Here is a 72,089-nt window from a genome sequence, read left to right as displayed (position 1 = left end):
GTGACTTTTGGTCCATGGAAAGTGTTATATAAGTAACACGTATTATTAATATTAATTCAATTACACGTTATTGATTTACCTCACTCAATGTCTTATTGAACACATCTAATGATATTATCCAAATTCAACAAATCTAGCAAATATTCTCATTGGTTGTTAAATCAGAGATATAGTCAGAGACAAAATGAACCAACCTGAATAGACAGTCTTTTCTTCTTGTCTGAAGGTGAAGTGGTGACGTTAGGTTGACAAGCTCACTCAGTCTCTCAGTGAGTTAGTTTTGCATCACCTCATTCCCTGGTGGGTGGAGATTTCAATTTAGGACCTATGGAATGGCAAAGGAACTCACCCAGTCACTCACTCCTTCCCTTCCTCCCTCCCACCCTTACTACCTCACTCGATCGCTCACTCATTCACTCACTCACTCACTCCCCCACTCACTCACCACCCCCCTCCCCCCCCCTTCCTCCGTCACCCATAATCACGCCCTCAGCCACGCCCACCAAGACACATGTAAACTGATGCGGCACTACACCTCACTTGGACCAAAACTCACATGCAAATGTTTTCCATTGGTTATGACAACACTAAGTGATGTTTAGAATGGTTGAAGATAGTTTGTCATGCTGTGTAGAATGTGTTATGGATGGTAGTATTACCATCCATAAGAGTATTACCAAACCAGGTCAGGTCAAAAGGTCAGGAAAAGCTACTAGCCCTAGTTACACAATATGGTGGTCAGTGCAGAAGTATTCAATGTCAATTTTATGACAACATTATAGCTTGAACTTCCCCATGATTTTAAGGATACATATATTGAAATATGATTATTTTATTGCCCACACTATAAGGGGGGAGGCTCTGGATCTGTCTTCATCCGTCACACCGTTAGTCACACGCGTACTCAGACCCCACTGTCCCGATTTCCATGAAACTTGGGTGAATTATGTGTCTTGCTATAGACATTTGGCATTTACAAAATTACACTGGTTGGAAAGATGGTTCTCTTTAAGAGATTTAAAATGCAAACTTTGAAATGTTAGTCCTCTCACCCCGTTTGACCTAAAGACATGAGATTTGGTACATAGGTCCCTCCCCTCAAAAGGAACAAATTTGCATCACGGATCCATAAGGTCCGCCATTATGGATTTTCTGCCATTTAGAATTTTTTGAAAAACACTTAAAACGCTACTCTTCTGTCACCGAATGATCGATCTGCACAAAACCTGATATGTGACATCTGTGGAAAAAAGTCTCTCATCACAATATTTTCCAGAATAGTACCTAAAACATTATGGCTGCTATTGACCAATAAACATTCACATGGGCGTGGTCTGGCACATAAATGCATATAAATCAGTCAGGGATGTTCATATTGTAACACAATTTGGTAAACATATTGCGAACACTGTCAGGACTCAACATAATTAAGAACATTAATATCGACCAAACGGTGGCAATAGAACTGGCACATGATTATATTTCTTGATCTGTTTGACTCGGAGTGCTGAAATTTGGCACACATATTCAGGGATATGAGTTAACCCACTATACACTGGCCCAATTTTGATAAAACTTGGGTGAATGATGTGCCTTGCCATACAGACCTGTCATTTGAAAACAATAATACGCTGATAGGCCCAAGGTGGCGCTATAGCAATCAACTGTACATATGTTAGTCACATGCACAATCTCAGATACCAATGATCCGATTTTGATGAAACTTGATTGATGATTGATGCATCTTACCATTGAGAGCTGTCATTTACAAAATGACACTGATTAGCCCAAGGTGGGTGCTGCATCATTTGTGGGGGACTACATGTTTACTGTTGCCTATTTTGATCATGGTTAGTGATACACCCTGCAGTCATACGAGACAGAACTTCATTACCAAGCTGTCACTAAGCTCTCTGTCTCACAACACTCATTGGAGAGGTTGTGTGTAGGACTCTGTCCTTTTTCATTCTCTTAGTTCTTTCTTGTTTTTATTTTCATGGTGGAGGCTAAAACATTGTTATTTTCCCCATTATGAAATCAGAGGTGAGACCATGGATCTGTCTCCGTCCGTTCATAAGTTAGTCACACGCAATGTCTTAGACACCACTGGACTTTTTATAAAACATGGGTGAATAATCCATCTTGTCATAAAGAACCGACGTTTACAATATTACACTGATAGGCTCAAGAGGTGCGCTATAGTAATCAACTGAGATTCCAAACTTTGATCAAACATATCTCATGTCCCGTTTGTGACAGATTTGTTGTCATTAATTGCCCCTCGTGTGGGTTGCGGCATCATTTGCGGGGGAATACATGTTTATTGTTGCATATTATAATTATTGTTATTATTTACTATAAATATAGAGACATATCCTTTATTTTCCCCTTTAAATATCACAGACAGACAGGGAGTTCCTTAATAAGTATTTATTGAACACATCATCGACAACAATATCTAAATTGTTACATTCAACCACAATCATCATCCATAATTTCAAGAGAAAACACATGTAAACGATTGGTGCAGTCTGTTTCTGCATTAGCCAGCTGAATTGTCTGTCAATCGCCAATAAAACATCACGCTGAAGTTGAAAGAAAATGACACCAGGCCTATTTACAAACAAGTCCATTATGGCCAGGATTCAATATGAAACCACGGTATTTCATGGTTGACATTTTAAGGTAATTTCCAGTTAAGCCGACATGTGCAGCGTTTTCCTTGAATGCCATCTCCGCGACCACGGTACCATTGCTTTTAAAAGCTGCATTGTCTACAAGCGCGATCGGATTTAATCCCGGCCTATATATCACAATATTCTTGCTAAATAAGGACCATTTGAGAAGTTCATGGGCATGGTTTACGCTCTATGTGGGTACATAAACTGGAGACAAAATATGATTAAAATATAATCTACAAGGGGGGAAATCAAACCATCACTTTCCAGGCTACTGATTACAATGGAAATACATTCAAACATCATCAATTGGAAAATAATAACATACATATGGAAAGAAAATCATACATTAAATTCCCTATTTAATATGAAACAACACAGAACATAAATATAATAACATTTACTACATATTTAAAGCATTAATGTGTTGAAGAGATTAGACTTTTTCTCTTAGAGACCTCTGATACAGGGCAGCTTCCCCACCCTGTGGAGGTAGAGGAGGGGCTGCACAAACCCAGAGATTACACTGATGCTGAAACAAATGGACATTCCTGAAAAAAACTCCATATTTGCTAAGTAATTGTGTGTCAGTGCCATCAATGCCAGTGGGAGTTGAGACACCACAGCATACACCAGGATAATCAAAATGATCTTAAAGGCCTTCATCTTAATTATGTTTGTCCCCTCCCTGTCCCCATCCCCCGGCCCTGGACGTTTCAGAGCCCAGAGAACTGAGAGGCAGCAGAATGAAATCAGAGAAAAATAGATCAGTGACTGGCCAAGGATAAAGTAGACGAACACTGGTAAAAAGTTCTCAAACACACATAGACAGCAGGACCCAAGAACCATCAGCCAGACAACACTACAACACCCCACCCTGTATCTCAGGGGTTTGTACTTCAGGAAGACCACAGGGTGGACCACCGCCAGGTAGCGTTCCACACAGATGCAGCACTGGAACAGGGGACGACCGGCACTCAAGAAACCAAAAGAAAAAGCTGCAAGATATGCAAGTGCAGTTCTAGGAATGTGATTGTTGACAAGGACGAAGACAGAAAACAGACAGAAGAGGACCTCAGACACAGCCAGGTTGAGAGAGAAGAACTCTGAGGCCATCGTCCCTCCCGCTCCGGTCAGTATCAGCCACAGAACGTAGACATTGGTGGGAAGACCCAGGATGATGTTGATTGTACAGGAAGCAGTATAGATGGATGTGATTTGTGCATAGAGAGCAGCTAATGAAGAGTTGTTTGTTTCTGAGATGTTCATGACTTCACCTTCTGTACTGGTGTTTAGGGCTTCAGTATTCTACAACAATAAAGAGGTGTCACTAGGATTTGTTCTGTTGCAGTGCAGCAGTAAAACTTGAAACCATCAAAGGAACAAAATGTTTTGTTCAATCCAATTTTAAGTCAATTCAGGAAATGTGACTTTTGGTCCTTGGAAAGTGTTATATAAGTAACATGTATTATTAATATTAATACAATTACATGTTATTGAATTACCTCACTCAATGTCTTATTGAACACAACTAATGATGTTATCCAAATTCAACAAATCTAGCAAATATTCTCATTGGTTGTTAAATCAGAGATGTAGTCAGAGACAAAATTAACCAACCTTAATAGACAGTCTTTTCTTCTTGTCTGAAGGTGAAGTGGTGACGTTAGGTTGACAAGCTCACTCAGTCTCTCAGTGAGTTAGTTTTGCATCACCTCATTCCCTGGTGGGTGGAGATTTCAATTTAGGACCTATGGAATGGCAAAGTTACTCACCCAGTCACTCACTCCTTCCCTTCCTCCCTCCCACCCTTACTACCTCACTCGATCGCTCACTCATTCACTCACTCACTCCCCCACTCACTCACTACCCCCCTCCCTCCCTCCCACCCGCCCCCCCTTCCTCTGTCACCCATAATCACGCCCTCAGCCACGCCCACCAAGACACATGTAAACTGATGCGGCACTACACCTCACTTGGACCAAAACTCACATGCAAATGTTTTCCATTGGTTATGACAACACTAAGTGATGTTTAGAATGGTTGAAGATAGTTTGTCATGCTGTGTAGAATGTGTTATGGATGGTAGTATTACCATCCATAAGAGTATTACCAAACCAGGTCAGGTCAAAAGGTCAGGAAAAGCTACTAGCCCTAGTTACACAATATGGTGGTCAGTGCAGAAGTATTCAATGTCAATTTTATGACAACATTATAGCTTGAACTTCCCCATGATTTTAAGGATACATATATTGAAATATGATTATTTTATTGCCCACACTATAAGGGGGAGGGGCTCTGGATATGTCTCCATCCGTCCGTCCGTTAGTCACACGCGTACTCAGACCCCACTGTCCCGATTTCCATGAAACTTGGGTGAATTATGTGTCTTGCTATAGACATTTGGCATTTACAAAATTACACTGGTTGGAAAGATGGTTCCCTTTAAGAGATTTAAAATGCAAACTTTGAAATGTTACTCCTCTCACCCCGTTTGACCTAAAGACATGAGATTTGGTACATAGGTCCCTCCCCTCAAAAGGAACAAATTTGCATCACGGATCCATAAGGTCCGCCATTATGGATTTTCTGCCATTTAGAATTTTTTGAAAAACACTTAAAACGCTACTCTTCTGTCACCGAATGATCGATCTGCACAAAACCTGATATGTGACATCTGTGGAAAAAAGTCTCTCATCACAATATTTTCCAGAATAGTACCTAAAACATTATGGCTGCTATTGACCAATAAACATTCACATGGGCGTGGTCTGGCACATAAATGCATATAAATCAGTCAGGGATGTTCATATTGTAACACAATTTGGTAAACATATTACGAACACTGTCAGGACTCAACATAATTAAGAACATTAATATCGACCACACGGTGGCAATACAACTGGCACATGATTATATTTCTTGATCTGTTTGACTCACTGGCCCAATTTTGATAAAACTTGGGTGAATGATGTGCCTTGCCATACAGACCTGTCATTTGAAAAACAAAATACACTGATAGGCCCAAGGTGGCGCTATAGCAATCAACTGTACGTATGTTAGTCACATGCACAATCTCAGATACCAATGATCCGATTTTGATGAAACTTGGGTGATTGATGCATCTTACCATTGAGAGCTGTCATTTACAAAATGACACTGATTAGCTAAAGGTGGGTGCTGCACCATTTGTGGGGGACTACATGTTTACTGTTGCCTATTTTGATCATGGTTAGTGATACACCCAGCAGTCATACAAGACAGAACTTCATTACCAAGCTGTCACCAAGCTCTCTGTCTCACAACACTCATTGGAGAGGTTGTGTGTAGGACTCTGTCCTTTTTCATTCTCTTAGTTCTTTCTTGTTTTTATTTTCATGGTGGAGGCTAAAACATTGTTATTGTCCCCATTATGAAATCAGAGGTGAGACCATGGATCTGTCTCTGTCCGTTCATAAGTTAGTCACATGCAATATCTCAGACACCACTGGACCGATTTTTATAAAACATGGGTGAATTATCCGTCTTGTCATAAAGATCCGGCATTTACAATATTACACTGATAGGCTCAAGAGGTGCGCTATAGTAATCAACTGAGATTCCAAACTTTGATTAAACATAACTCCTGTCCCGTTGTGGCCGGATAGGTTGTCACTAATTGCCCCTCGTGGGGGTTGCGGAATCATTTGTGGGGGAATACATGTTTATTGTTGCATATTATACTTATTGTTATTATTTATTATAAATATAGAGACATGTCCTTTATTGTTCCCCTTTAAATATCACAGACAGACAGGGAGTTCCTTAATAAGTATTTATTGAACACAACATCGACAACAATATCTAAATTGTTACATTCAACCACAATCATCATCCATAATTTCAAGAGAAAACACATGTAAACGATTGGTGCAGTCTGTTTCTGCATTAGCCAGCAGAATTGTCTGTCAATCGCCAATAAATATCACGCTGAAGTTGAACTAGAATGACACCAGGCCTATTTACAAACAAGTACATTATGGCCAGGATTCAATACGAAACCACGCTATATCATGGTTGACATTTTAAGGTAGTTTCCAGTTAAGCCGACATGTGCAGCATTTTCCTTGAATGCCATTTCCGCGACCACGGTACCATTGCTTTTAAAAGCTGCATTGTCTACAAGCGGGATCGGATTTAATCCCGACCTATATATCACAATGTTCTTGCTAAATAAGGACCATTTGAGAAGTTCATGGGCATGGTTTACGCTCTATGTGGGTACATAAACTGGAGACAAAATATTATTAAAATATAATCTACAAGGGGGGGATATCAAACCATGACTTTCCAGGCTACTGATTACAATGGAAATACATTCAAACATCATGAATTGGAAAATAATAACATACAGTACATATGGAAAAAATCATACATTAAATTCCCTAATTAATATGAAAAAACACAGAACATAAATATAATAACATTTACTACATATTTAAAGCATTAATGTGTTGAAGAGATTAGACTTTTTGTCTTAGAGACCTCTGATACAGGGCAGCTTCGCAACCCTGTGGAGGTAGAGAAGTGGCTGCACAAACCCAGAGATCACACTGATGCTGAAACAAATGGACATTCCTGAAAAAAACACCATATTTGTCAAGTAATTGTGTGTCAGTGCCATCAATGCCAGTGGGAGTTGAGACACCACAGCATACACCAGGATAATCAAAATGATCTTAAAGGCCTTCATCTTAATGCTGTTTGTCCCCTCCCTGTCTCCATCCCCTGGCCCTGGACGTTTCAGAGCCCAGAGAACTGAGAGGCAGCAGAATGACATCAGAGAAAAATAGATCATTGACTGGGCAAAGACAGAGTAGAAGAACACTGGTGAAAGTTTCTCAAACAAAGAAAAACAGCAGGACCCAAGAACCATCAGCCAGACAACACCACAACACCCCACCCTGTATCTCAGGGGTTTGTACTTCAGGAAGACCACAGGGTGGACCACCGCCAGGTAGCGCTCCACGCAGATGCAGCACTGGAACAGGGGACGACCGGTGTTAAAGAAACCATAAGAAAATGTTCCAAGATATTCAAGTGCAGTTGTGGGTATGTGCATGTTGACAAGGACAAAGACAGAAAACAGGCAGTAGAGGACATCCAACACGGCCAGGTTGAGAGAGAAGAAGTCTGAGGACATTGTCCCTCCCACTCCAGTCGGTATCAGCCACAGGACATAGACATTTGTGGGGAGACCCAGGATGAGGTTGATTGTATAGGAGGCGGTGTAGATGGATGTGATTTGTGCATAGAGAGCAGCTACTGAAGAACTGTTTGTCTCTGAGATGTTCATGTCTTCACCTTCTGTACTGGTGTTTAGGGCTTCAATATTCTACAACAATAAAGACGTTTCACTAAGATTTGTTATGTTGCAATGCAGCAGTAAAACATGAATGAATCAATCGTGAATCAATCAAAGGAACCAAGATTGGGTTCAATTCCATTTCAACTCATTCAATTAGAAAATGCATCAATACCAGCACACAATAAGTGACTTTGGGTCCTTGAAAAGCACCATATAAATAACATGTATTATTATTAATAAAATTACATGTTTTTGAATTTACTCACTCAATGTCTTTTTGAAAACCTCTAATGATATTATCTAATTGATCAATCTAGCACATATTCTCATTGGTTCTTAAATCAGAGATTATGTCAGAGACAAAATGAACCAACCTGAATAGACAGTGTTCTCTTCTTGTCTGAAGATAAAGGTGTGACATTAGGTTGACAAGCTGAAGCAGGAGTGCAGACATTAACACACCCTCACTCAGTCTCTCAGTGAGTTCATTTTGCATCACCTGGTGCCCTAGTGGGCGGAGATTTCACTTTAGGACCAATGGAAAGGAAAAGGACCTTGCCTCCCACTGTCACTGCCTCCTCCCTCCCTCCCTCCCTTCCCTTCCCTTCCCTCACCCACAGCCACACCCTCAGCCACTCCCACCAATACACGTGTGTTGCTGCCAATCACTTCACTAGATGGATCACATCTTACATGCAAATGTTTTCTACTGGTTATGACTACACTAAGTGATGTTTAGTGTGGTTGAAGAGAATATGCTGTGCTGTGTAGAATGTGTTGTGGATAGGTAGGGCCCTAAGTTTTTCCAGACCAGGTCAAAAAGTAAAATAAAACTACAAGATCTAGTTACACAACATGGTGGTCAGTACAGAAGTATTCAATGCCAATTTTATGACACCATTATAGCTGGAACTGGATAAATCTATTGAAAAGTTATTATTGTATTCTTTGTTAATATAAAACAAATGATTACAGAATTTAAAGAACAAAGAACACAGACCTCCTTAATGTATTTTATCTCATTAACCCAACAAAATTTGGGTTGTCCAGAGCCCAGGATTGAACCTGGGTCTGTAGTGGCACCTTGAGCACTGGGATGGAGTTTCTTAGTCCACTGTGCCACTTGGTAGGCCTTTGAATGGGTATTAAATCTTTGGGCCTTACAAGGAGATTAAAACATACCTGTGTGTGTCTACAAGTCAACCTAGTAATAAATTCTATCTCTGTTTGACACAGGCTGTCACCATGAAGCATTAGACACACTATGTGTAGCATGGAAAGGTGCTGTGATGCTTGTGGAACTTTACATAGAAACATAGTTGTTATGTTAAACTTTCCAAGTCAACCTTTTGTCTGCAAGCCTTATCAGTTATGTGTTATAATTATAATATTATAGCAATCTTAACCGAACACCCATAGTGACCTTGTAGTTCTTAGACCTTAGACCTCAATATTAAAATCTCCTGGTGTTCTATAACAGCTAACATGTTTGGTTGACAATTGCGATGTCCTGCATTAAAGGCTGTTATCATTCATATTGTGCCACGGAATATCCCAAATTAGAGCAGGGCTGTCAAACTTGATTCCTGGAGGGCAATATGTCTGCTGGTTTTAGTTTTTTGTTATTTAACCTGAAATGGATAACTGGTGATAGCTGTCTCCTCTTTTCAAGGTTGTTTTGCGATTGTGTCTCTCCTTTGAACTACACATGGATGTAGTCTATAGATGTAAATCTATAGACTACATCCATATATCAAATACATGCCTACATACCTGTTTGGCATCACAATGCAAACCTCTGTAGATAGACACAAGGACAACATGACATGCAAATATCCTCCTCAGTGTGACAGGAATCAAACCTATTAATAGGATTGATGAGGATGTTGGTGATGCTACTAAAGGCCTACTTGCCAAACACAGCATTGGGAAATGCTACATGCTAGCTAAAATATATATGTTTTCTTGATTTGACACACCAGAAGACAAATAGAAGTTATTCATCAATGTGTACAGTATAAAATGCTTACTGGTAGACAAAGAATTGTAAAGACATCAAAATGTATCTGCAGAGGTTAATGACAGTGTCTTTTGAGATTCGGTCACTGTTTGCTGGCTGTAGCCTCCTCACATGTTATAGTAGTATAGTATTGAGGTCTGGACATTTTACCTGCTTTACAACTAGTAACAGAAGGATACATGTGTAGTTAATCACAAGCATTTATTAAATATCCAAAGAAGAAAAACACCAAGTGTAATATACACACTTTAAAAGCCTTGTACAACATGGGAATTATCGCCCCATTTCACTAATAAATACAGATGTTCATGTAATCTATAGTTCTAGCTCTAGTAAGAACATTCAGAATGGATTCTTCCACCTTAGTGGGAAGGCATTAAGTTGACACAATTCATATCTATATACGCGTCAATGACACTATTCATATCTATATACACATCAGTTACACTATTCATATCTATATACACATCAATTACACTATTCATATCTATATACACATCAGTTACACTATTCATATCTATATACACATCAGTTACACTATTCATATCTATATACACATCAGTTACACTATTCATATCTATATACACATCAATGACACTATTCATATCTATATACACATCAATTACACTATTCATATCTATATACACATCAATTACACTATTCATATCTATATACACATCAATTACACAATTCATATCTATATACGCATCAATGACACTATTCATATCTATATACACATCAATGAGACTATTCATATCTATACACATCAATTACACTATTCATATCTATATACACATCAATTACACTATTCATATCTTTATACACATCAATTACACTATTCATATCTATACACATCAATTACACTATTCATATCTATATACACATCAATTACACTATTCATATCTTTATACAGATCAATTACACTATTCATATCTATACACATCAATTACACTATTCATATCTATATACACATCAATTACACTATTCATATCTATATACACATCAATTACACTATTCATATCTTTATACACATCAATTACACTATTCATATCTATATACACATCAATTGCACTATTCATATCTATATACACATCAATTACACTATTCATATCTATATACACATCAATTACACTATTCATATCTATATACACATCATTTACACTATTCACCCTTGGAATCAGGTGGAAGACCTACAGGACTACATCAATCCTATTATCTAGCCTCTATTATCTCTTAGAGAGCTCTGGAACAGGACAGTTTCCCAGCCCTGTGGAGGTAAAGGAGGGGCTGCACTAACACAGTAATCACATTGATGGTGAAACAAATGTTTAAGGCAAAAAAAAACTCTCCATCATTCAAATAACCTTTTAAAGGTAGAGTTACCTCAAACGGAAGATAATTCACCATCATAGACAACATGATCACCAAAATGATCCTGAAGGCCCTCATCTTCATGTTATTTGTCCCCTCCCTCTCCCCTTCCCCCGGCCCGGGACATTTCAGAACCCTGAGAACTGAGAGGCAGCAGAATAGCTTCAACAAAAACAGCACCAGAAACTCACACCAGTAAACATAAAAAAAGAAAGATGCTTCACTCCCAAACATACAGAACAAGCAGGACCCAAGCACCATCAGCCAGGCAACACCACAACACCCCACCCTGTATCTCAGAGGTTTGTACTTTAGGTAGACCACAGGGTGGACCACTGCCAGGTAGCGCTCCATACAGACACAACTTTGAAACAGGGGATGACTGGCAAAGAGAAAACCATCAGTAAATAGAACGATGCAGGTGATAACGATTGTGGGGTAGTGTAGCCAGATAAAATACAAGATTGACAACAGGCAGAAGAGGAACTCAGACATGGCCAGGTTGAGAGCAAAGAACTCTGAAGCCATCGTCCCTCCCGCTCCGGTCAGTATCAGCCACAGGACGTAGATATTGGTGGGGAGGCCCAGGATGACGTTGATTGCATATGATGCAGCGCTGAATGACTGATCTTGGGACAAGTAGGCAGCAAATGGATATTCAGACAGGGAAGAGTTTGTAGCTGAAGTTGAAGTATTCATCTCTTCACTTGGTGCAGTTCTGATGTGTAACGGAAACTGAAAAAGAGAGAGAGAGAGAGAGAAATGCATTACGTAAACTGTTAACACCAGATTGCAAAATATACATTTACATTTTAAATTGCTTTTTAAGCTGTTCTCAATACAAATTGGAAATACATTTTCCTGTAAGAAATTAAAATCAAACATGCATAAACTATACCATGCAGACATAACTTGTACTGAAAACAAAGTGGAGAACCTCAGAAGTGATCTGAATACTACAGCAACAATTCTGATTTTGAAGAGGAAAAATAACAATTTCAAACCTTGACTGATGGAGTTCTTCTCTCTACTGGAAAGTCTGTGTCTGTTACAAGAAGTGAATGCTGGTTCATACACAACAGACACAACATAACAGGGACAAAACAAATGGAAATGGAGGATGTGCTTCCTAACCTTATCCAATGAGAATGCTCATCTTAGTTTGTTAACCTCATTCAAAACATTTTCCATTTATTGTGTCATGAATATTAGGTATATTAGGCCCAGCTTGTACACCTGTGAGTCACAAACAGGTGCAGCAGGTCATAACACCTATGCAAATGATTGTGTTTGTCAGGACCTAATGGCCATACACTGTCTATGATTGATTGAGGAGGTTTTGTAAAGCCTTGTTAACACTGCAGGCCTTAATGCTCAAATATGTTATGTTTTTCAAATCCGTTTTGGAATACTGACTATACAAACAGCAAATTTACCAAATTGTATTTGTGTGTGTTCAGACAGCAGTCATTTCTTGACATGGCTACTTGTAGTGGTGTAGGCTGATTGGTGCTCCTGTTTCCTATCACTCAGAAGTTATGTATCAAGCTAAGATGATAACAATTCCTGCCATGGACTTTTCCCAGTTGCTTTTAATGTTCAAAATCATAGCGTAAGAACTCTTTTACATCCTCAAAGGATAAGACGATCCAACTTTCAAAACAAGTCCCTTTTGGCTAGCCACAGTTAGCTATGTAGCTGTTCAGCTTTGTAGCACGTTCAATAATTTGTTTGTAAACAATTTACAAGCTAGCTAGCTACCACATGTTCTTGTCAAAAGTGTCAACAGAGTAGCTAGCAATGAAAGAGATATGCCAAATCACAGTCTAAAAACAACTTGAGGGGAAATAAATTTGCATGGCTAGGAGTCAGATGTGTTTCTAATTTCAAACCACCTATGAAGGTGGTTTGAAATGTGGCTTGAAATATCTGATTCCGTGTGTTGTTTTGGATTTTAAGTCTGCAGGAAAAATAACACTTACCCCACTAGACATGCCACCAGGGGTCTTTTCACAGTCACTAAATCCAGAATAAATTCAAGAAAGCAAACAGTATTAAATAGAGCCAATATTATATGGTACTCTCTTCCATCTCATATTGCTCAAATGAACAGCAAACCTGGTTTCAAAATAAATGGTGTAAGTAGTTTACAATTCACCCTTGGAATCAGGTGGTAGGTCTACTGGCCTATTATCTAGTCTCTATAATTTCTTAGAGACATCTGATACAGGGCAGTGTCCCAACCCTGTGGAGGTAGAGGAGGGGCTGCACAAACCTAGTCATCACATTGATGGGGAAACAAATGTTAGAGGCCAACAAAACCTTGTATATGTACAGTTACCTCACATAGAAGATAATTCACCACCATAGACAACATGATAATCTAAATGATCTTGAAGGACCTCATATTCATGTTATTTTGTCCCCTCCCTCTCCCCTTCCCCCAGCCAGGGACATTTCAGAACCCTGAGAACTGAAAGGCAGCAGAATAGATTCAACACAAACAACATCAGAAACTCACCCCAGTAAATATAAAATACAACAGATCTTTCATCCACCAGCATAAAGAACAGACAGGACCCAAGCACCATAAAGAGACCACAGGGTGGACCACTGCCAGGTAGCATTCTACCTGAGACAGAGAGAGAGAGAGAGACAGAGAGACAGAGAGACAGAGAGACAGAGAGACAGAGAGACAGACAGAGACAGACAGAGACAGAGAGACAGAGAGAGAGAGACAGAGAGACAGAGAGACAGAGAGAGAGACAGAGAGACAGAGAGAGAGAGACAGAGAGAGAGAGAGAGAGAGAGAGAGAGAGAGAGAGAGAGAGAGAGAGAGAGAGAGAGAGAGAGAGAGAGAGAGAGAGAGAGAGTCTGTAACCCATGGGGAGGGGAAACAAGACCAAGGAAGTGGAAAAGAGGGAGATATAGTTCAAAGACAGGAAGGAATCAGGCAGAATGGAACCCTATTTCGAAATTTAGTGCACCTCATTTCACCAGGGCTCCCCCGCTCCATCCCTAGCTCCCACCCTACCTCCCTCTCTCCCTCCCTTACCCGGAACCACACACTCAGACAACACACCTAAACACATGTTGCTCCGGTCTGTAAACTGATGCAGCCCATCACTCTCAGCCTCCCCCACCAAGACACCTGTGATGCTCCCGTCTGTAAACTGATGCTGCTCATCACTCTCAGCCTCCCCCACCAAGACACCTGTGATGCTCTTGTCTGTAAACTGATGCTGCTCATCACTCTCAGCCTCCCCCACCAAGACACCTGTGATGCTCTTGTCTGTAAACTGATGCTGCTCATCACCTCACTAGATGGACCACACCTGACATGCAAATGTTTTCCACTGATTATGACAACAACAAGTGATGTTTAGTATGGTTGCAGAAGTATTCAATGTTGTTTAATTCCATTTTATGACACCAAAATAGTGGGAACTGATCATTGAATTTAATATTGAAATATTATGATTTTATTTGTTATTGTAATTATTACAAAATGCATACATATTCTTTATTTATCCTGTTTAAAGCAAACAGACAGGGAGCTCCTTTATAAGTATCTATTTAATTTCATCAACCCGACAACATTTACAATCTAACTTTCAAGAGAAAACAATGTAAAAGCTTGGTACCAGTGTGTTTCTGCATTAGCCAGCTGAATGGTCTGTCTCTCTGCCAATAACATATCACCAGGTCTTTTAACACACGGGTACATTATGGCCAGGATTCAATTCAAAGCTGTGCTATATCCCGCTTGACATTTCCAAGTTGAGCCAACATCGGAAGTGTTTATCTTGAATGCCATATCTGTGTATGCGGTTCCATTGCCTTTAAAAGCTGCATTGTCTACAAGCGCTATTGTTTTGAATCCCGACCTATATATCACAATAGTTTTGCTACATATGGACGATTTGAGTAGTACTTGGGCTGGTTTACACTCTATGTGGGTACATAAACTGCAGACCCAATATTATCTACACAGGATCTATAGAGATGGAAATCAAACCATCACTTTCTAGGCTACTGATTAAATTGGAAATACATTTCAACATTATGAATTGGAAAACAATAAAATCCATTTTGAATATTATTATACATTTAAATTCAAAAATTCAAATGAAATATAAAGATATACTGTATAAGACATTTCTAAAGCACTAATGCGTTTAACAGATTTTGACTTTTTGTCTTAGATACCTCTGATACAAGGCAGCTTCCCAACCCTGTGGAGGTAGAGGAGGGGCTGCACAAACCCAGAGATCACGCTGATGCAGAAACAAATTGACATGCCTAAAGAAAAGTCCACAAATGGAATGTAACTTCTAATAGATATCACCAGAACTATTGGGAGTTGAGACACCACAGCATACACCAGGATAATCAAAATGATCTTAAAGGCCTTCATCTTAATGCTGTTTGTCCCCTCCCTGTTCCCATCCCCTGGCCCTGGACGTTTCAGAGCCCAGAGAACTGAGAGGCAGCAGAATGACATCAGAGAAAAATAGATCAGAGACTGGCCAAGGATAGAGTAGTGTGACACTGCAGAAAAGTTCTCAAACAAACATAGACAGCAGGGCCCAAGAACCATCAGCCAGACAACACTACAACACCCCACCCTGTATCTCAGGGGTTTGTACTTCAGGAAGACCACAGGGTGGACCACCGCCAGGTAGCGCTCTACACAGATACAGCACTGGAACAGGGGACGACCAGAGAAAATGAACCCAAAAGAAAAAGCAGCAGCTTTGTGGACAAGATCAGACTGGACATATTGGTCAGCTATGCGGACGGCATTAAAGAGGCAGAAGAGGATCTCAGAAACGGTCAAGTTGAGAGAGAAGAACTCTGAGGCCATTGTCCCTCCAGCTCCAGTCAGTATCAGCCACAGGATGTAGACATTGGTGGGGAGACCCAGGATGATGTTGATTGCATAGGAAGCAGTAAGCATGGGGATATAACTTATCACATGGACACCCTGTACACCCTGATCAATGAGGGAGATAGGAGGAGATGTGGACGTATCATTGACTGTAGATAAATTCATCTCAACGAAGAACGTAACTGTAATGTGTGAAGATTATTTTGATCTATAAGAAAGGAGACAAAGAGAGAGAGGTAGGTAGGTAGAGAGAGAGAGGTAGAGAGAGAGAGAGAGAGAGAGGTAGAGAGAGAGAGAGAGAGAGAGAGAGAGAGAGAGAGAGAGAGAGAGAGAGGTAGAGAGAGAGAGAGATAGAGAGGTAGAGAGAAAGAGAGAGAGAGGGGTAGAGAGAAAGAGAGAGAGAGGGGTAGAGAGAGAGAGAGAGAGGGGTAGAGAGAGAGAGAGAGAGGGGTAGAGAGAAAGAGAGAGAGAGAGAGAGAGAGAGAGAGGGAGGGAGGATTGTTATACAAGCAGAAAGACACTGCAAAGTATTTCTCTCACAATATTTTCATTCTTTACTTAAATATGCACATATAATCATGCTATTGCCACTGCAATAGGTTGTTAGTGTTGTTTTACCTGTTTTAAAAATAAAATAAAAATTCTAAGTACCGTCAACTAGATGCGTTAGAATCACAATAAAGCACCCAAAAAAGCTGAGGAAGCTAAATTAAGACAGATAATCTCTAGTTAACATATGCACTACACATGATCACTTTCTAAATGTGACGAAATATCAAAATGTGTCCATACATTTTCATCAATTGTTATGTTTTTGTTCACAACTACATTCATCTATATCAACTGAGATTTAAATTCCAATTGGAAATCATTTAAAAATAAAAATGTAACTATTTAACTCACCTGTAGCCAATTGATGCAGTGTCTCTGTCCTCTGAGGTGTGGTGTGTTGTGTCTGTCACAGGTGCTGGACCTGATAACCTGCAACTAAATATCCGAATCTCTGCCCTACTCTGCCCTGCCACACCTGAGTGCAGTGTCATCTCAACCTGGTGATGCAGACCACATTGCATCCAAAATGGCACCCTATTCCCTATAAAGGGCACTACCTTTAACCAGTGGCCTAAGGGCCCTGATAAAAGTTAGTGCACTATACTGTATAGGGTGCCATTTTAAACGTTGGCCAGAGCATAGACAAGAGCGGTGTCATATTGTAGGCAAATAACAAGCTACATTTGTTTTGTTAAGCTTGCATTCAATTGCCCCTCCCTGCTGCTCACAACCAGCGTCCTTTCCCCCTGTCACAAGCAGAATTATGGCTGATATAAGATTAAATTGTCTACCTGTTTTTCTTAATTTAACATATGAAGATTGGAAAACATATTTTTTTGTAAAGTTGACTATGTGTTCTTGACTATGAATTATTTTACAACATTGCACCACCGAAAAGGCAATCTGTTCATGGAACGACTGTCACCTTCCCGCCCTCTGATACAGGACAGTATCCCAGCCCTGTGGAGGTAGAGGAGAGGCTGCACTAACCCACAGATCACAATGACGGAGAAATCAATGGATAGTGACAAACAACACAACCTGATCAAGGACATTGTACAAAGACATAATTACAATCATAGGCAGGTAGTTCAACATCATAGACACCAGGATAATCCACATGAACTTAAATATCTTCAGAGTATTAAGCTGAGATACATAATTGTTTTAAGATGGTCAAACCAAGAATAATTTACCTATTTGATTTAGATGCTTAGGACCAAAAAATATAATATATATATATAAAAACCAATTTGATCAAATATAGAATTTTGCCTTTTCTACTATAGCCCATGGAAACACATTGAATAACACATTCATAAATGTGTAACGATTTTCCTCCTCTTCAGACGAGGAGTATGAAGGATCGGACCAATATGCAGCATGGTAAGTGTCCATTTTAATTTATTAAAACTGAACACTAAAAAATACAAAATAACAAAGTGAATGATATAAATGAAAATCGAAACAGTCCCGAAAGGTGCAAACACAAAACAGGAAACAATCACCCACAAAACACAATAGAAAACAGGCTACCTAAATATGGCTCCCAATCAGAGACAACGACTGACACCTGCCTCTGATTGAGAACCATACTAGGCCAAACACATAGAAAATTACCTACAGAACAAAAACTAGAAAAACAACATAGAATGCCCACCCCAACTCACGCCCTGACCAAACTAAAATAAAGACATAAAGAAAGAACTAAGGTCAGAACGTGACAAAATGGCAAAAAAGACAGTAAAAAATGTATCATAAGGAATAATGTTTGGAAGTGTGTGACCTATATCTATGAGATATAAGAACGCACAGGAATGATGTACAGTGCCAGTCAACAGTTTGTACACACCAACTGATTCAAGGGTTTTTCTTTATTTTTTCTATTTTCTACATTGTAGAATAATAGTGAAGACATAACAACTATGAAATAACACATATGGAATCATGTAGTAACCAAAAAACTGTTAAACAAATCAAAATATAGTTTATATTATAAATTCTTCAAAGTAGCCACCTTTGCCTTGATGACAGCTTTGCACACTCTTGGCATTCTCTTTACCAGCTTCACGAGGTAGTCAACTGGATTGCATTTAAATTAACAGGTGTGCCATGTTAAAAGTTAATTTGTGGAATTTCTTTCATTTCATAAATTTGAGCCAATCAGTAGGGGTGGTATACAGAAAATAGGCCTATTTGGTATAATACCAAGTCCATATTGTGGCAAGAACAGCTCAAATAAGCAAAGAGAAATGACAGTCCATCAATACGTTAAGAAATGAAGGTCAGTCAATCTGTAAAATTTCAAGAACTTTGAAAGTTTCTTCAAGTGCAGTCGCAAAAACCATCAAGCTCTATGATGAAACTGTCTTTCAAGAGGACCACCACAGGAAAGGAAGACCCAGTGTTAGTTCTGCTGCAGAGGCTAAGTTCATTGGAGTGATCTGCACCTCAGATTGCAGCACACGTAAAATAAATGCTTCACAGAGTTCAAGTAAGAAACACATCTCAACATCAACTGTTAAGAAGAGACTGAATCAGGCCTTCATGGTCGATTTGCTTCAAAGAAACCACTACTAAAGGACACCAAAAATAAGAAGAGACTTGCTTGTGCCAAGAAACACGAGCAATGGACATTAGACCGGTGGAAATCTGTCCTTTGGTCTGATGAGTCCATATTTGGGATTTTTGTTTCCAACCACCGTGTCTTTGTGAGACGCAGAGTAGGTGAACGGATGATCTACGCATATGTGGTTCAAACCGTGAAGCATGGAGGAGGAGGTGTGATGGTGTGGGGGTGCTTTAATGGTGACACTGTCTGTGATTTATTTAGAATTCAAGGCACACTTAATCAGCACTGCTACCACAGCATTCTGCAGCGATACTCAATCCCATCTGGTTTGCGCTTAGTGGGACTATCATTTGTTTTTTTCAACAGGACAATGGCCCAAAACACACCTCCAGGCTGTGTAAGGGCTATTTGACCAAGGAGAGTGATGGAGTGCTGCATCAGATGACCTGGCCTCCACAATCACCCATCCTCAACCCAATTGATATGTTTTGGGATGAGTTGGACCGCAGAGTGAAGGAAAAGCAGCCAACAAGCGCTCAGCATATGTGGGAACTCCTTCAAGACTGTTGGAAAAGCATTCCTCATTAAGCTGGTTGAGAGAATGCCAAGAGTGTATAAAGCTGTCAACAAGGCAAGGGTGGCTACTTTTGGTTACAACATGATTCCAAATGTGTTATTTCATAGGTCCAGCATACATTCCCAGCCGAGCCCTTGGTGAGCACTGTCAATGGCGCAGCCACAGAACTAATGTCTCTCACAAATCTCCGGTAGAAATTAGCAAAACCCAATAAACACTGAACTTGTTTGACAGTGCTGAGCCGCAGCCAGTTGAACACCACTTCTACCGTACACAGCCTTGAGACACGATGTACCGCAGGAAGGAGATCTTAGGAATGTGAAACTCACACTTCTCGGCCTTCAAGTACAAGTGGTGAGAGAGGAGTCTTTGAAGAACCTGACGGACATGTTGGACGTGTTCAACCATGGACCTGGAGAAGATGAGGATGTCATCCAGGTATACAAACACAAACTGGTGAAGGAAGTCGCGCAGCACATCCTTAACCAGTGCCTGGAAAATGGCTGGAGCATTAGTAAGTCCAAACGGCATGACCCGGTACTCAAAATGTCAATTTGGGGTGTTGAATGCTGTCTTCCACTCGTCTCCCTGTCTGATGCGCACCAGATTGTACGTGTTCCGTAAATCCAATTTTGAGAAAACCGTAGCTCCCCGGAGGAGTCTCACAAAAGCTGACGACGTAAGAGGAAGAGGGTAAAGGTTCTTGATGATAATGTTATTTAAACCCCGGTAATCGATACAGCGACGTAATCCCTCATCCTTCTTCCCAACAAAGAAAAAACCCGCTCCTGCAGGTGAAGTGGACGGCTGAATAAAATCAGCCGCCAGCGCTTCCTTAATATACCTGTTCATGGCTGCAGTCTCTGGACCTGAGAGACAATACAGCCCTCCTCTCAGAGGAGTGGTGCCAGACAGGAGGTCGATGGCACAATCATGGACCTGTGAGGAGGTAGTACTTTGTTTTCTGAATATCTGACCCAGATCCCAGTAATTCCGATGTACGCTGGAAAGATCAGGCTTGTCATGCCCAGCTGGAGGAATAGGAGAGTCGATAGTCTTGGCGGGTTGGCGGGCTAATTTGTGACCCAGAAAACAGATGGAAGCCAGAAAACAGAGTCTGTGAAATCAGGAATGTCCAACAGCCCATTGTCCCACTGCAAGTTGGACGGAAGCAAAGTACGTATTGTGTCGGCAGCTGGAGACTATCTGACTCGCCAGTATTCTCCCATCTACTGACGAGTCATCCCGTTTCCCGTCAACTCTGGACAGGAGGCACGGAAATGTCCAGACTGACCACAGTAAAGACAACGTTGCTCGTTAATCCTGCGCCTTCACTCCAGAGTGGAAAGTCTGGTGCGTCCCAATTGCATCGGCTCATCGGAAGGATATGAAGGAGGCCCAGAGCCGAATTGAGAACTCCCACGGGGTACAGAACCAGCAGACGCAGCAGAAGACATAGGAACCAACAAAAAATGTACTCCCTCAGCGGGGCCCAAGACACTGGAACCAACTCGGAACTCCTCCGTCCTCTCCCGATGACATTCCCGAAGCCGGTAGTCAATCCGGTTGGCCAGAACGATAAGCTCATCCAGAGTGTCAGGATTGTCCCGGGAAGCCAGTTCATCCTTGAGAACCTCGTTGAGTTGTTCAGAAAGACTGAGTGAAGTGCCTCTGTAATCCAACCGCTCTCAGGGGCGAGCGTCCGAAAGTCAATGCCATAATCAGCTATGCTCCGGCTGCCCTGACAAAATGCAATGAGTCTTTGGGCAGCGTTCCTGCCACTGATGGGGTGATCAAAAACCCCATCAAACCCTTAATACGTTTTTATTGAATCATATCAGCCTCCACAATATCTACTCAAGCACAATCATCATCCATTATTTCAAGAGAAAACGAATGTAATTGTTTGGTGCCAGTCTGTTCCTGCATTAGCCAGCGGAAATGTCCTTCTCTCTGCCAATAAAATATCACTCTTAAGTTGAAACAGAATCACACCAGGTCTATTTACAAATAAGTACATCATGTCTGAGTTTAAATATGAAACTGTGCTACATCACGCTTGACATTTAAAGGTCATTTGCATTTTAATCGACATGTGCAGCATTTACCTTGAATGCCATCTTTGCAAAAGCAGTACCATTGCTTTTAAATGCTGTTAGATTTAATCCCAGTTCATATATTAACATTTTCAATGCTACATATGGATGATTTGAGAAGTTCTTGGTCTAGAATACACTCTTTGTGGGTACATAAACTGCAGACCCAAAATGATCAAAACAAAACCCAGGGGAAATCAAATCAACACTTTTTACAGATTACATTGGAAATACATTCAAACTTCATGAATTGGAAAACAAAATGTATCCACATAGAGAGGAAGCTGGTTGAGAGAATGCTAAGAGTGTGCAAAGCTGTCATCAAGGCAAAGGGTGGCTACTTTGAAGAATCTCAAACATAAAATATATTTTGATGGTTACTACATGATTCCATATGTGTTATTTCATAGTTTTGATGTCTTCAATATTATTCTGCAATGTAGAAAATGAAGAAAACCCATTTTGACCGGTACTGTGTATATATATAGAATTGCTACATATGGACGATTAAAGTTCTTAGGCTGGTTTAAACACTATGTGGATACATAAAGTGAAGACCCAATATTATAAAACAAAATCTACAGGGGAGAAATTAAATCATTCTTTTCTAGACTACTGATTACTTTGAAAATACATTCAAACATAAAGAATTGGAAAGCAATACAATCAATATTTAAAAAGGCATAGATTTTAATAAAAAAATGACTAAGGAAAAACATAGAACATTAAAAATAATGACATCTACTATATTGTTACGGCTCTAATGTGTTGAAGAGATTTTACATTTTTGTCTTAGAGACCTCTGATGCAGGGCAGCTTCCCCACCCTGTGGAGGTAGAGGAGGGGCTGCACAGACCCAGAGATGACACTAATGCAGAAAAAAATGGCCATGCCTGTAAAAAAGTCCAATACAGGAATGTAACTTTTAGTCGATATCATCAATACTGTTGGGATTTGCGACACAGTAGTATACACCAGGATAATCAAAATTATCTTAAAAGCCTTCATCGTAATGCTGTTTGTCCCCTCCCTGTCCCCATCCCCCGGCCCTGGACGTTTCAGAGCCCAGAGTACTGAGAGACAGCAGAATGACATCAGCAAAAAATAGATCAGTGACTCGCCAAGGATAAAGTAGACGAACACTGGTGAAAAGTTCTCAAACACACAAAGACAGCAGGACCCAAGAACCATCAGCCAGACAGCACTGCAACACCCCACCCTGTATCTCAGGGGTTTGTACTTCAGGAAGACAACAGGGTGGACCACCGCCAGGTAGCGCTCTATGCAGATGCAATACTGGAACAGGGGACGACCAGTGTTAAAGAAACCCAAAGAAAATGATGCAAGATATGCAAGTGCAATTGTAGGGATGTACATGTTGACAAGGACAAAGACAGAAAACAGGCAGAAGAGGACCTCAGACACAGCCAGGTTGAGAGAGAAGAACTCGGAGGCCATTGTCCCTCCCACTCCAGTCGGTATCAGCCACAGGATGTAGACATTGCTGGGGAAACCCAGGATTATGTTGATTGCATAGGAGGCGGTGTAGATGGATGTGCTTTGTGCATAGAGAGCTGCTAATGAAGAACTGTTTGTCTCTGAGATGTTCATGTCTTCACCTTCTGTACTGGTGTTTAGGGCTTCAGTATTCTACAACAATACAGAACTGTCACCAGGATTTGTTCCTGTTGGAATGCCACAGAAATACACAAATGAATCAATCATGAATCAATAAAAAAGAACCAAGGTTGGATTCATTTCCATTTCAACTCAGTCAATTCAGGAAATTCATCAATACCAGCACAAAATAAGCACTGGTGTAAAGTACTTCAGTAAAAATACTTTTGGGTATCTGTACTCTACTTTACTATGTATGTTTTTTGACAACTTTTACTTTTACTTCGCTACATTCCTAAAGAAAATAATGTACCTTTTTATCCATACATTTTCCTTGACACACAAAAGTACTCGTTATATTTTGAATGTTTAGCAGGTCAGGAAAATGGTCAAATTCACGCACTTATCAAGAGAACATCCCTGGTCATCCCTACTGCCTCTGATCTGACGAACTCACTAAACACCAATGTTTTGTTTGCAAATTAAGTTGTAGTCTGGCTATCCGTAAATAGACAAGAAAATTGTGCCGTCTGGTTTGCTTAATATAAGCAATTTAAAATTATTTATACGTGTACTTTTACTTCTGATACTTAAGTATATGTTTGCAATGAAATTCACTTTTGATACTTAAGTATATTTAAAACCAAATACTTTTAGACTTTTACTCAAGTAATATTTTACTGGTTGACTTTCACTTTTACTTGAGTCATTTCCTATTAAAGTATCTTTACTTTTACTCAAGTATGACAATTGTGACTAGATTCAGTAAACTAGGCATATGTTCCAAGTCACGACTTCACAGGAAAGCTGTTTGAACGTAAACATTATTTTTTATCAAAATGCGATTTTTGGGGCAGAAATGCCTTCTTAAACATGTTAATTTTCATATGACTTAATGTCAAACGTGTATGCCATCTGTAAATATGAATGAAATTGTTAAATTACGAGCCTAGTTGGTTTAGCCACAGAAAAAGTGAGCAACCTTCCCACTAGCCATGATTGGCTGAGATAATGAGTGGGCTGGACATGCCGAGAGATGAGTTTGGATTGGTCTGCCACATAGCGAGCGTCTGTCTATTGGAGCTGGTCAGTATGTTTAGGTAATCGTGTTGAACGCTGTTTTTTTATGTATTGTGTAGTAAACCTGCAAAAACCTAATGTCAAGTTAAAGTGTACTGTTAGCTAGCTAACATTAGCTGGCTGGCTCATTAGCTAACAATGTGTGTATGCTCTCCACTTTCTGGAGAGTTTTGAAATCAGTGGAATTCGAGTTTGATAGCTAAGGAGATGGAGGAAACACTAGTCTGGATTTCATTGTCAAACTAAGGGCTAACGTTACCATGCATGGCATCAGACAGGAGACGCGTCCAACCATGATGTTCAGATGTTCAGATATTACACGTTTCTAATTATGACAGAAAGTGGTTTCATTTCAAGTTTACTGCTAGCTAGCTAACGTTAGCTGGCTGGGTCGCTAGCTAATGTTATATATATGATCTTATTCTTCGTATCTCAGACACATTTGCTTGACTAGTTATAGCCACAGAACCTGGTTGATTAGCTACCTGCAGATCTATGCATGGTAGTAACGTCATGAGTTGTGATTATGGTCCATTGTTTAGCTAGCTAGCTAGCTACATGTCTTAACAGAAGTCTCCACTCCACTTTTTGACAAAGTATTTTCATTTCAAGTTACAGTGTACTGTTAGCTAGCTAGCTAACAGTAGCTGGCTGGCTGGCTTGCTAATGTTACGTGATGCGTTGGAATTTATTGTTTACCTAGCTAGCTACATTTCTTAACAAAAGACTCTCGTCTTAGTGTGCCAGAGCGCAGATTAACTGATTAATTTTCGAACGCTCAACAACAAAGCGTAATTCAATTTTTGCCAGCAGCACAGTTAGTCACCAACGCTCTGGATAACACAAAAAAGCCTAACCGGTCTGCTAGGGCGAGTAAAATGGTCAGAGTGGGGTGTTCTCTCATTATGTGTCTGTAAATTGTTAGGCAGTTAGCTTGGGTGCTTGACTGTAGTTGTAAGGTCAGAGCTTTCGCAACAACCTTGCAACAACCCTACTTATTGGCCAGAGCATCCAGTGTGCATTCTGAACGTGAAACGCTCTGAATTTATTAACAGACAATCTGACAGCACAGTTGCAGTCACTAACACTCTGATAACATAACAGCCTAACCAGCTCTGCTAGGGCGAGTAATGTTCAGTGAGCTGTTCTCTCTCTCTTAGATGTCTGGAAGTCGTTGGAAAGTTAGTACAGAACAGTTGGATCAACCCTTAAAGAGATGGGTGGGGCTAAGGCTTAAGAGGGTGTGAACAATGCTGAATGGGTGTAAACAAAGGAGGGCTCTCCAATAGTAGTACAAAAACATTGAAGCCGGTTTTCTCAAAAGTGAGTTTACAAGTTGATCAATTTTCAAAGCGGAATTTCTTTCCCACTGTTTGATATACCATATTGTAGCTCTAAGTCGCTACTTTTATCCAATGTATAAAAAAAACAGAAATTCACATGTTGCTACATAAGACCGAATCCAGGTGGTGAGTCACAATTGGGTACTTCTTCCACCACTGAAAATAAGTGACTTTGGGTCCTTGAAAATATATGTATTATTATTGTTATTATTATTAATAAAATTGCATGTTATTGAATTAACTTACTCAATGTTTTACTGAACACATCAAATGATATTATCTAAATTCAACAAATCTAGCACATAGTATATTCTCTTTGGTTGTTAAAATCAGAGATAAAGTCAGAGACAAAATGAACCAACCTGAAGATACGGTGTTCTCTTCTTGTCTGAAGGTGAAGGGACGATGTTAGGTTGACAAGCTGAAGCAGGAGTGCAGACATTAATACACCCTCCCTCAGTCAGTGAGTTTGTTTTGTATCACCCACACTACAGTACCTCCCTCCCTCTCTTGCTCACTCACTCACTCACTCCCTCCTGCCCTCCCTTTCTCCCTCACCCATACCCACAACCTGAGCCACACCCACCAAGACACCTGTGTTGCTCCTGTCTGTAAACTGATGCTGCCCATCACCTCACTTAATGGACCAAATCTGACATGCAAATGTTTTCCATTGGTTATGACAACACTAAGTGATGTTAAGTATGGTTGAAGAGAATATGGCGTGCTGTGTAGAATGTGTTATGGATGGATGGAGAGGGGCCTGATTATTCCCAAACCAGGTCAAAAGTTCAGGAAAAACTGGGGGGGTGGAATCTGGATCTGTCTCTGTCCGTCCGTCTGTTGGTGACATGCGATATCTCAGATACCACTGTCCCTATTTTGATGAAACTTGGGTGAATTATGTGTTTTGCTTTAGACAACTGGCATTTACAAAATTGGAATGATGGTGGTGCTATAAGAATAGATTTCAAACCCAAACTTTGAAAGGTCATGCCTCTCACCCCAAAAGTAATGAGATTTGGTACGTAGGTCCCTCCCCTCACAAAGAACAATTTTGCCTCAGTAACACATAAGGTATGCCATGATGAAGTTTCTGCTATTTTGAATTCTGTGAAAAACACTTCAAACACTACTCTTCTGTCACCAAAATACTGATCTGCACAAAACCATCTATGGATAACTGTTTCTCATCATAATATTTTCCAGAACAGCACCTAAAACAACATGGCTGCTATTGACCAATAAACATTCACATGGGCGTGGTCTGGAAAATACATGCATATAAATCAGTCAAGGATATTATTTTATAAAACAATTTGGTAGACATGTTGTGAACACTGTCAAGACTCAACATATGCAAGAACATTCGTACTGACCACACGGTGGCAATATTTTTTTTATTTTTTTTTACATTTTATTTCACCTTTATTTAACCTGTTTAGGACAGTGCAATATTCTGGCCATTAAGCCCTTTATTTAACCCCAGAGTCATATGAACTCATGAATACCATTTTTATGTCTCTGCTTCCAGTAGGAAGGAAATTACATGTTGTTTGAGCGTTAGCCGTTGCGTTAGACCTCCAGTCATTGCACTAACGCTAGTTAGCATTGTTTCACAAAACTTCCTCTAACTTCCTTCATACTTGATGCAGAGACATAAAAATGGTATCCATCAATCAATTAAGGAACCTAGGAAGAAACCTAGAGAGGAGACAGGCTCTGAGGGGTGGCCAGTCCTCTTCTGGATGTGACAGGTAGAGATTATAACAGTACATGGCTAAGATGTTTAAACGTTCATAGATGACCAGCAGGGTCAAATAATAATAGGCACAGTGGTTGTAGAGGGTGGATCATGTCAGCACCTCAGGAGTAAATGTCAGTTGGTTTTTCATAGCCGGTCATTCAGAGTTAGAGACAGCAGGTGCGGTAGAGAGAGAGAGTCGAAAACAGGAGGACCGGGACAAGGTAGCACGTCCGGTGAACAGGTCAGGTTTCCATAGCCGCAGGCAGAACAGTTGAAACTGGAGCAGCAGCATGACCAGGTGGACTGGGGACAGCAAGGAGTCATCAGGCTAGGTAGTCCTGAGGCATGGTCCTAGGGTTCAGGTCCTCCAACGAGAGAGAGAGAGAATTAGAGGGAGCATACTTAAATTCACACAGGACACCGGATAAGAAAACAGAAATACTCCAGATATAACAGACTGACCCTAGCCCCCGACACAAACTATTGCAGCGTAAATACTGGAGGGGTCGGGAGACACTGTGACTCCATCTGACGATACCCCCGGGCAGGGCCAACCAGGTAGGATATATTCCCACCCACTTTGCCAAAGCACAGCCCCCACACCACTAGATGGACATCTTCAATCCACCAACTTACTACCCTGAGACAAGGCCGAGTTTAGCTCACGAAGATCTCCCCCACAGCACGAACCCGAGGGGGGCGCCAACCTGGACGGGAAGATCACATCAGTGACTCAACCCACTCAAGTGACTTACCCCTCCAAGGGACGGCATGGAAGAGTACCAGTAAGCCAGTGACTCAGCCCCCATAATAGGGTTAGAGGGAGAGAATCACAGTGGAGAGAGTGGAACCGTAAACCTGTCATTTAAATTGATTTTTATTTGGATTTCATGGACAAAATTTTCCAAATTAGTGAATTTCAAAAAATCTAAAAAACTAAAACTGAAAAGTGGTGCGTGTATATGTATTCATCCCCTTTGCTGTGAAGCACCTAAATAAGATCTGGTGCAACCAATTACCTTCAGAAGTCATATTTTTTTAAATAAAGTCCACCTTTGAGCAATCTAAGTGTCACATGATCTATCACATGATCTCAGTATATATACACCTGTTCTGAAAGGCCCCAGAGTCTGCAACACCACTAAGCAAGGGGAACCACCAAGCAAGCGGCACCATGAAGACAAAGGAGCTCTCCAAACAGGTCAGGGACACAGTTGTGGAGAAGTACAGATCAGGGTTGGGTAAAAAAAAAAATATCAGAAACTTTGAACATCCCACGGAGCACCATTAAATGCATTATTACAAATTGGAAAGAATATGGCACCACAACAAACCTGCCAAGAGAGGGCCGACCACCAAAACTCAAGGACCTGACAATGAGGGCATTAATCAGAGAGGCAACAAAGAGACCAAAGATAACCCTGAAGGAGCTGTAAAGCTCAACAGCAGAGATTGGAGTATCTGTCCATAGGACCACTTCAAGCTGTACACTCCACAGAGCTGGGCTTTACGGAAGAGTGGCCAGAAAAAAATAAGCAAACACATTTGGTGTTCTCCAAAAGGCATGTGGCAGACTCCCCAAACATATGGAATAAGGTACTCTGCTCAGATGAGACAAAAATTTAGTTTTTTGGCCATCAAGGTAAACGCCTTGTTTGGCGCAAACCCAACACCTCTCATAACCCCGAGAGCACCATCCGCACAGTGAAGCATGGTGGTGGCAGCATCATGCTGTGGGGATGTTTTTCATTGGCAGGGACTGGGAAACTGGTCAGAATTGAAGGAATGATGGATGGCGCTAAATACAGGGAAATTCTTGAAGGAAACCTGTTGACTTTGTGGGGGTGAATAGTTATGCACGCTCAAGTTTTCCGTTTTTTTTGTCATATTACTTGTTTGTTTCACAATAAAAAAAACATTTTGCATCTTCAAAGTGGTAAGCATGCTGTGTAAATCAAAAGATACAAACCCTCCAAATATCAATTTTAATTCCAGGTTGTAAGGCAACAAAATAGGAAAAATGCCAAGGGGGTGAATACTTTCGCAAGACACTGTATTACCAGAATTTTGATGTTATTTGTCCCCTCCCTCTCCCCTTCCTCCGGCCCGGGACGTTTCAGAGCCCTGAAAACAGAGGCACCTGTCACGACTTCCACCGAAGGTGGCTCCTCTCCCTGTTCGGGCGGTGCTCGGTGGTCGTCGTTGCTCCTCTCCCTGTGCTCGGTGGTCGTCGTTGCTCCTCTCCCTGTTCGGGCGGTGCTCGGTGGTCAGCCTACTAGCTGCCACCGATCCATTTTTCCTTTTCGTTTGTGTCTGTCTGTATTGTTTACACATGTGTCTTATTAGTTGATTTCAGTGGGTATATTTACCTCCGCTGCCTGTTAGTCTTTGTGCGGGATTGTTTTCTGTGGTTACGTTTGTAGGGGTGCGTGTCTGCACCACAGGGTTTATTTTCTTACGGCAGTTGTGCCGTTTGGTATTTGAGTTTAGGAGTAGAGATTTCTCCTCCGTGTGTAGCGCATTCTTCCCTGTGTGTTCAGCAACCTCATTTGGGCGTGTTTCAGTCCCATGTTTTAGTTGATTTGGGACTGCTCAATAAACATTTTTGCCACTGGGATTTCCTTGCTCTCCTGCTCCAACACCAGAATAACATACATTCAAATAAGACCATAATTTCACCCAAAATCGCATAATATATAACATTTAGGCTCTTTGCCAGCATAAAAGTAAGGCAGAACCCAATCACCAACCAGACTAACCGAGAACAGTTTGTACTTCAGGAAGACCACAGGGTGGACCACCGCCAGGTAGCGTTCAAAACATATACAGCACTGGAACAGGGTCGTACCAAAGATGAGAAAACCAATACAGAATGTTACTAAAGCTGGGAGAGAAGGAATATGTGTATGTAGACAAAGACAGACAGAAGACAGGCAGTATAAGATTTCAAACAGGTTGAGAGAGAAGAAGAATCCCTCCGGCCCCGGTCACTATCAGCCACAGGGCTTACATTTTGGTGGGGAGACTGAGGATGAGGTTGACTGAATAGAACGCAGTGCAGATAGAAGATGCATGCTCTGCATAGCTAGACAGGACAGAGGAAAAGTAGGAAGCGTCCAGCTTATTGACAAGCTCAGTTTGGAAGTAACAGCTTTGACGTCCAACTATGTACATATGAGAGAGAGAGAGAGGTAGAGAGAGAGAGAGGGAGGCCTCCCGGGTGGCACAGTGGTCTAGAGCACTGCATCGCAGTGCTAGCTGCGCCACCAGAGTCTCTGGGTTCGCGCCCAGGCTCTGTCGCAGCCGGCCGCGACTGGGAGGTCCGTGGGGCGATGCACAATTGGCCTAGTGTCGTCTGGTTTAGAGAGGGTTTGGCCGGTAGGGATATCCTTGTCTCATCGCACTCCAGCGACTCCTGTGGCGGGCCGGGTGCAGTGCGTGCTAACCAAGGGGGCCAGGTGCACGGTGCATCCTCCGACGCATTGGTGCAGCTGGCTTCCAGGTTGGAGGCGCGCTGTGTTAAGAAGCAGTGTGGCTTCGGAGGACGCGTGGCTTTTGACCTTCATCTCTCCCGAGCCCGTACGGGAGTTGTAGCAATGAGACAACATAGTAATTACTAGCGATTGGATACCATGAAAAGAGAGAGAGAGAGAGAGAGAGAGAGAGAGAGAGAGAGAGACACACAGACACACACACACCAGTAAAGGCCTAGATGTTAAACGTAGAGTTGGAAAATGCTATGTGCTATACATTATTTGTTTTATTATTATATCATATGTGACGGACCAGCTCAATTCGGCCTTATGTAGCAACATTTGAAATTGTGTTTATTACACTGGATAAAAGTAAAGACTCAGAGCTACAAAATGGTATATAACACAATACTGTTGAGGAACAATGGGAAAGTCATTTTGCATTGAAATTTGATAAACTCACTTTTGATAAAATGGCCTTTGAATGTTTTGGTACATACTGGAGAGCCCTTCTTTGTCTACACCCATTCAGCATTGTTCACACCCTCTAAAGCTTTAGCCCCTTACATCTCTTTAAATGTTGATCCGAATGTACTAACAACAGCAGACATCTATGTGAGAGAACAGCTCACTGAACATTACTCGCACTAGCGTCTACCTCGCCGCAGGAGAGGCAGAAGGACTTGGTCAGACTTAGAAAGCGAGCACACCATCCACCTCTTCCGAGCATACTACTCAAAAATATCCAATCTCTACATAAGAAGGTGGACAAAATTAGGGCACGAGTTTCCTTCCAGACATCAAAGATTGTAACATCCTCTTTTTAACGGAAACATGGCTCACTCGGGATATGTTGTCAGAGTCGGTACATCCACCCGGTTTCTTCACGCATCGCGCCGACAGAAACAAACATCTCTCTGGTAAGATGAAGGGCAGGGGTGTATGCCTTATTATTAACGACTCATGGTGTAATCATAACAACATACAGGAACTCAAGTAATTTTGTTCACCTGACCTAGAATTCCTTACAATCAAATGCCGACCACATTATCTACCAAGAGAATTCTCTTCGATTATAGTCACAGCCTTGTATATCCCCACCCAAGCAGATACCTTGACGGCCCTGAAAGAACTTCACTAGACTCTATGTAAACTGGAAACCATATATCCTGAGGCTGCATTTATTGTAGCTGGGGATTTAAAAAAAAATGAATCTGAAAACAAAGCTCCCTAAACTTTTACAGCATATCGAATGCACGACACGAGCTGGTAGCATTCTGGATTATTGCTACTCTAACTTCCGCGATGCATACAAAGCCCTCCTCCGCCCTCCCTTCGGTAAATCTGACCATGACTCCATTTTGTTGCTCCCAGCCTATAGAAAGAAACCAAAACAGGAAACGCCCATGCTCAGGTCTATCCAACGCTGTTCCGACCAATCGGATTCCACGCTTCAAGATTGCTTTTATTACGTGGACTGGGAAATGTTCCAGGTAGCCTCAGACAACAACATTGATATATAAGCTGACTCGGTGAGCGAGTTTATTAGCAAGTGCATCGGTGATGTTGCACCCACTGCGACTATTAAAACCTTCCCTAACCAGAAACCTTGGATTGATGGCAGCATTTGCGCAAAACTGAAAGTGCGAACCACCGCTTTTAATCATGGCAAGGCGATTGGAAACATGACTGAATACAAACAGTGCAGCTATTCCCTCCACAAGGCAATCAAACAAGCAAAGTGTCAGTATAGAGACAAAGTAGAGTCGCAATTCAACGGCTCAAACATGAGACGTATGTGGCAGGGGTGAACAGTCAAACACGGATTACAAAAAGAAAACCAGCCCCATCGCGGACATCGACGTCATGCTCCCATACAAATTAAATAACTTGCTCGCTTTGAGAACAATACAGTTCCACTGACACAGCCCGCTACCAAAGCCTGTGGGCCCTCCTTCACAGTGGCCGAAGTGAGTAAAACATTTAAACGTGTTAACCCTCACATGGCTGCCGGCCCAGACGGTATCCCTATCCGTGTCCTCAGAGCATGCGCAGACCAGCTGGCTGGTGTGTTTACGGACATATTCAATCAATCCCTATCCCAGTCTGCTGTGCCCACATGCTTCAGGAGGGACACCATTGTTCCTGTTCCCAAGAAAGCTAAGGTAACTGAGCTAAATTACTATCTCACCGTAGCACTCACTTCTGTCATCATGAAGTGCTTTGAGAGACTAGATACGGATCATATCACCTCCACCCTACCTGACACCCTAGACCCCCTCCAATTTGCTTACCGCCCCAATAGGTCCACAGACAATGCAATCGCCATAACACTGCACACTGCCCTATCCGATCTGGACTACAGGAATACCTATGTAAGAATGCTGTTCATTGACTACAGCTCAGCATTTAACACCATAGTACCCTCCAAACTCATCATTAAGCTCGAGACCCTGGGTCTCGACCCCGCCCTGTGCAACTGGGTCCTGGACTTTCTGACGGGCCGCCACCAGGTGGTGAGGGTAGGGAACAACATCCTTACCCAGCTGATCCTCAACACTGGGCCCCCACAAGGGTGCGTTCTCAGCCCTCTCCTGTACTCCCTGTTCACCCATGACTGCGTGGCCATGTACGCCTCCAACTCAATCATCAAGATTGCAGATACTACAGTGTTAGGCTTGATTACCGACAATGACGAGACGGCCTACAGGGAGGAGATGAGGGCCCTCGGAGTGTGGTGTCAGGAAAATAACCTCTCACTCAATGTCAATAACACAAAGGAGATGATCGTGGACTTCAGGAAATAGCAGAGGGAGCATCCCCCCATCCATATCCACGGGACAGTAGTGGAGAAGGTGGAAAGTTTTTTAAGTTCCTCGGCATAGACATCACTGACAAACTGAAATGGTCCACCCACACAGACAGTGTGGTTGAGTAGGCGCAACAGCGCCTCTTCAACCTCAGGAGGCTGAAGAAATTTGGCTTGTCACCTAAAACCCACACAAACTTTTACAGATGCACAATCAAGAGCATCCTGTCGGGCTGTATCACCAACTGGTACGGCAACTGTTCCACCCACAACCGCAAGGCTCTCCAAATACCTGCCCTCCAGGACACCTACAGCACCTGATGTCACGGGAAGGCCAAAAAGATCATCAAAGACAACAACCACCTGAGCCACTCCCTGTTCAACCCGCTATCATCCAGAAGGCGAGATCAGTACAGGTGCATCAAAGCTGGAACCGAGAGACTGAAAAACAGCTTCTATCTCAAGGACATCAGACTTTTTTAAACACCCATCACTAACATTGAGTGGCTGCTGCCAACATACTGACTCAAATCTCTGGCCACTTTAATAATTAGTAATTGGATGTAATAAATGTATCACTAGTCACTTTATATAATGTCACTTTATATAATGTTTACGTACCCTACATTACTCATCTCATATGTATATACTGTACTCTATTCCATCTACTGCATCTTGCCTATACCGCACGCCTATCGCTCATCCATATATTTAAATGTACATATTCATCCCTTTACATTTGTGTGAATAAGGTAGTCGTTATGAAATTGTTAGATTACTTGTTAGATATTACTGCACTGTCGGAACTAGAAGCACAAGCATTTCGCTACGCTCGCATTAACATCTGCTAACCATGTGTATGTGACTAATACAATTGTATTTTATTTGGTTAGGCTGTTATGTTATCCAGGAGACTGCAACTGTGCTGTCGGATTGTCCGTTTGTAAATTCAGAGCATTTTGCGTTCAGAGCGGACCCTCTGGTCGTTGAGTTTACTGATGTTTACTGACACCGGACATTCAATGGTTGTTGAGCAATCGTAAATTCATCAGTTATTCTGTGCTCTCTGACACACTCAGGCGAGAGTGCTCTGAAATTGGAGTAGATGGCCAGACTGAATTTACGAACTCACCTCAAATGGTTACTTGCATGGTGAAGTCTTTGGTTAAGACATGTAGCTAGCTAACGTAAACTCACCCCATTCCGTACAAATGTGCGCAACCGCAACATTCAAACGAGGCTACAAAGAAAACTAATGGGACTGTAGCGACTGTGTTGACTTCAAAATCAGGGTGTGAACTAGGTTTCTATTCAAGCGTTGATCGACATGGTAATGGCTTTATAGTATTGGAGAAAAGTTGAAAAAACGGACCCTCCGTTACATCGTGACGTGTCATGTCATAACGTACAGCACGCATAAAGCAACTATTTCTGTCTTACAATCTCTCTCCACCAGGTGTAGCACTTCTCTCATCGTTTAAAAACAAGAAATGGACAGTGACGGAGGTAAGGGGGGGATACCTAGTCTTTTTTTGCGTCATCATTGCATGCGCTCATCATTCTCAAAGCCGCTGTTTACTTCTAAGATCACTTTAGCACCGCCCTAAAAACCCGATTCAAATTTGACACAAACCTTCAAATAGGTATGTAATGACACATTATATAAACTCTTTATAGTGTTTTATTTACATTTTAGAGGCGACAAGGTGATAAGTTGGACAGATCGAGTGAAAAAAAGCAATTTTCCCACACAGATCTCTCCTTCTCACTATAACGCATTAGTTTCGCTTCCCTACCCACCATTTTTTTAAAGACCCGACGGGGCTCATTGCCTGCTTGAATTATGCAGAAACGGGCAGTGTTTAGGTCATGTAATTGATAATGTTGGAAAGGGGAGAAATTGTGCTTTACAATGGTATTGACATTACAGTTGATCTGGAAGTATTACGTTTTTGGGGCGCTAAAATAAGGGCAATTGTACGGATCAAGGCAATGTACGAGTTTACGTGAGTTTACGTTAGCTAGGTAACTCACAACTCATGATGTTACTACCCTGCAGTAATCTGCAGGTAGCTAGCCAACCAGGTTCAATGTTCGCTAGCTAACATTAGGCTATAGCTAGCTAAGCAAATGGCTCTGCGATATTAATAAAAAGGTTGTACATGTAATGTTAGCTAGTGAGCTAGGTAAACAATGAACCATAATCACAACTCATGACGTTACTACCCTGCATGAAGCTGCAGGTAGCTAACCAATCAGGTTCAATGTTAGCTAGCTAACATTAGGCTATAGTAGACAAGCAAATAACATTAGTTCTGAGATACGAATAATAAGGTCATACACGTAACGTTAGCTAGCGAGCCTGCCAGCTAACGTTAGCTAGCGAGCCAGCCAGCTAACGTTAGCTAGCTAGCTAAGTAAACAATGTACCATAGTTACAACTCATGATGTTACTAGCCTGCATGAATCTGCAAGTAGCTAACCAACCAGGTTCAATGTTAGATAGCTAATATTTGTCTATAGCAAGCCAAGCAAATGACTCTTTCTGTCAAAATTAGAAACATGTAATATCCAAACATTTAGCTAGCTAGAATATCTTACCGTATACATAATTTATGGTTGGACGTGTCTCCTGTCGGATGCCTTGGTTGCTCTTAGTTTGAAGATGTAAACCGGAGACAGGTGTTTTCTCCATCTCCTTAGCTATCATACTCGAATTCCACTGATTTCAAAACTCAGTCCTCCAGAAAGTGGAGAGCAACACTTATGCAGTTTTACTACACAATACGTTTCTAAAAAAAAACTGTGTTAGACAGGATTACCTAGATATACTGACCAGCTCAAATAAACAGAAGCATTCTATATGGCAGATCAAACCAAACTCATCTCTCGGAATGTCAAGCCCACTCATTATCTCAGCCAATCATGGCTAGCGGGATGGTTGCGGGGCTTTTTCTTTGGCTAAACCAACTAGGCTCGTATTTTAACAATTTTATAAGTATTTACAGATGGCATTCAAGTTCATTACTAAGGCACATGAAATTTCACATGTTCGAGAAGGCATTTCTGCCCCCAAAAATTGTAAAATGTTTACGTTCAAACGGCTCTCCTGTGAAGTAGTGACCAGCAAAATGCGCCAAGTTTCCTGAAACGGGTCACAAATGCTAGAATAAATGTAAGTCATTTACCAAGTAGTATAAAAGGCTAACCGGTAGACAAAACATTGTAAAGAGACTAACATTTGTATGCAGAGGTTAACCTCGGGATACGTGATCGGTGTCCCCCCCATGGGACTGTTGCGCTAACACGCGCTAATGTGATTAGCATGATGTTGTAAGTAACAAGCACATTTTTAAGGACGTAGACATATCTGATATGGGCAGAAAGCTTAGATTCTTGTTAATCTAACTGCACTGTCCAGTTTACAGTAGCTATTACAACTAATACCATGCTATTGTTTGAGGAGAGTGCACAGTTATGTACTTGAAATCGTATCAATAAACCAATTAGGCACATTTGGGCAGACTTGATTTTGAACAGAAATGCACTGGTTCATTGGATCACTCTAAAACTTTGCATGTACACCATCTAGTGGTCAAAATCTAGTGGTCAAAAAATGGTATCAAGAATATACATGTTCTTGCTTCAGGTCCTTATCTACAGTCAGTTAGATTTGGATATTTGGATAAGAGGTTTTAATGACAGTGTCTTCTGACATTTGGTCTTCTTTGTTAGCTGTAGCTTCCTCACATGTTATAGTAAAGTACTATAGTAATGAGGTCTGGAAATGTTCTCTGCTTTACAACAAATAATAGAAGGATACATGTGTAGTTCAGCACAAGTATTTATTGAGTATCCAAAGAAGAAAAACACAAAGTAAACATGTAATATACACACTTTTATTAAAAACCTTAATGGCCCAACAATGAGACAGCCTATAGGGAGGAAGCCAGAGACCTGGCAGTGTGGTGCCAGGACAACAACCTCGCCCTCAATGTGAGCAAGAAAAAGGAGCTGATTGTGTACTATTGAAAAAGGAGGGCCGAACAGGCCACCATTAACATCGGCTGTAGTGGAACGGATCGAGAGTTTCAAGTTACTTGATGTCCAAATCACAAACAAACTATCATGGTCCAAACACAACAAGACAGTTGTGAAGAGGGCACAACAACATTTCCCCCTCAGGAGACTGAAAGGATTTGTCATGTGTCCCCAGATCCTCAAAAAGTTATACAGCTGCTCCATCGAGAGCATCCTGACCGGTTGAATCACCGCCTGGTATGGCAACTACTCGGCATCTGACCGCAAGGCGCTACAGAGTGTAGTGAGTGAGGTCCAGTACATCACTGGGGTCAAGCTTCCTGCCATCCAGGACCTATATACTAAGCGGTGTCAAAAAATGGTCAAAGACTCCAGTCACCCATGTCATAGACTGTTCTCTCTGTTACCGCACGGCAAGCGGTACCGGAGCGCAAAGGCTAGATCCAAAAGGCTCCTTAACAGCTTCAACCCCCAAGCTATAAGACTGCTGAAGAATTTATAAAATGGCCACCCAGACTATTTACATTGACCCCGCCCCTCCCCCTTTGTTTTTCCACTACTGCTACTTACTGCTTATTATCTATGCATAGTTACTTTACACTTTATGTACAAATGACCTCGACTAACCTGTACCCCCGCACATTGACTCAGTAACGGTACCCTCTGTATATATGTAAAGTCTGTCAACGTCATACATGCTGTAACTAGTTAACAATTCAATTTTTATTTAACCTTTATTACACCTCAATTACACAATTCACCCTTGGATTCAGATGGACTACATCAAGCCTATTATCTAGCCTCTATTATCTCTTAGAGTGCTCTGAAACAGGACAGTTTCTCAGCCCTGTGGAGGTAGAGGAGGGGCTGCACCAACCCAGTAATCACATTGATGGTCAAACAAATGTTTAAGGCTAACAAAACCTCACCAACATTCAAACAAGCTTTTAAAGCGAGAGTTACCTCATATGGAAGATAATTCACCACCATAGACAACATGATAATAAAAATGATCTTGAAAGCCCTCATCTTCATGTTATTTGTCCCCTCCCTCTCCCCTTCCCCCGGCCCGGGACGTTTCAGAGCCCTGAGAACTGAGAGGCAGCAGAATAGATTCACCAAAAACAATATCAGAAACTCAACCCAGTAAACATAAAAGAAAAAATATGTTTCACTCGCAAACATATGGAACAGACAGGATCCAAGCACCATCAGCCAGACAACACCACAACACCCCACCCTGTATCTCAGGGGTTTGTACTTCAGGTAGACAACAGGGTGGACCACTGCCAGGTAGCGCTCCACACAGATACAGCACTGGAACATGGGACGGCCTGTCATTAGAATACCGAAAGAAAATACCATGATGTATGAGGCAACGATTGTGGGGTGATGTAGCCAGATAAAATACATGATTGAAAACAGGCAGAAGAGGATCTCAGATATGGCCAGGTTGAGAGGGAAGAACTCTGAAGCCATTGTCCCTCCAGCTCCGGTCAGTATCAGCCACAGGACGTAGATATTGGTGGGGAGAACCAGGATGAAGTTGATTGCATAGCAAGCAGTGCTGAATGATTGGTCTTGGGACAAGTAGGCAGCAAATGGATATTCAGGCAGGGAAGAGTTTGTAGCTGAAGTTGAAGTATTCATCTCTTCAATTGGTGTAGTTCTGATGTGTAACGGAAACTGAGAGAAAGAGAGAGAGAGGAAGAGACAGAGAGCAACAGAGAAAAAAGAGACAGAGAGAGAGAGTGAGAGAAATGCATTAACTGTCAACACAAGAACATACAAAATACATTTACATAGCCTTTTAATGTGTTTCATCAATAAATATTTCAAATAAAAATCCTGTAAGATATTCCTATCAAACATGCATGAATTATACCATGCAGATATTTTTTCTGCTATGAAATATTTCTGATTTGGAATCCCGAGTGGCACAGAGGTCTAAGGCACTGCATCTCAGTGCAAGAGGTGTCACTACAGTCCCTGGTTCAATTCCAGGCTGTATCACATACGGCCGTGATTGGGAGTCCCATAGGACAGCGCACAATTGGTCCAGCGTCGTTCGCATTTGGACGGGGTAGGCCGTCATTGTAAATAAGAATTTGTTCTTAATAATTAACTGTCTTGCCTAGTTAAATAAAAGTTACACAACTTGGAAAAACTTCAGAAATTAACTGAATACTTCTTATTCAGAAACAATTCTGATTTTGAAGAGGGAAAAAAAACATTTCAAACCTTGACTGATGGAGTTCTTCTCTCTCCTAGAAAGTCTGTGTCTGTTACAAGAACTGAATGCTGGTTCATACACAACAGATACAACATAACACGGTCAAAATATATGGAATAGAGGAGGTACTTCCTAACCTTATCCAATGAGAATGCACAGCTTAGTTTTTTCCTTATTCAAAACATTTTCCATTTGCTGAGTCCTGAACTCAAGCAGGATCTATTAGTCTCAGCTTGAACACATGTGAATCACAAACAGGTGCAGCAGGTCATTATACCTATGCAAATGATTGTGTTTGTCAGGACCTAATGGCCATACACTGTCTGTGAGTGATTGAGGAGGATTTGTAAGTGACTGCATCTATACAGTAGCTAGAGACAGGAGACTTACAAGCCATGTGACGTGGCAGTAAAACATCTAACAATTACACAACATATACCCAATGCACACACAGCTAAGTAAAGGAATGTAATTTAGTCAGAGCGGCATAGAATACGATACAGTAGAATAATATAGGATACTGTATATATATATGATATGGGTAATGCAAGATATGTAGACATTATTAAAGTTGACTAGTGTTCCATTTATTAAAGTGGCTAGTGATTTCAAGTCTATGTATATAGGCTGCAGCCTCCATGTGCTAGAAATGGCCATTTAAGAATCTGATAACCTTTCAGATAGAAGCTGTTTTTCAGTCTCTCGTTCCCAGTTTTGATGCGCCTGTACTGACCTCGCCTTCTGGATGATAGCGGGGTGAACAGGCAGTGGGTCGGGTTGTTGATGTCCTTGATGATCTTTTTGGCCTTCCTGTGACATCGGGTGGTGTAGGTGTCCTGGAGGGAATGTATTTTGCCCCCGGTGATGCGTTATGCAGACCTCACTACCCTCTGGAGAGCCTTACGGTTGCAGGCGGGGCAGTTGCCATACAGGTGATTCAGCCCAACAGGATGCTCTCAATTGTAAAAGTTTATGAGGGTTTTAGGTCACAAGCCACATTTCTTCAGCCTCCCGAGGTTGAAGAGGCGCACTGTCTGTCTGAGTGGACCATTTCAGTTTGTCAGTGATGTGTACACCAAGGAACTTCCACCTTCTTCACTGCGGTATCGTCGATGTGGATAGGGGGGTGCCCCCCGCTGCTGTTTCCTGAAGTCAACAATCATCTCCTTTGTTTTGTTGACGTTGAGTGAGAGGTTATTTTCAACACACTCCCAGAGCCCTCACCTCCTCCCTGTAGGCTGTCTCGTCATTGTTGGTAATCAAGCCTACTACTGTTGTGCCATCTCCCTCCACCAGCGTGGTGCACTTCAGAACACGGAGGACGGTGAGGCTGCAGAATAGATTGACCAATTGGAAGAGCAGGATGTAGGTGAGGAGGCAGTGGATGGGGAAATGAGGAGCTTTCAAAAATGTCTAAAAACCTGTTTTCGCTATATCATTATGGGGTATTGTGTGTAGATTGGTGAGGAAAAGGTTTTATTTAGTCCATTTTAGAATAAGGCTGTAACATAACAAAATGTGGAAAAAGTAAAGGGGTCTGAATACTTTCCAAATGCACTGTAGGGTGCTATTTGGGATGCAGACCAGAGCACTGAAAAGAGGAGGGTCTGCCCCCCTTCCTGCCTTCCTGACATGCAAATAGCCTGCCTACTCTGACTGGACCCAAAACAAACTAAGAGACCCAAATGTGTATGCAAAGGGGACTCATTGTTTAAAAAAAAGAAATTCTGCCTGCATTATTGTTTTATTTTCTCTGCTCTACAAAAATAAAAAACAGCTACTTGAGTAGTTCTGCATACAGATTAAATACGAAAGATTAAAAAATAAATGTTTATTCAGTAAACTATCAGGGATCAAGGAAATACCCAAGTGCAGACTGTGAAGTAACAATGTTTATTGTAACAAAAGGGGAAGGCAAACGACAGGTCAAGGCAGGCAGGGTTCGGAGCAAAGGTACAGTATGGCAGGCAGGCTCAGGGTCAGGGACAGGCAGAGTGGTCAGGCAGGCAGGCTCGGAGTCAGGACAGGCAAGGGTCAAAACCAGGAGGGTGAGAAAAGAGAAACTGGAGAAAGCAGGAGCTGAGACACCATACGCTGGTACCCTTGAACAAACAAGACAAACTGGAATAGACAGACAGAAAACACAGGTATAAATACCCAGAGGACAAGTGAGGAATATGGGCAACACCTGGAGGGGGAGAAAACAAGCACAAGGTGTTAGTGGAATTAAATAATTCCTACAATATACTCATTAATTAAATTCAATCTGTCTATTTATAAGAATTTGTAAGATACTTATTAACATAAAATAGACAGGATACAGTCTTATCAAAATTAGATAATAGAGTTTATTCTCGGAGCAAGCTCCCATTTGAGCATAAACACAGGTTTATATACAAGATATGACGTCATAGATTACAGAATTAAGTCTCATTGTCCTGACAAATAGAAAACAGGTTCAAAAGTTCATTCTAACCTCACAGGGCTCTCACATGAAACAACATATAATCATTTATCCTGAAGGCTCACTATAATTGATTACCACTTTAGCAGACAACTCAAGATAATGGAAAACCTAAAAAGTTATCTAAACACCTCAGGGCTAAGTTGGGTCAGTTCAACCATAGTTTAACGACCCTTTCTGCTTATTTTATGACCCACAACACAAATCTCTTTTCCCCAGGCATGCAGAGTTCAATTAGTTATAGTTTTATCTAAAGCTAGAATTTGTTTTAACTATTTATTAACAAAATTCCTAACACAAGGACAGGTGAAACAGATCAGGATCGTGACAGTGAACATGAATTACACTTTTTTTACCCCTGTATAATTATGCCATTTATCCAAATCTTGTATCAAAAGCGACTCACAGTCATGCGTGCTGTCAGACAAATTAATCCTTATCATCTCATCTCACTACTAGATACAGACACAAAGGTGAAAGCTGAAGCAATAAGATTGATACGGAATCTTCCCAGATAAGAGGGAATGAATCAAACCCAGGAGTGCACAATTCTGGATGTCCTGCTTATACCCTCCTGATTCCAGGAACCTTCGACCCGGGACTTCTGGAAAACATGGGAATTTGGGGATATTATGATGATGAATCATGATGTTATTTGTCCCTCTCCCTCTCCCCCTCCCCCTCCCCCTCCCCCTCACTCTCCCTCTCCCTCTCCCTCTCCCTCTCCCTCTCCCCCTCCCTCTCCCTCTCCCCCTCCCTCTCCCCCTCCCTCTCCCTCTCCCTCTCCCTCTCCCCTCTCCCTCTCCCTCTCCCTCTCCCTCTCCCCCTCCCTCTCCCTCTCCCTCTCCCTCTCCCTCTCCCTCTCCCCCGGTCCGGGACGTTTCAGAGCCCTCATAATAGAGGCAGCCGAATAACATACATTCAAATAAGAATTTCACCCAAAGACGCATAATATTGGCAGCATAAAATCAAGACAGAACTTGAATACAACCAACCAGACTAACCCAGAACCAACCAGACTAACCCAGAACACGCCACCTTGTATCTGAGGAGTTTGTACTTCAGGAAGACAACAGGGTGGACCACTGCCAGGTAGTGTTCAAAACATATACAAAGATGAGAAAACCAACACAGAATGTTACTAGAGCTGGGAGAAAGGGAATAGGGAGATGTATATAGACAAAGACTTAGACATAAGACAGGCATTTAAATAGGCTATAATCCCTCTGGCTCCGGTCACTATCAGCCACAGGACTTACATTTTGGTGGGGAGACTGAGGATGAGGTTGACTGAATAGCAGGCTGTGCCGATAGAAGAAGCATGCTCCGCATAGCAAGAAAGGACAGAGGAATAGTAGGATCGTTCATCTTTTACCAAGCTCAGATTTTTAAGTACTGGCTTTGACATCGAACTATGTGTGGTTGGGAGAGAGAGAGAGAGAGATTGGTGTCTTTTCTCTTCCTGGGCGTTTAGCGATCATGTCTCTACTTAGAAATGAGCTATGTCAAATAAAAATCAAATCAAATTTTATTAGTCACATGCGCAGAATACAACAAGTGTAGACCTTACAGTGAAATGCTTACTTACAGGCTCTAACCAACAGTGCAGTTACAAAAAATATGGATAAGAATAAGAGATTAAAGTAACAAGTAATTTAAAGAGTAGCAGTAAAAAATAACAGTTTATACAGGGGGGTGCCGGTACAGAGTCAATGTGCTGGTGTACCGGTTAGTTGAGGTAGTATGTACATGTAGGTAGGGTTATTAAAGTGACTATGCATAGATGAAAACAGAGAGTGGCAGTGGTGTGGAGGGGGGGGGGGGGGGGGCGGAATGCAAATAGTCTGGGTAGCCATTTGACTAGATGTTCAGGAGTCTTATGGCTTGGGGGTAGAAGCTGTTTAGAAGCCTCTTGGACCTAAACTTGGCGCTCCGGTACCACTTGCCGTGTGGTAGCAGAGAGAACAGTCTGTGACTAAGGTGGCTGGAGTCTTTGACAATTTTCAGGGCCTTCCTCTGACACCGCCTGGTATAGAGGTCCTGGATGGCAGGAAGCTTGGCCCCAGTGATGTACTGGGCCGTTCGCACTACCCTCTGTAGTGCCTTGCGATCGGAGGCTGAGCAGTTGTCATACCAGGCAGTGATGCAACAAGCGGTACCGGAGCACAAAGTCTAGGTCCTTAACAGCTTCTGCCCCCAGTCATAAGACTGCTGAACAAGTAATCAAATGGCCATGCGGACTATGTAAGGTACATTGCCTTACTATGTAAGGTACATTGTTATGTCATTTTCTTGTGTTACTTGTTTATTTCTTTTTTTCTACTTTATTTTATTTAGTAAATATTTTCTCAACACTGTTTCTTTAACTGCATTGTTGGTTAAGGGCTTGTAAGTCAGCATGCTAACAAAAGGATATCTATTGTTTGCTTTATATTTTGAAATAAATACATGAAAGATATCCAGATTATATCAACCATTCTTGGTGACGCTATATGGTAGAAACAAGCTCCAAAACACCCGCAAAAGACTTGACTCCGATGCATATGGGGATATATTGATTCCTCTCTATGACACCCTAAAAAATTGACTTAGCTATTCTGTCCATATTAATTGAGCTTTTCTCTTTCCGAAAATGGAAGATGTTTGTTTAAACCCAGGCAGCTTTTAGGGAAACACTTCTGTTATTGGGTTATACAGCGGACGAGTAGCCATCAGTTGAAACTTAAAGTTGGAGCAGATTTTTGTCTCGCATAGGGTGGCAGAACGTCCAGGGCCAGCCCTGCACAGGACGTAGATATTGGTGGGGAGACCCAGGATAAAGTTGATTGCCCAGGAAGCAGTGCTGATTGATTGGTCTTGGGACAAGTTGGAAGCAAATGGATTTTCAGGCAGGGAAGAGTTTGCAGCTGAAGTTGAAGTATTTATCTCTTCACTTGGTGCAGTTCTGATGTGTGATGGAAACTGAAAGAGGGAGAGAGAGAAAGAGAGAGAGAGAGAGAGAGAGAGAGAGAGAGAGAGAGAGAGAGAGAGAGAGAGAGAGAGAGAGAGAGAGAGAGAGAGAGAGAGAGAGAGAGAGAGAGAGAGAGAAATGATTTACCTGTCAACACCAGATCATACAATATACATTTACATTTAATCTGCCTTTTAATGTGTTTCATCAATAGACATTTCAAATAAAATTCCTGTAAGATATTTCAATCAAACATGAATAGATTATACCATGCAGACATTTCTTCTGCTATGAAATATCTTAGAATTCCAGAACATGTACTGAAAAAAAAGTGGAAAACCTCCGAAGTGAACCGAATACTTCTTCATCAGCAACAATTCAGATTGTTAAGAGAAAAAATACAAATGTTAAACTTTGACAGATGGAGCTCTTCTCTCTACTGGAAAGTCTGTGTCTGTTACAATAACTTAATGCTGGTTCACATACAACAGACAAAGCATAACACGGTCAAAACATGGAAATTGAGGAGGTACTTCCAAACCTTATCCAATGAGAATGCACAGCTTAGTTTTTTCCCTATTCAATTTTTTTCCCCATTTGGTGTATCCTGAACTCAAGACGGATCTATTGGGCCCAGCTTGTACACATGTGAGTCAGAAACAGGTGCAGCAGGTCATTACACCTATGCAAAACATTGTGTTAGTCAGGACCTAATGGCCATACACAGTCTATGATTGATTGAAGAGGTTTTGTAAGTGACTGCATCTAGGGACAGGAGACATACTAGCCATGTGACGTGGCAGTTAAAACACATCAAAAACAGATATAGTTTATGAACTGTATATTCAACCAGGCAGACCCAAAATGTAGGATTAGGCATAGGGTTCAAAATGTGTTAAATTTAGGTCTAAGTTTAGGGGTTAAGGTTAGGCGTAGTGGGATGGGTGTAGCATAAGGGATTAGCTTTAGGGCTAAAGTTAGGTTTGGTTATATGGTTAGTGTAAGGGTTAGGGTTAGGTTTAGGGGGATTGGTGTAAGGGGTTACTTTAGGGCTAAGTTTGGGTTTAGGTTTGTGTTTAAGTTTAGCTTTAAGGTTCATGTTTAGTGGAACCCCCATTCAGAACCACACAAAATCTGCCAGTCATATACAGTATATTAACTACCTCTTCCAGTAGGAAGGACATTACAGGTTGCTTCAAGCGTTATCCGTTCCTTTAGACCTCCAGTCATTGCACTAACGCTAGTTAGTGTTGGCTAACAAAACTACCTCTAACTTCCTTCATACTGGGTGCAGATACATACAAATGGTATCCATGAGTTCATCTGACTCTGGGAAAGTAGAAAAATGGCTTATGTGCCAAATTCTCACACTATCCCGTTAAATAGACATTAACATATACAAAGGAGTGCCCCGTAGAAATAGAATAGCTAGATTCAAGTGAATATTGTGAGATGGGTGGACCGGCGGCCATCTTGAGTGTATCCAATTCTATTTCTCTTGTTGTACCACCTTTCACTCACTGCCCCCTGGGGCAGAAGGGCAGTTTCCCACTCCTGTGGAGGTAGAAGAAGAGCTGCACCAACCCACAGAACACCAAGAGGAACATGTTGAGGGCAGTGAGCAGGACACTTCAGCTGTGATGCAGTCTTACAGCAGATAAATGACCGCTGTCGGACGGTTGATAATCAATATCACCGCCAGGTTGACCGAGACGCCCCTTGATGAACGCTCTCTTCTTAATGGCATTCATCCCTTTTTCTCCCTCTCCCCTCTTTCTCTTCTCTCCATCTCTCCCTGCCCCGGTAGGGTGCCCTTCAGGACACGGAGGATGGAGAGGCTACAGAATAGATCGACCAATTGGGAGAGCAGGGTGTAGGTGATGAAGCAGTGGATGGGGAACTGAGGTGCGTAGAGGGAAACAGCCATCCCTGTAAACATCAGCATGACCCCCCTGGCCCCGGCTGCACACCCCACCCTGTACCTTAAGGTTTTGTACATCATATAGACCACAGGGTGGACCACCGCCAGGTAGCGCTCCACACAGATGCTGCACTGGAACACGGGATGGCTGAAGAGGAGAAGAGAGACAGGGTAGGCGATCACCTGGAAGTGTATTTCCTTTTACCAGGTCATTTATGGTTTCTCTGCCTTCAGTTTTCCATGTGGACCAATTTATCTGTGACTTCTGAAAAGCTATCCAAGGATTGTTCCATAAGGTTGTGTTTTTAGGGACTGATATTGGTTCTTGTAGAATATGTTCCATATTCCAGGGGGATCATCAACTAGATTCAGCCACAGGATGATATTTCCTTGAGCAGATGGTTGGGGGGCCAGACCAGCGGGCCAGACCAGGTAGGGTCAGCAGGTAGCCTAGCGGTTATGAGTATTGGGCCAGTAACCAAAAGGAGCTGATTTCCTTTTGTTTTTACAGTGTATTATGTCCAACAATTACATGTTTTTTATAATTCTGAAAACTTAGGGCCAAATTTGTCCGGCAGGCCTCCAGTTGGTGAAAACTATTCCAAACTCCCTATTTAGAGCCCTTCCTTTCACCAGAGCCATATACACTGAGCTCACAAAACTTTATGAACACCTGCTCTTTCCATGACATTGACTGACCAAGTGAATCCGGTTGAAAACTATGATCCCTTATTGATGTCACTTCAATCAGTGTAGATGAAGGGGAGGAGACAGGTTAAACAAGATTTTGAAGCATTGAGACTATTGAGACACGAATTGTGTATGTCTGCCATTCAGAGGGTGAATGGGCAAGGACAATTATTTAATTGCTTTAATTGCCAGGTGCACCGGTTACTGTCAAGAACTGCAATGCTGCTGGGCTTTTCACGAACAACAGTTTCCCGTGTGTTTCAAGAATGGTACACCACCCCTGCCTGTCCCCCTGCCTGCCCCCTGTCTGTCCCCCTGTCTGTCCCCCTGCCTGTCCCCCTGTCTGTCCCACTGCCAGTCCCCTGTCTGTCCCCCTGCCTGCTACCCTCCCTGTCCCACTGCCTGTCCCCCTGCCTGTCCCCCTCCCTGTCCCCCTGCTTGTCCCCCTGCCTGTCCCCCTGCCTGCTACCCTCCCTGTCCCACTGCCTGTCCCCCTGCATGTCCCCCTGTCTGTCCCCCTGTCTGTCCCACTGCCAGTCCCCCTGCCTGTCCCCCTTCTGTCCCCCTGCCTGCTACCCTCCCTGTCCCACTGCCTGTCCCCCTGCCTGCTACCCTCCCTGTCCCACTGCCTGTCCCCCTGCCTGTCCCCCTGTCTGTCCCACTGCCAGTCCCCTGTCTGTCCCCCTGCCTGCTACCCTCCCTGTCCCCACTGCCTGTCCCCCTGCCTGCTACCCTCCCTGTCCCACTGCCTGTCCCCCTGCCTGTCCCCCTAACTGTGCCTCTGCCTGTCCCCCTGCTTGTCCCCCTGCTTGTCCCCCTGCCTGTCCCCCTGCCTGTCCCCCTGTCTGTCCCACTGCCAGTCCCCTGTCTGTCCCCCTGCCTGCTACCCTCCCTGTCCCCACTGCCTGTCCCCCTGCTTGTCCCCCTGCCTGTCCCCCTGCCTGCTACCCTCCCTGTCCAACTGCCTGTCCCCCTGCCTGTCCCCCTGTCTGTCCCACTGCCAGTCCCCTGTCTGTCCCCCTGCCTGCTACCCTCCCTGTCCCCACTGCCTGTCTCCCTGCCTGCTACCCTCCCTGTCCACTGCCTGTCCCCCTGCTTGTCCCCCTGCCTGTCCCCACTGCCTGTCCCCCTGCTTGTCCCCCTGCCTGTCCCCCTGCCTGCTACCCTCCCTGTCCCACTGCCTGTCCCCCTGCCTGTCCCCCTAACTGTGCCTCTGCCTGTCCCCCTGCCTGCTACCCTCCCTGTCCCACTGCCTGTCCCCCTGCCTGTCCCCACTGCCTGTCCCCTGCCTGCTACCCTCCCTGTCCCACTGCCTGTCCCCCTGCCTGTCCCCCTAACTGTGCCTCTGCCTGTCCCCTGTCTGTCCCCCTGCCTGCTACCCTCCCTGTCCCTCTGCCTGTTCCCTGTCTGTCCCCCTGCCTGCTACCCTCCCTGTCCCCCTTGTCTGTCCCACTGCCTGTCCCCCTGCCTGTCCCCCTGCCTGTCCCACTGCCAGTCCCCTGTCTGTCCCCCTGCCTGCTACCCTCCCTGTCCCCACTGCCTGTCCCCCTGCCTGCTACCCTCCCTGTCCCACTGCCTGTCCCCCTGCCTGTCCCCCTGTCTGTCCCACTGCCAGTCCCCTGTCTGTCCCCCTGCCTGCTACCCTCCCTGTCCCCACTGCCTGTCCCCCTGCCTGCTACCCTCCCTGTCCCACTGCCTGTCCCCCTGCCTGTCCCCCTAACTGTGCCTCTGCCTGTCCCCCTGCTTGTCCCCCTGCTTGTCCCCCTGCCTGTCCCCCTGCCTGTCCCCCTGTCTGTCCCACTGCCAGTCCCCTGTCTGTCCCCCTGCCTGCTACCCTCCCTGTCCCCACTGCCTGTCCCCCTGCTTGTCCCCTTGCCTGTCCCCCTGCCTGCTACCCTCCCTGTCCCACTGCCTGTCCCCCTGCCTGTCCCCACTGCCCGTCCCCCTGCCTGCTACCCTCCCTGTCCCACTGCCTGTCCCCCTGCCTGTCCCCCTAACTGTGCCTCTGCCTGTCCCCTGTCTGTCCCCCTGCCTGCTACCCTCCCTGTCCCTCTGCCTGTTCCCTGTCTGTCCCCCTGCCTGCTACCCTCCCTGTCCCCCTTGTCTGTCCCACTGCCTGTCCCCCTGCCTGTCCCCCTGCCTGTCCCACTGCCAGTCCCCTGTCTGTCCCCCTGCCTGCTACCCTCCCTGTCCCCACTGCCTGTCCCCCTGCCTGCTACCCTCCCTGTCCCACTGCCTGTCCCCCTGCCTGTCCCCCTGTCTGTCCCACTGCCAGTCCCCTGTCTGTCCCCCTGCTTGCTACCCTCCCTGTCCCCACTGCCTGTCCCCCTGCCTGCTACCCTCCCTGTCCCACTGCCTGTCCCCCTGCCTGTCCCCCTAACTGTGCCTCTGCCTGTCCCCCTGCTTGTCCCCCTGCTTGTCCCCCTGCCTGTCCCCCTGTCTGTCCCCCTGTCTGTCCCACTGCCAGTCCCCTGTCTGTCCCCCTGCCTGCTACCCTCCCTGTCCCCACTGCCTGTCCCCCTGCTTGTCCCCTTGCCTGTCCCCCTGCCTGCTACCCTCCCTGTCCAACTGCCTGTCCCCCTGCCTGTCCCCCTGTCTGTCCCACTGCCAGTCCCCTGTCTGTCCCCCTGCCTGCTACCCTCCCTGTCCCCACTGCCTGTCCCCCTGCCTGCTACCCTCCCTGTCCACTGCCTGTCCCCCTGCTTGTCCCCCTGCCTGTCCCCACTGCCTGTCCCCCTGCTTGTCCCCCTGCCTGTCCCCCTGCCTGCTACCCTCCCTGTCCCACTGCCTGTCCCCCTGCCTGTCCCCCTGCCTGCTACCCTCCCTGTCCCACTGCCTGTCCCCCTGCCTGTCCCCCTAACTGTGCCTCTGCCTGTCCCCCTGCCTGCTACCCTCCCTGTCCCACTGCCTGTCCCCCTGCCTGTCCCCACTGCCTGTCCCCCTGCCTGCTACCCTCCCTGTCCCACTGCCTGTCCCCCTGCCTGTCCCCACTGCCTGTCCCCCTGCCTGCTACCCTCCCTGTCCCACTCCCTGTCCCACTGCCTGTCCCCCTAACTGTGCCTCTGCCTGTCCCCTGTCTGTCCCCCTGCCTGCTACCCTCCCTGTCCCTCTGCCTGTCCCCTGTCTGTCCCCCTGCCTGCTACCCTCCCTGTCCCACTGCCTGTCCCCCTGCCTGCTACCCTCCCTGTCCCACTGCCTGTCCCCCTGCCTGTCCCCCTAACTGTGCCTCTGCCTGTCCCACTGCCTGTACATCTGTGTCAGATTGCCTTCGACCTGACATTCAAACAGTGACGTGTATTCATGGATGCCAAGAGAAGCCAGGCTTCCTCAAAAGACTAACCAATAAAAATAAAAACCTAATATAATTGGTCTATTGTTCTCTTCTGTTTTATAATTTTCCTTCAATTCGCAAGAGGCTGAATGTGTCTCACCGGAAAAGCATCCGAGCAAGCGAAACAACGCACCTCTGACTCTGTATGTGTAGACCATCTCGGCTTTGTTGCAGCCCGTAGCATTGAATGCAAGGGAAGCCAGCGAGCATTTGGCGTACCTTGATAAAAACAAATGGTTAAATAATAGCCCATCAGCATTATGCTAAACTAAATAAGCTCTACTGTGAATGGTTCTGGCCCATTAAAGAAAGTGTCAAGGAAAGCCAGTTTGGATTTGGCTTCAAACCAATCAATAGATGATTAGTAGTTTGAAAAATGTAAACATAAACTTGCTTGACCATGTTCTAGGTCATGTAACTGTTTGTTACATGCAATATGCTTTGTGGACTTAACCGGACAGATGTTGCTCTCCGGTTTTGTGATGAATCAAAGGTGTGGTTAAATGTATTCTGCAACTGTGTCTTCTTATTGTCTCGGCCTTAGGTCTATATATCACAGTCACAAAGCATATGAACTAACAGATTATAGAGCAAACAACACAATTATCACAACACAGGTTGTAAAAAGCAATTTTTTTAACTTGTCATCCCCAGTGATTTTATTCATGCACCCCTACTGCATGTAAATAGCCTGTTTACTCTCTGTTTACTCTCTGACTGGACCCAGAGCCATCCTCTCTGACTGGACCCAGAGCCATGTCTTTTTACATTTTCTGACTGTATCACTGGCTGAATTTCTCTACTCTACATAAAGAAAAAGACAGCTACATGAGAAGTTCTGCACAAGTATTTATTAAATGTGAAGGATTCAAAAAATAAAAAAGATGTAGTGAACATGAAAACAAGTTTTAACCAAACAAAGTAAGTCTTATCATTCCATCTCACTAATAAATAGCTTTCATACATAAAGGTGCAATGTGAAGCAAGAAGATTGATAGGTAATCTTCCCATATACGAGGGAATAAATCAAACCAAGACTTGTAAAATTCCGGATTTCCTGCTTATTCTTTCCTCATGCCAGGAATCTTCTGAACAGGATTTCGGGAAAACTTGGGAATTTTGGGGAAATTTCCGTACTTTGGCAACCCTTATCAAAACACATACATATTTCTGCCAGAGCATCAACAACTATCAACCTCTTTACAAGCTTATCAACCTCTTTACAAGCTATCAATTAACAGGTGGAAACAAACAGGTTACAACTGGCCATCTGTATAAGGTGAAACTTTGAGTATCAACTCTCTTAAAGACCTCTGATACAGGGCAGTTTCCCAGCCCTGTGGAGGTAGAGGAGGGGCTGCACAAACCCACAGACCACACCGATGAAGACACAAACATATATGGCTGAAAGGAACTGCCCCAAATCTAAGATTCCAATGAAAGGTAAAATCATTAACCATGGGAGGCAGTTCACCATCATAGCCACCATAATAATCAAAATGATCTTAAACGCCCTTATCTTCATGTTATTTGTCCCCTCCCTCTCCCCTTCCCCCGGCCCTGGACGTTTCAGAGCCCTGAGAACTGAGAGGCAGCAGAATAACATGAATGAAATGAAGAACAGCATTTCACTCAAAGACAAAAAATATAAAACACTTAGGCTTCTTCCCAGCATAAAAGTAAGACAGAACCCAATCACAACCAACCAGATTAACCCAGAACATGCCACCTTGTATCTGAGGAGTTTGTACTTCAGGAAGACCACAGGGTGGACCACCGCCAGGTAGCGCTCTAAACAGATACAGCACTGGAACAGGGTCCGACCAAAGATGAGAAAACCACCACAGAATGATACTAGAGCACGGAGAGAGGGAATAGGGAGGTGTATGTAGACAAAGAAGAAGACAGAACACAGGCAGCAGAGGATCTCAGAGATGGCCAGGTTGAGAGCGAAGAACTCTGAGGTCATCGTATCTCCTGCTCCGGTCACTATCAGCCACAGGACGTAGATATTGGTGGGGAGACTGAGGATGAGATTGACTGCATAGCAGGCAGTGCCGATAGAGTGATTGATTTCCGCATAGCCAGAGAGGACAGAAGAATGGTTAGAAGAGTTCATCTTTTTATTTTTACCAATCTCAGTTTGGAAGTACCAGCTTTGATGTTTCAAGTATCACTGTGGAAGAGAGAGAGAGAGAGATATAGAGAGACAGAGAGAGAGACAGAGGGATACATGTATAAATCTCATGCAATATACGTGTACATTTAAATAGCGTTTAAGGTGTTTTTTAAATACCAACTGAAAATACTAATTACTGTAAGATATTCATAACAAACATGCATAAACTATCCCATGCAGATTTTTTTTCCTGCTTTGAAATGTCTAATAATTCCAGATATTGTACAGAAAACAAAGGGGAAAACCTCAGAAGTGAACTGAAAACTTCTTCTACAGCAACATTACTGATATTAAAGAGGAAAAAAAACAATTTCAAACCTTCTTCTCTGTATTGGACAGTCTGTGTCTGTCAAGAAGTGAATGCTGGGTCATACACAACAGACACAACATAACAGGGGCAAAACGGATGGAAATGGAGGACGTGTCTACCCTTATCCAATGAGAATGCTCATCTTTGTTTTTAACCCCATTCAAAACAATTTCCATTTGGTGTGACCTGAATACAAGTCAAGTCTATTAGTCCCTGTTTGTACACCTGTGAGTCAGAAACAGGTGCAGCAGGTCATTACACCTATGCAAATGATTGTGTTTGACGGGTCCTAATGATACACAGTCTAAGATTGATTGAGGATGTTTTGTAAAGCCTGGTTCACACTGCATGCCTTGATGCTCAAATCAGTTTTGTTTTTCCTGACTGTCCAAATAGCAAGTTACAAGTGACCAAGTTGGATTTGTGTGTGTTCAGACAGCAGTCATTTGCTGACATGGCTACATTTGTCATAATAATGACTGGTGTGTGCGCAGTGGTGTAGGTTGATTGGTGCTTGTGCTTCCTATATCTCAGAGGTAAACTGTGCAGTAAACTAAGGTGACAACAATGCCTTCCATGGACTTTTCCCAGTTGCTTTGAATGTTCAAACTCATAGTGTCAGAACACTTTTAAATGATCAAAGGATAGGATGATCCAACTTGAGAAACTTGTTTTTTGGCTTGCCACAACAGTCAACTTTCTTGCATATTCACTAATTTGTTTGTAAACAATTAACAAGCCAGTTAGATACCACGGTTCTACGGCAAAAAAATCTGATTTGACTGCGACACAAGTCGCAAGGCCAGGAATCAGAATTGTATCTGATTTCAAACCACCTACAAAAGTCGTTTGAAATGTGTCTTGAAATTACTGGTTACTGGTTACTGATTGCTGGTGCTCTTTCATGCCGTCCCTAGGAGGGGTGCGTCACTTGAGTTGGTTGAGTCACTGACGTGATCTTCCTGTCTGGGTTGGCGCCCCCCCTTGGGTTGTGCCGTGGCGGATATCTTTGTGGGCTATACTCGGCCTTGTCTCAGGATGGTAAGTTGGTGGTTGAAGATATCCCTCTAGTGGTGCGGGGGCTGTGCTTTGGCAAAGTGGGTGGGGTTATATCCTTTCTGTTTGGCCCTGTCCGGGGGTATCATCAGAAGGGGCCACAGTGTCTCCTGACCTCTCCTGTCTCAGTGTCCAGTATTTATGCTGCAGTAGTTTATGTGTCGGGGGGGCTAGGGTCAGTTTGTTATATCTGGAGTACTTCTCCTGTCTTATCCGGTGTCCTGTGTGAATTTAAGTATGCTCTCTCTAATTCTCTCTCTGTCTCTCTTTCTTTCTCTCTCTTGGAGGACCTGAGCCCTAGGACCATGCCTCAGGACTACCTGGCATGATGACTCCTTGCTGTCCCCAGTTCACCTGGCCGTGCTGCTGCTCTAGTTTCAACTGTTCTGCCTGCGGCTATGGAACCCTGACCTGTTCACCAGACGTGCTACCTGTCCCAGACCTGCTGTTTTCAACTCTCTAGAGACAGCAGGAGCGGTAGAGATACTCTTAATGATCGGCTATGAAAAGCAAACTGACATTTACTCCTGAGGTGCTGACTTGCTGCACCCTCGACAACTACTGTGATTATTATTATTTGACCATGCTGGTCATTTATGAACATTTGAACATCTTGGCCATGTTCTGTTATAATCTCCACCCGGCACAGCCAGAAGAGGACTGGCCACCCCTCATAGCCTGGTTCCTCTCTACGTTTCTTCCTAGGTTTTGGCTTTTCTAGGGTGTTTTTCCTAGCCACCGTGCTTCTACACCTGCATTGCTTGCTGTTTGCGGTTTTAGGCTGGGTTTCTGTACAGCACTTTGAGATATCAGCTGATGTAAGGGCTATATAAATACATTTGATTACATTTTCATTTTGGCTGTTCAGACTGCAGTAAAATAATCAGATTTGAATCACTTCAAACTCCAAATGTAAACAAGGCCTAAGTGACTGCACCTAAAGAGGGCTTGCAGTTACATCACAATTCACCTAGCAACCGTACCAGTTGGAAGACCAGAGTCAGTCTGGTGGAAGCCATCCAATCGTCCATATGGCTGGCTGCGTTTTGCTACCACCGGAAACTTCGGGAAGATTTCCCATTATTTTGTTTTTCTAAGTTCCCTAGAATACTGAGGCAGTGGGATAACTTATTAAAGTAAGTAAAAAAAAAAATTAAATGATAAACTATGTAGCTATATTTAGCAAGACTGTGTAACCGGTGCAATACTGCACCACTGTAACTCTGCGTTGTGTGTGGTTGATTGAGACTATAGACGTGGACTTTGGAGATCAGGTTGTTTTAATTAAGCAGAATTCACTCTCTGCATCCTGCATCTGCATCCAAAAGAAAAGAAAACATTTGTAGATCACATATGTTCTGCGAACCATCGCCTCTTTCTACAACAGATGCACAATACAAGGGACTGGGATCATTTGAGGAGCTAGCCATCGTTCACACTTACAGTAGCCTGCTAATACCTTAGCTAGCTATTAACCACATGTTGAATTCAGAATGTTAATATCATCCTAAAAAGTAAAGTTACAAGTGCATCTTAACAATACCATCCACTTATGAGTAACCTCTAAATAGACAACATTATTCATGAACAAAACACTGTGTGTATGACTGTGCTTAAAAGAATCAAACTTTTCTGAAGACGACAGAAAAAGCGTGCCTACCTCTCATAGTGCATCAAAATGATTTGAGCACGAGCACTCAGGTCAAAACGTATGAACACACTCCCCTACTCCCAGGATGCAGGCATGCATAATAACAAATCAACATGCCATATTAAAATATGAACCTGGTGAAATTCACACAGTACTTTAACAACTGTCACATTCACCCCTCCTGAATTTCACCAACCTTGTAAAACTGAACAAAATGACCTACCAAGCTCAAGGCATAATTCTGAATACAGCTCAAAGCTACCCACAGGCTTCAGGTCAAGTGAAAGTTGGTCAGGCTTTCAACTGCCCCTAGATGCATAGTGCCTCTTACACTATACCTACCTTCTTAGCCTTAAAAAAACAGTCATTCTGTACTAAATTATATCTCTGTAATATGTTAAACTTGCACCTTCTGGTGGATTGACTCAATTAGTCCCTTAACTGGTTTACCTACCCTCCCCGCCCTTGTGTGACCTGCCGCTGGGCTAGGGGCCATGGTGACTAACAGTGGCTCTGGCCTTAGATCATTGATCAGAGGGTTTGAAGGAATCAGCTCCAGGATCTCAGAGGTGCTTCCCAGGTCATTTTCCTCAAGCAAGCAAGGTTCTTCTGGTTCTGACTGTCCATCCGATGTCCAGAGCTCGGAGTAATCGCTTGAATCCTCCGCTAACCAAGATGCACGTTCCTCCCCAGAGTTCTCCATGTCTTTCCTGTCCAGTCCATCGCCGGAGTGGGTGGCCTCTCCTGCATCTACGTTGATTGAAGGTCCTGCAGCATCACTGTCATTGAAGTGCACTGAGTCATCAATTTCAAATGGCAGGAAATTCACCTGCAGCAGTAGATTCCTGTGAACCACTTTCTCTCTGCCGTAACGGTCTTGGATTATGTAAGTGTGAGTTTGTGGATTGACTGAAGTCACTGTGAAAATCTCGGGGTTCCACTTGTCAGCCAACTTGCGGCAGCCCCTTTCACCCTTGTTGGCGATGAGAACACGACCCCCATGGACAAACTGATGCCTTTAACCCGCTTGTCATACTCCCGACCTTGTCGTCTCTGTTGCTTGTCAGTGTGCCTTTGGGCAACACTCATAGCTTCCTTCAGCCCAGTGATCAGAGTCTTGACAGACTTGTTGCAATCCACAACACTGGTGTCATCCAAAACATTGCGGAACGTCACATCCACTGGTAGCCGAGGGACCCTACCAAACATGAGAAAGAATGGAGCATGACCAGTAGTCTCGTGAACAGTGGCATTGTAGGCAAATGTAAATGACTGGATTTGTTCAGGCCAATGTTCTTTGGTTTCCAAGGGTAGACTCCTGAGCATGCTACCTAAAGTCCTGTTGAAGCTTTCAGTTTCTCCATTCCACATTGGGTGATATGCCGTGGTTCTTGACTTTTGAACACCGGAGAGCTTAAGCATTTCTGCTATTAGCTCGCTCTCGAAATTTGCACCTTGATCAGTATGGATCCTTGAAGCAAGTCCGTAGAGACAGAAGACATGATCCCACTGTTTACGAGCTACTTGCTTGGCTGTCTGGTTTCTGCATGGCCTTGCATGGGCAAGTTTAGTAAAGTGGTCAGTCACCAACTGAGTTCTTCTTACTGTCTTCCGCTGTCCAAAAATCCAAACACACTCTCCAAAAACACTGTCCATGGGAGAGCAAGTTTTGATGCTCTGGGGCTTAAGCCGCTGGCTCTGGAGTCTTTGCTAGAATGCATCTCTGGCAGAAGCGCACATAGTCCTTGATGCCTCTCTCCATTGCAGGCCAGAAAAACCTCTGTCTGGCCAGGGCTAGAGTTCTAGCTTGGCCTTGATGTCCTGCAAGGTTGTGAATGCCAGTCATCGCTTTGAGTCTCAACACCTCTGGCAAGATATACTGGAACTTTCTCCGGTTTGCGTGACTCACCTTAATGACACGATACAGAACTCCCTCTCTTAGGATCAAGCGGTCCCACTGTTTCATCAGCAACAACACTTTAGAAGAAACATTGTATCGATCTCGTCTGGTGGGCCGTTTCTTATCGAAGACGAAAGGGATGACCTTGGAAGTCACAGAGTCTTGCAGCTGAAGATCTCGAAGTTCCTCGTGCGAGAGTTCAGGCAAAGTGTCAATACCAGGGGAAAGCAGCTGTTGGGTGTTGGAACCAAGCTGGATTGCTTGCATCTCCGTTGAACATTCCCAGTTGATATGGAGCTGACATATGGCCTTCACTTCAGCAGTGGTCAAGGAGGTTATCTCCTGGGAATAAGAAGCCCAACGGAAGGCATCTTGGACATCATCATTCAACATCCCAAAAGCCTCAGACAGAAGTGCTAGGTAGGACTCCCTAAACATTCTCTGCGTGACAGTCACTGCGAAGGGGATCACTGCTCAGTGCATCTGCTACTGTTTTCTTGCTGCCTGGGATACGCTTCAAATCGAAGTTGTACGGTGCCACATTGGCAACCCATCTTTGCTCACAAGCGTCCAGCTAGGGTTTTGTCATGATGTACGTTAACGGGTTACTATCTGTCCAGACAGCGAACTCATGCCCCTTAAGCCAGTGACTGAATTTCTCACACACACTCCATTTCAGTGCTAGAAATTCAAGTCTGTGTGTCGGATACCATCTCTGCAACTTACTCAGGGTCTTGCTCGTGAATGCTATGGGCCTTGCTTTATCTTCACCTTCAGGCACTTGACAAAGCACAGCCCCGAGACCATCCAACGAAGCGTCAGTGAAGAGAATGAACGGCCTCTCAAAATCAGACACAATTCAAAAGAGCATCCTTCAGCTTCTGGAATGCAACGACACACTCCTCAGTCCAATCCGATAGCGTCAGCTTCCGGAAAAAATCCCACTGTTGCCCTTCTTCCTATCTCTTCCTCTTCTCTTTTGACCCCCAGTGAGTGCAAACAAAGGTCAGGCTATGGCGGAACAGTCAGGACTGAAGTGCTGATAATATAATACCATACCCAAGAAGGATTTCAGCCTCCGAGCAGAGGGAGTGCATCCGTCTGCCTCCATCAGCTGAGTTTGACTCATCTTGGCGATGGCCTCCACCTTCTCAGGATCCACTGACACACCGTCCTCATTAATGATATGTCCGAGGAATTTCACTGTTCTTCGTAGGAAGTGGCATTTCTTGGGTGCTAGTTTGAGATTGTTGGCTCAAGTTGCTGTAGAGCCTGTTCCTCGGTGGGTGCAAAGACCAACAAGTCATCTAAGTAACAAAGGAGATTTGAGAAATGTAGGTCCCCAAATATACTTAACATCATTCTCATGAAAGAGGCCGGGCTGTTACACAGACGTTGTGGCATGCGATTGTACTCATAAAGTCCCATCGGTGTGGTAAAGGCTGTGTACTTCTTGTCCTCTTCATGAACTGTAATGTTATAAAATCCTGAGGTCAAGTCCATGTAGCTGAAAAATGCACTGCCAGCAAGGGCTGCGAGGCAATCTGCTTGATGAGGAAGGCGATGAGCGTCCTTCACCGTTCGTGCATTCATCCACCTGAAGTCAGTGCATAACCTCAGACTCCCGTCTTTCTTCCATACCATGACTAAAGGGGAGGCATACTCACTAACCGACTGGCGTACAAGACCTACTTCTTCCATATCTGTCAATAAATTCCTCAGCTTCAGGTAATGAGCAGGCGGAACTCTTCTGTATGGTAGCCGGATGGGTCTGTCTTCAACCAGGTGGATACGGTGAACATAAACTCTGGTTTCTCCGCAGTCCAGATTATGTCTTGAGAAGATGTCTTCATAATTTGTGATGGAATTCACAAGCTTCTCCTTCCACTGGTCAGTTACCTGGCATCCATCAATGTCAATCTCTCCTAATCCTAGATCAGACAGTCTTTGTTTCAGGTTGTGGCAGCCATTGTCATCCTGCTTCTATTCCATTGGGGTTTTCCTCACTTCATGAAGGTCCTGAAAGATTGTTGCATCCTTAACAGCCAAGCATGTAGACACATCAGCCAGCTTCATGTTACGTCTTAGGATGAGATGTTTGTCAGAACAGTTTACTACCTTTAAAGGGACGCAGCCATCTCCCCACATGGGCGTAATAACTCTACCCACAAGTATGTTTCTGGGCATGACCTTTGACCTGGTAGGCTCGACTATTACAGTGCTGCCTGGAGACAATGCCACGTTTTTAGGAAGTTTACCCCAAACTAAGTGTTCAGTCTTGGGCGAAAGAGTCACAGCTTGAGTGAGCTTCACTGTCCCAATCTTGCCATCGACTTGCTGTCCCTTCCATCTTGTGACACTTGTCATCATGTGCAGAAACTGCTCACCCTCTGGTGAGTGGGTCTGGCCATCCATGTTGTTGACGAGTTTCTAGTATTCGTCAGTGCCTTTCATTTCATGCGAAAGATGCTTAATGACATTCGATCCCAGGATGAGATCATCACGCTGTCCAGGAACAACTAGGGTGGGCACTTTAACATCAATCCCATAGATTTGCATCTCCAAGTCATAGAAACACTTTGTTGAGGTCTTCTTCCCCCCACACCCCACTAACACTAACTTTGTAGGAGGTTGATAATGCTGAGGAAGGGCACCTGTTTCCAAAAGTCTCTGCTCCGCATGTTCACTCAATGTACAGGCCATAGATCCATTGTCAAGCACGCCCTTAAGCTGCACTTTCCCATGTACAGACACAGAGGTGTAAAACAAATCTGAAAAAGCCTCAACCTCTTGTGAACCTAACATAACAATTTTTTCTCCTTTCACATCAGAGCACAAAATCTCATATGTTTTCTCGAGATCATCAGATTATTTCTTGGGGGCAGACAGTTGAACACCCACATTTTCCCCCTTCACCTGTGGGCGTGTCAGTTTAACGGTTGCTGCTGTGGTGAGTTTCTCTGCTGTTGTGGTGGGCATCTCTCACCACCGGGATTGGCATAGCGTTCCCCCTGTTTGGACAAATTGACTTCCAATGATCTGGGGAAAAGCACCAGAGGCACAGGTTCTCATGTCTACAGTGAATCACAGTGGAGTGATCGGTTGAGCCACAAACCCTGCAATCCATACGCCTGAAGGGCTGGGTGGGGAAAGATGGTGCCTTGGCCTGTGTCTGTGAAACCATAACGGGTGGTATGCTCTTCTCTAAGGTACATTCAAGCAGGTGAATGAGTCTCTCGATACTTGCACTCTGCCCATCTTGTTTGGCGCTTGATGTGAGAGATGTGCCACTGTAACCGATGTGAAATGGCTAGCTAGGTAGCGGTGGTGCGCGCTAGCAGCCTTTCAGTCGGTGATGTCACTTGCTCTGAGACTTGAAGTAGGGCCTTGGCTTCTGTGGAGCGATGGGTAACGACGCTTCGTGAGTGACTGTTGTTGATGTGTGCAGTGGGTCCCTGGTTCGCGCCCGGGTTAGGGCGTGAGGACGGATGTAAAGTTATGCTGTGACATTGATGCTGTTGACCCGGATCAGGCCGCGGCGGTGAGAGCACCGAATCCTGACCACTAGACCACCAGGGGAGGACACTGCAGTGCAAATCGGTTCACAATTTGAAATGGTACAAATGTGCGATAACCTACTAAATTCATTGTGACGGGTTGCACAATAAACGGAAATCTCATCATGGCTGAATGGTCAACGTTGATCAACATCTGGTAGAAAAGATTAAACTCAATGCTACGGTTCAAACATGTACCTTTTGCTTCAAAATTTTCTCCATGTCCCTTCGATAGCTCAGTTGGTAGAGTGGAGGACTGTAGAACGACACATGCTGAAATCCTTAGGTCGCTGGTTCAAAACCGGCTCGAAGGAGGATAATTTTTCCGCACATCCCCCTATAGAGAATAAAATGTGAATTTCCAGTTTCCTTAAAGAATTGTCTAGTTGTACGAATCCAATCATACAGAAGAATTCAAAACACTTCAAGTTTATCCAATATTCTCCACATTCGATAGCTCAGTTGGTAGAGCAGAGGACCGTAGAACACTAAATGCTGAAATCTGGCTTGAGGAGGACCCTTTTCCTACCTCATAAATGCGATTACATAGTAAATTCATTGTGACACTTTGCACAAGTAGCAAAGACTAGTTCCCTGACCCGGAATCGAACACAGGCCGCGGCAGTGAGAGCACCGAATCCTGACCACTAGACCACCAGGGAAGGATACTGCAGTATAAATCGTTAACAGAGAGAACAGTTTATGACTTGGGTGACTGGAGTCTGACAATTTTTTGGGCCTTCCTCTGACATTGCCTAATACAGCTGAAGTCGGAAGTTTACATACATATATGTTGGAGTCATTAAAACTTGTTTTTCAACAACTCCACAAATAACTTGTTAACAAACTATAGTTTTGGCAAGTCGGTTTGGACATCTACTTTGTGCATGACACAAGTCATTTTTCCAAAAATTGTTTACAGATTATTTCACTTATAATTCCCTGTATCACAATTCCAGTGGGTCAGAAGTTTACATAAAGGCTGTGCCTTTACACCGCTTGGACAATTCCCAAAAAGTCTAATTGACATCACTTGAGTCAATTGGAGGTGTACCTGTGGATGTATTTCATAGCCTACCTTCAAACTCAGTGCCTCTTTGCTTGACATCGTGGCAAAATCAAAAGAAATCAGCCAAGACATCAGAAATCAAGATTGTAGAACTCCAAAAGTCTGGTTCATCCTTGGGAGCAATTTCCAAACGCCTGAAGGTACCACGTTCATCTGTACAAACAATAGTACGCAAGTATAAACACCATGGGACCACACAGCCCTCATACCGCTCAGGAAGGAGAAGCGTTCTGTCTCCTAGAGATGAATGTACTTTGGTACGAAAAGTGCAGATCAATCCCAGAACAACAGCAAAGGACCTTGTGAAGATGCTGGAGGAAACAGGTACAAAAGTATCTATATCCACAGTAAAATGAGTCCTATATCGACATAACCTGAAAGGTCGCTCAGTAAGGAAGAAGCCACTGCTCCAAAACCGGCATAAAAAAACCAGACTACGGTTTGCAGCTGCAGACAAAGATTGTAATTTTTGGAGAAATGTCCTCTGGTCTGATGAAACAAAAATAGTACTCTTTGGCCATAATGACCATCGTTATTTTTGGAGGAAAAAGGGGGAGGCTTGCAAGCCAAAGAACACCATCCCAACCGTGTAGCACGGGAGTGGCAGCATCATGTTGTGGGGGTGCTTTGCTGCGGGAGGGACTGGTGCACTTCACAAAATAGATGGCATCACGAGGGAGGAAAATTATGTGGATATATTGAAGCAACATCTCAAGACATCAGTCAGGAAGTTAAAGCTTGGTCACAAATGGGTCTTCCAAATTGACAATGACGCCAAGCATACTTCCAAAGTTGTGGCAAAATGTCTTAAGGACAACAAAGTCAAGTTACTTTGTGTGAAAAATGTGTGGGCAGAACTGAAAAAGCGTGTGCGAGCAAGGAGGCCTACAACCTGACTCAGTTACACCAGCTCTGTCAGGAGTGGGTCAAAATTCACACAACTTAATGTGGGAAGCTTGTGGAGGGCTACCCGAAACATTTGACCCAAATTAAACAATTTAAAGGCAATGCTACCAAATACTAATTGAGTGTATGTAAACTTCTGACCCACTGGGAATGTGATGAAAGAAATAAAAGCAGAAATAATCATTCTACTATTATTCTGACATCTCACATACTTAAAATAAAGTGGTGATCATAACTGAACTAAGACAGGGAATTTTTACTAGGAATAAATGTCAGGAATTGTGAAGAACTGAGTTTAAATGCATTAGGCTAAGGTGTATGTAAACTTCCGACTTCAACTGTATATAGGTCCTGGATGGCAGGAAGCTTGGTCCCAGTGATGTACTGGTCTGTTTGATCACCATCAGGCAATGCAACCTGTCTGGATGTTCTCGATGGTGCAGCTGTATTACTTTGTGGATCTGGGGACCCATGCCAAATCTTTTCAGTTCCCTGAGGGGTTAAAGGTGTTGTCCTGTCCTCTTCACAACTGTCATGGTGTGTTTGGACCATGTTAGTTTGTTGGTGACGTGGACACCAAGGAACTTGAAACTCCACTTCAGACCCGTCGATGTTAATGGATGCCTGTTCGTCCCTCCTTTTCTTATAGTCCACTATCAGCTCCTTTGTCTTGCTCACATTGAGAGGTTGTTGTCCTGGCACCACACTGCCAGTACTCTGATCTCCTCCCTATCGGCTGTCTCATCATTGTCAGTGATCAGAAACAATAAAAAACATGTTTTGTTTGTTTTATTGTTTTTATGTTGACAATTCTCTTTTACAGAAATCATCTGTTGCAGTGAAGTAGTGAGTCATTGGAATGTATGGATTTGAAATAGCTACTGTATATAAGAGCACAATACCTTAACTAGAGCCAAGTCTAATATATTTCCATGTTAACATGAGGTTAGAGGTTTTAGCACAGTGGCTAGCTGTGCTATGGCTAGGGGAAGCTAAGGGTCCATGCATGAGTTGAACATGGAAATCAGTACATTTCCCTTTGTGTGCATGGAAACCACACTGCTGAACTAGCAGTATTCAAATCAGGATAATGCATAAGTAGATAGACAGAATTGCCCTGGGGGGATGAATAAAGTTGTATTGAATAAGGGTAAAAGGTGACTCTGGTAAACATGTCTTCAAAGGATGGTTTCAACTTAAAAACAAAGACACAGCGATTGAATAAAACACTTTATTTTCATTGTACACTGGTTTCTACTTTAATTTCTCTCTATTGAGTCACTTCTCTTCTATATCATGGGAAAATAACTAACAAAATGAAACAGTTATAGTTGTGAGGGAGAGATTGGACCCATGGGGAAGAAAAACAAAAACAAGGAAGTGGGAAAAGAGTTAAGACAGGAATGAATCAGTCAGTGGTTGGGACACAGCCAGTCAATATTTAACTCTTCAGCTCATCATGGGGAGTCAGTCTTTCTTCGCTCTCCACTTCTCCAGGGATTTCTGTAGAAGAATAAAAAGAAAATCATGAGTGAGTATCTTACTAGATAATGTTGATTCATATGTGGAACATACAGGTTCCACGAGAGAGCGCCACTGCTGCCAATCTTAAGCTGATTGTTTCCATGACTGGACACATTCCTTCATCTCCTTCCCCACTCCTGAGTATCAATGTATTAATTATCAAACACGTAACACCTGGACAATAAAAGCAATAAAACAAAAAAACAGTTTCAATTCAGGAAGCAAACTGAAATTCTAAATTTGTTTTGCCAAATGAATTTACTGAATGGAATTGACCCCATCCCTGATTGTCAAAATGTTATTTCTGATTGGTGGTTGACTTGTCAGTGTTGTTGCTGATTGGTTGTTTTTGGTTCTCACCTCCAGGTTCTGATGGTGTTTGAGGGTCTTGCAGTGGTTCTTCTCAGCCTCATCAGTTCCGCTGTAGAACTTAGAACACACCTTGCAGAAGAAGCCTGACTTGGGGACCAGAAACTCCATGCCTGATAGTGATCAAACAGACCAGAAACAAAACCTGTTTTAACATATACAAATGACATGTGATTATACTATGGGACCTATGTAAACATATACACACACACAGTATTCTGACAATAGATAATCTTGACAAATGTATCATTAGCGCTACCCTAATCAATTTCAACAATTAGTTAATTGTCAAACGCAGCATCATTTGAGTCTTACCGACAGGGCTGTCAGGGTTGAAAGGAGGGATGCTGTAGTCTTTATAAAAGAGGGGTTCCATCTTCATCTTCCTCCTCGCTGTCTCCTCCTCTCTCTCCTCCTGAGATGTCCTCCTTCGCTTCGACTCCACTGAGAGATGAAAGAGAAGATGGAGGAAGGAGCAGGGTCATCACTGAGACCTTAACTGTTTGTTGGTGTGAGTTTTCCTAGACCTGACAAGTCACCAGAATGTCCTTACAAGGAAGGGAAAAAATTATAATTCAAGTCTTTAAAGCATGAATCACAGAAATAAAAATCACTGACACCTTAAAAACAATCCAACTAACGTGATTTCAGGCTGTCAACCAACGATTTTTTTCTACAACTTCTCAAAGAACCCAGCGTTTCGTGCCATCATGCCATGACGAGGAGTGGCATAACACAAAACAGACTGGTAACCAGGTTAACATGAGCTTACTACCATCATTGATTTGGCTGAGTTCACCTCTAACACATTTTATCATTTAGCCGTATAGTGGTTACCATAGGTACCATAGATCTACATACTAGGACTAATGGTTCACCAAACCCACGGTTAGGTACATATTGCGGTGTTGGGGCCACGATTCAGTTTCGGTAGAGTGGGGAAATGAAATGACAAACGTTACTGTTGCAATTTTTATTTTATTTAATAAAAATAGTGTTGGTATTCCAGATTCCATATATGTTCATTAAGTGAATGCCAGAGAAGCCTGTGTTGAGGATATATTGGCACGGGTGTTGTTAGGCCTGTGTCAAACACTGGCTTGAGGGCATTATAACCTTTATAAAACAGGTTACCAACATATTCAAATAATGATTTACATATTTTAATTAACGTTATTTTGATGAATGTATTCATACTAATTTTCATTCTTTCACAACATATAGTCCCAACACAATTCTAGGGTTGCTACCCAAGCCGGCTGGTCGTTCATTCTATCGGTTCGGTTGCCAGAGATGTGATCCAGTCGTTCAGTCTTTTTGTTCTGTATCTATGGACAACACCCAGTTGTTCGCTCTAAAATGTTCCATTGCCATACTGGCTGGCAACATTCTTAGCCATAGGTGGCTAGCTAGCAAGCAAGCGAAAACTTAGACACGTCAAAAAGTGCAACCAGAAAAACAGCTGCAGTAAGTAGCTGCATTTGCATAAACTGATTTCTAGTGACATATATTTTGATTCATTGATAACAATGAGCTAATGAGGCGCAATTTCACCTGGCATAGAAAATATGTTCACTCTTCAGGGCACTGTTGTTCAGGGGAGCTAGCCAACAACACAGCTAACACAATCACTGCAAACTAGCTGCAATTTGTTTCTTTTTACCTTTTCTCAATGACATTTCTGTGTATATAAACTCAGCAAAAAAATAAACGTCCCCTCACTGTGAACTGCGTATATTTTCAGCAAACTTAACATGTGTAAATATTTGAATGAACTTAAGATTAAACAACTGAGACAAACTGAACAAATTCCACAGACATGTGACTAATAGAAATGGAATAGTGTCCCTGAACAAAGGGTGGGATCAAAATCAAAAAAGTAACACTCAGTATCTGGTGTGGCCACAAGCTGCATTAAGTACTGCAGTGTATCTCCTCCTCAGACTGCTCCAGATTTGCCAGTTCTTGCTGTGAGATGTTACCCCACTCTTCCACCAAGGCACCTGCAAGTTCCGGACATTTCTGGGGGGGGGAATGGCCCTAGCCCTCACCCTCCGAGCCAACAGGTCCCAGACATGCTCAATGGGATTGAGATCTGGGCTCTTCGCTGACCAAGGCAGAACACTGACATTCCTTCATTCTTTCAGGAAATGACACACAGAACGAGCAGTATGGCAGGTGGCATTGTTATGCTGGAGGGTCATGTCAGGATGAGCCTGCAGGAAGCGTACCACATGTGGGAGGAGGATGTCTTCCCTGTAACGCACAGCGTTGAGATTTCCTGCAATGACAACAAGCTCAGTCCGATGATGCTGTGACACACCTTCCCAGACCATGACGGACCCTCCACCTCCAAAATCAAGCTCCCAGTCCAGCCTCTCTCAGCCTATTGCGGACAGTCTGAGCACTGATGGAGGGATTGTGCGTTCCTGGTGTAGCTCGGGCAGTTGTTGTTGCCATCCTGTACCTGTCCCGCAGGTGTGATATTTTTTTGTTGTTGCTCTTTTGCACACAAGTATGTCTACTTGCACATCATCATCTGTACATCTATCACTCTTGGCCAGGTCACAGTTGTAAATTAGAACTTGTTCTCAACTGGCCTACCTGGTTAAATAAAGGTGAAATATATATATTTTTTAAAAGTTCGGATGTACCGATCCTGTGCAGGTGTTGTTACACGTGGTATGCCACTGCGAGGACGATCAGCTGTCCGTCCTGTCTCCCTGTAGTGCTGTCTTAGGTGTCTCACAGTACATTGCAATGTATTGCCCTGGCAACATCTGCAGTCCTCATGTCTCCTTGCAGCATATCTAAGGGACGTTCACGCAGATGAGCAGGGACTTTGAAAAACACCAAAAGAAAGATGCCCAAAGTCAGTAGAAAGGCCTCTTCAGTGTCCTAAATTTTCATAACTGTGACCTTAATTGCCTATCGTCTGTAAGCTGTTAGTATCTTAATACCGTTCCACAGGTGCAGGTCCATGAATTGTTTATGGTTCAATGAACAAGCATGGGAAAGAGTGTTTAAACCCTTTACAATGAAAATCTGAAGTTATTTGGATTTTTACAAATTATTTTTTAAAGACATGGTTCTGAAAAAGGAACTTTTCTTTTTTTGCCAAGTTTATATCCATAAAAGTGATGCCAGCTGATTCATGAATTCGACTGGCTGAGAAACACTGCCTGCCTCTATCGTCCCTGTTCCCCGACGTTCATTACTATGGGAAAGCTGGAGATCGGATTTGAATGTTGAAACAATGTTGCAAATGTCAGAGACAGCAACGTTTAAACAAATCTCTGCTGTTGAAAACTAAATGTTAGTCTAAAAGAAACGTGAGACAATGGCTAGATGCTTTTTAATAGTGCAGATCAAGATTATAAATTGCTTGGCTGGGCTGATGAGACTGGATTGCGCAGTAAGGTGTAACAAAAAAAAATAGATTTAGCCAGTGTTAACTTCTGGAACACACACTGGCTGGAACGCGGTTTTAACCAATCAGCATTAGACCCACCCGTTGTGTAATTAGTCATAATGCACAATCAGGAATAACACTTCGGATTTTCGTGATTGAAAACACAGGATTACTCAACAACACTCAGTCACTTGTAAAAGTAATACTTGTAAAATCAATATGTAAACATGGCTCATGCTATAATGTTATGAACAAAGAGAAAAATATGCACTTATTTGACTCTCATAAAGAGGGGCGTATCTGTAGCACCGTACTTCTCATTTCCCACTCCTGGGTGATGTGAGTAGCTCTCTGTAGCCCTGGAGGTCTATCTATCTGTAGTAAGCGAAACACATGGGTGCATTGGCCAATACATTGACTACTTCAGCTTTAGCTTGCTTATATGGAAGCGGATACTACCTGTTTGGTGAAATGGGTGCGAGAGGGTGAAGTTCGTAACGTGGCTCGAACACTTTGACGAGGCGCCGAAACCCCTTATTCTTCTCAACCACCGAGAAGAGGCGCATATCCACGGCTATAAACATACCTATCGCTCTGGTCATTTCTTTGGCCCATTTAGAATCAGCTGAAGCTACTTGAATGCAGAGGGGAGACAAAGTTGTGTTGTTGAAGCTACGATGGTAGGAATACTGGGGTGTTTTCTAAGTAAACGTGTCAACATGTTTGAGGTGTTGGCAGCTGCATAGGCTATTCTGGTTGAGCAGTGGCGACAACAGCGTTATCTACTGGGAAACCAACATTTTCCCAAACTGGAGATGTAAATATCAATGGCGAATCCTTTTGGGTTTATCCATCCCACCACTCGCCATCGTACAGAACTAGTTCCCTGCTGCGCCTCACAAAAGGACAGTGAAATGTGACAATTAAATCATTTTGATTACAACATGCACATAAGACTGTAGTTGTTTTAACCGAACACCCTGAATGTTTTTTTTCCCCAGATTAGATTTACTGATGCTGAGTAGGCATTTAAATGGATATATACAGTACCAATCAACAGTTTGGACACCTACTCATTCAAGCGTTTTCATACATTTTTACTATTTTATACATTGTAGAATAATAGTGAAGACATCAAAACAATGAAATAACGCATATGGAATCACGTAGTAACCAACAATGTGTTAAACAAATCAAAATATTTTATATTCTTCAAAGTTGCCACCCTTTGCCTTGATGACAGCTTTGCACACTCTTGGCATTCTCTCAACCAGCTTCACCTGGAATGCTTTTTCAACAGTCTTGAAGGAGTTCCCACACATGCTGAGCACTTGTTGGCTGCTTTTCCTTCACTCTGAGGTCCAACTCATCCCAAACCATCTCAATTGGGGTCGGGTGATGGTGGAGGCCAGGTCATCTGATTCAAGCAGGACCACCCGGTTACTCCATCACTCTCCTTGGTCAAATAGCCCTTAAACAGCCTGGAGGTGTGTTTTGGGTCATTGTCCTGTTGAAAAACAAATGACTGTCCCACTAAGCGCAAACCAGATGGGATGGCATATCCCTGCAGAATGTTGTGGTAGCCATGCTGGTTAAGTGCTCCCGAGTGGCGCAGTGGTCTAAGGCACTGCATCTCAGTGCAAGAGGCGTTACAACAGTCCCTGGTTTGAATCCAGGCTGTATCACATCTGGCCGTAATTGAAAGTCCCATAGGGCAGTGCACAATTGGCCCAGCGGTGCACAATTGGCCCAGCGTCGTCCGGGTTTGGCCGGGGTAGGCCGGCGTTGTAAATAATAATTTGTTCTTAACTGACTTGCATAGTTAAATAAGTGTACCTTGAATTCTAAATAAATCACTGACTGTCACCAGCAAAGCACCCACACACCATCACGCCTCCTCCTCCAATGCTTCACGGTGGGAACCACACATGCAGAGATCATCAGTTCACCTACTCAGCATCTCACAAAGACACGCCGGTTGGAACAACAAAAAATAAAAATCACAAATTTGGACTCAAACCAAAGGACAGATTTCCACCGGTGTAATTGCTCGTGTTTCTTGGCCCAAGCAAGTCTCTTCTTATTGGTGTCCATTAGTAGTGGTTTCTTTGCTCAGGAGCAAAGGTAACTTTGGGTCTTCCTTTCCTGTGGCGGTCCTTATGAGAGACAGTTTCATCATAGCGCTTGATGGTTTTTGCGACTGCACTTGAAGAAACTTTCAAAGTTCTTGACATTATCTGGATTGACTGACCTTTGTCTTAAAAGTAATGATGGACTGTCATTTCTCTTTGCTTATTTGAGCGGTTGTTGCCATATTATGGACTTGGTCTTTTACCAAATAGGGCTATCTTCT

The 72,089-nt window shown here is 43.3% G+C and overlaps 2 protein-coding genes and 1 non-coding gene across 3 annotated transcripts in view; 2 read left to right on the top strand and 1 right to left on the bottom strand.

Moving 5' to 3' along the window:
* The first annotated feature begins 32,669 nt into the window (after positions 1 to 32,669).
* LOC139579758 (calphotin-like) lies at positions 32,670 to 51,526 on the top strand. The gene is made up of 3 exons (XM_071408579.1): positions 32,670 to 32,702; positions 33,878 to 34,103; positions 48,831 to 51,526. The coding sequence occupies exons 1-3, from the start codon at positions 32,670 to 32,672 to the stop codon at positions 51,524 to 51,526; spliced, it is 2,955 nt and encodes a 984-aa protein (XP_071264680.1).
* An 11,155-nt stretch (positions 51,527 to 62,681) lies between these two features.
* On the top strand, positions 62,682 to 62,770 carry trnay-gua (transfer RNA tyrosine (anticodon GUA)). Its single transcript is given in 2 exon segments — positions 62,682 to 62,718; positions 62,735 to 62,770. It is a non-coding gene; the product is annotated as a tRNA-Tyr (tRNA).
* Positions 62,771 to 65,648: 2,878 nt separating this feature from the next.
* LOC139579757 (zinc finger protein 638-like) overlaps positions 65,649 to 72,089 on the bottom strand; it is a 176,771-nt gene continuing 170,330 nt past the window's right edge. The window contains exons 22-24 of the mRNA XM_071408578.1: positions 66,640 to 66,768; positions 66,316 to 66,437; positions 65,649 to 65,934 (exon numbers count right to left, since the gene is read on the bottom strand). Coding sequence (XP_071264679.1) covers positions 65,899 to 65,934; positions 66,316 to 66,437; positions 66,640 to 66,768 — 287 coding nt within the window. The 3' untranslated portion in view covers positions 65,649 to 65,898. The remainder of the gene's footprint in view (positions 65,935 to 66,315; positions 66,438 to 66,639; positions 66,769 to 72,089) is intronic.

The sequence above is a fragment of the Salvelinus alpinus genome, chromosome 6, assembly GCF_045679555.1.
Source record: "Salvelinus alpinus chromosome 6, SLU_Salpinus.1, whole genome shotgun sequence".
NCBI lineage: Eukaryota > Metazoa > Chordata > Actinopteri > Salmoniformes > Salmonidae > Salvelinus > Salvelinus alpinus.
Note: the sequence above shows the minus strand (reverse complement) of the source record. Positions and strands in the feature narration are given on the sequence as shown.

Excerpts from the sequence above, each read along its gene's own strand:
- LOC139579758 (XM_071408579.1), top strand. The coding sequence starts at position 32,670 with ATGCATACAAAGCCCTCCTCCGCCCTCCCTTCG. Across the intron at positions 32,703-33,877 it reads CCTCCTCCGCCCTCCCTTCG|GTGGTGAGGGTAGGGAACAA; the intron begins GTAAATCTGACC and ends GGCCGCCACCAG. Across the intron at positions 34,104-48,830 it reads GAGGGCCCTCGGAGTGTGGT|TCCCCTGTCTGTCCCCCTGC; the intron begins GTCAGGAAAATA and ends TCCCACTGCCAG.